Source organism: Cryptomeria japonica, chromosome 4 (genome assembly GCF_030272615.1).
Source record: "Cryptomeria japonica chromosome 4, Sugi_1.0, whole genome shotgun sequence".
In the NCBI taxonomy this organism is placed as follows: domain Eukaryota; kingdom Viridiplantae; phylum Streptophyta; class Pinopsida; order Cupressales; family Cupressaceae; genus Cryptomeria; species Cryptomeria japonica.
The window spans coordinates 82,183,594-82,255,682 of NC_081408.1; the positions used below are offsets into that span (position 1 = coordinate 82,183,594).

General features: G+C 37.5%; 2 protein-coding genes across 2 annotated transcripts; both read left to right on the forward strand.

Annotated features, from left to right (window-relative positions):
* The first annotated feature begins 32,748 nt into the window (after window positions 1-32,748).
* LOC131056748 (disease resistance RPP13-like protein 4) lies at window positions 32,749-34,092 on the forward strand. Its single transcript, XM_057991009.2, has one exon. The coding sequence runs from the start codon at window positions 32,749-32,751 to the stop codon at window positions 34,090-34,092; it is 1,344 nt and encodes a 447-aa protein (XP_057846992.2).
* A 14-nt stretch (window positions 34,093-34,106) lies between these two features.
* On the forward strand, window positions 34,107-35,135 carry LOC131056750 (disease resistance protein RPM1-like). The gene has a single exon (XM_059218844.1). It carries the CDS (start codon window positions 34,107-34,109, stop codon window positions 35,133-35,135), a length of 1,029 nt encoding a protein of 342 aa, XP_059074827.1.
* Window positions 35,136-72,089: the final 36,954 nt, after the last annotated feature.

Sequence of the window (72,089 nt, forward strand, 5' to 3'; positions counted from 1 at the left end):
ATCGTGGTTGCATTTTTGAAATAGGAGAACTTGGAAAGATAGGAAATGGTTATCAAATGGCTTAGTCTCATAGTTTGATGTGGCAATCAGAATAATAAATAAGTTGAAAGTGGTGGATGAGGTGAGGGGGAGAGTAGATAAATGGGTTATGGATTTAAAAAATGAACATGTTTGGGAAGCAGCAAATGATATGGTTGGGAAGCTAGTGAACTAGCAAAAAGTGGAGGGGATATTGAATGAGATATTTGAGAAGGTGATGTACAAAAATGAGAACATTTTTTCCTAGAACTAAAAGAGAACTAGGATCTTCTGATGGGAAAGATTGAGGAAAAGGACAAACAAAGTCAAGATATGGTGGTAAAAAAATTAGCTTCTCTCAGAGCTATACAGAATGAAATTGATCAAAGGAGATCCAAACACAAGTGGCATGTTCTATCTCCTTCTACATTAATGGAGCCCCCTACTTGCATGATTAAGGACAATCCAGATTCTGTAACCCCTAATTTTATTAAATATTCAAATAAAAGGATTTCCTAATCTGATAAAGTTCTTAATTTATGTAAGGATTGGAAAGAAGGCAATGCCTCCATGAAGTTGGTCATCTCTTTGTGGCTTTGGCGGATGGTTGGTTTTGTTGATTTAATGTGTTAGTGGTTTTTACTGTTGTCTTTACCTTTTGTTATAATGTGTTAGTATATTTTTGTTGGTTTCTATTTGTTGGTTTTGTTTTTTTGCTAGGTGTGCCCTCCTCATACACCCTAGGAGGCACTTTTATGTGATTATGTAATACTTTATAATGGTATAGGCCTATCCATATTTTTATGAATAAGAATAAAATTTAATAGCACTCATATGTAACAATGAATATATGTGCTATGTAAAGATCAACTAATCAAACTCAAGGAAAGTAATTCAGAAAAAAAAGATATATCAATGCACACTAACAAATTCATGTATGAAGAAGATTTACTACCAAAATCACAGAAAGGTTGAGAAGATTAAAGAAAAGGCTTAGCAATGATAATAATGTGATTTTCAGTAGACCAATAGTAGAAAATAGAAAAGTTATTTCAAATGTGTATTGAAAGATTTTAATGTAAATCTAAATCTATATGCAAATTTATCCAAATTTCTATGTAGGGATTGTGAGAATTTATATTACAAATTTAAAGAGCTTATAATCAGATTTATGAACAGGAGATTATGTCAATTTGAGAAGGTGAAGAAATGAATATATAAGACATTTATTTATGAATACAATTCAAGAAGGTAATTATAGAGTGAATAAGTATAAGATTTTATGAAGACATAGAAGGAGTTTGTCATCAATTGAAGAGTACATATTTTGAGAATGAGTTTATAAGTTTCCATCATCTATTGAAGAAGAAAAATTCAACATGGAACCTAGTTCTTATTTAGAATTTGTTGCCTCTCAAAGTAGAGTTTAGTGTCTCTGACTAAGTTTTTGCTGAGTTGTGGGAGTTGGTAGCTATGAACTAAGGGAATTGGTGTCTCATGTAGATTGGTACCCACAAAATTGTAAGAAAATTTTACAAATAAGGAGTATTATATCATGGTTTTCTCTTGTAAGAGTTTTAAGCTAAATATCATGTATTATTGTGGTCTTTTTATGTGCATAATTCTTGATGTTGAGTAAATAATGCTATTATGATTGATAGAGTTTAAAATTAAAAAAAAAAAATTTACATCTTACTGATTCAACCTCCCTCTCCTCTAAGTGTATTTATGTTCTCTTCACAAAATTTACTATCATGGGCTATAGTAGATGCTCTTACACTTCTTCCAAATGACATCAAAATAATAATTACTAACAACACTTATAGCTATAAAAAAATCATCATAATTATCTAAAAATGGTAGATCCTCTTACATCATATCATTATCCAACTTGTGCACCTACCTTCTCCATGAAAAAGGTATCACATGACACTTATTTGTTCTATCATAGACTATTTCATAAAGATTTTATAAAGTATCATAGGTAGGCATGTCATAATTTTGTCATTACATGACACTTGTCTCCCACCTTCACAAATTTCTAAAGTCCTATAAGTGGGATGTCTTCCTCCATCTGAGGAATCTATAATCCATGTCACCTTCTTAGTATGATGACATGTCAACATGCCAACTCCTATTAGACAATGAGATAGAATGTACAAACAAAATAGTCTATGTAGCCTCATATATTAAATAAGTAAAATCGAATACCAATATGAGAACTTGTAAACAATGCCTTAATACCAACATTTTCCATCCCTACTATCATTCACTCATTATTATAGACCAAGTGTAATAAAAGATGCTAACAAATTGAACCATCTTTCAAACAATACCTACCTTCCCTCTAATGTTAAATATTTGAATAAGGTGAATCGATTTGGTAAATGGTCTCTTCCTCCTTTGGAATTTTATAAAATTAATATTGATGATTATTTATGAGGTAATCCAAGAGCTATAGGAATAGTATTGTGTTAGTTAGCTTCTTTTTTTTATTATCTAGGGGATTGATGCCAATAATTTTTATAGAGGCTCAATCTATCTTAGTAGCTAAGGAGAAAGGTTGTGAGATGGATTGGAAACATGTTTTTGATAAAGATAAATGGGTTTTACAAAGACCTGAAACCTAAAGTTTTACAATAGTTGTCCAATAGCCAAACCGGCAAGAAACAACAACAAAAGAGGAGAGCAACCCTGAGCAGAAAAAAAAAAAAAAAAAGGAAACGTAGAAAAACAAGCCAAAGAAAAAGAAAAAACTCCCAGTTAAGAGAGAGCATCAAATCCTTGTTCTTTTGGATGGAAATCCTGTTGATTTCCTCTACCTCCTTGATGATGAATCTGGAGGTACCCTTGTTGCTGCTTCTGCTCCTGGTTCTAGAACTGGGTCCAGTGGTTTTGTTGTCTCTAACAGCCATATCATCTCCTCCAATATCTTTCATCGGTTCACTATGATAGGATCTATAATCAGCAACCATGGCATTAATCTTTTCAAGCCCCTGAATGTTGTTTCTCATGGCTTATTTACTAATGTCGACCAGGTTCTTGAGATTTTTCTTAATCTCAGCCATGGATTACTCCACCTTTTCAATCCTTTGTTTGTGATTACATTTCATCACCTCAACATTCTGGGAGAGTTTTTGTGTCATAGTCATGAGTTTCTCTGGTTTGCTGGGCTCAAGGGAAATAGTGAAAATAACAATTATTTCTTTAGCCCCCATTTTGAGGGTGTCAATTTCGTGCTCAACCCAGTTCGAGCATCTCTCCTGATTTCTGGTAGCTTCCATGACTAGATTCATCAGATTACCAGTCTTCTAATTCCCACAGCTCTCTTAATTTTCTATGGTCCCCTTTTTTTCTTTTTGGACATTGATAGGGATGTCCAGTTTAATCCCTTGGTCTGTAATCTTTGGGTTGTGGCCCTTAGCCGCTAGCTTTTTCTTCTTGGTGAGGGGCTCGGCCTTGGAGATCAGTTTTCTATTGGGTTTGTATTTGCTAGCTGCCCATCTCGGGGGATTCTTTTTTCCGAATGTTCTATTAGTGACCATCATCTCCCCTTCATTCGCGGGTTCATATTCAGGGTCATCAACAAGAACCCCACTTTCTTCCAAGTCCATTTTTGAGTCAGATAAATCTTGGACATTTGTCTACAGGCCAATCTAAGCAAGAGGGGGCCCAATTTCAAGGGATTTAGCGTGCTCCATGATAAGGACAATAAGTCCCTCATGGATAACAAGGTTGTTAGGGCTCTCCAGATGTTTTTCCAGGTTATTTTCAAGGGAGGAGGCTAGATAGAAGGGAATAGAGATGATTTTGCCATGCTTAAAATGATTTGAGATAGTGTAATGGTAGGAAAAGATGCTTGCATACCTTCCGTCGAGGGTAATATACCTCATTATAAATTCAGCCATGTTAGCCCAGGGGGCCATGAGGTCTTTTCTATTATAGCCGCCATCGGCCATCTTGGTGACTCTGGAGCACTCCTTGTCTTTGTCAAAGAAACTTGACAAGTCCTCCTCCCCAGTTTTTCTATCCCTATAAAATCTTCTTCCAGTCTTAGCCAGACCAGTGACCATCACCACCAAATTTTTGTCAATCTGATAATTGACACCATAAGCCTTGAGCCTCCCTTTTTTCCATCTATTAACAAAGGCCTCCATAAGCAGAGGAGAGGGTTCGTGAAGCTGGTCCAAGTAGGGGACAAGACCACCATCGACAACTTCATGCTAGACATCTTTATTCTTCTTCCACTTCTTGCAAGTAGAGGGCTCTTCTATATTCTTATCCCCTCCCATTATGCTCCTGGTCGCCAAATAGTAGAAGATGGGGCTCACTAACACCAACCAGTCATAGAAAATGGGCTACACCCATAGAATACCCAAACAATAGTAGAAAAACCATGCAATGAGATAGGAAATCTTGTCATCGAGGAGGTTTCTAGATCTTTTATTAGGGAAAACCAAAAAGAGTCATTTGCCCATCAACTCAGTCATGTCATGATGAGGGGTCGTTGATTAAAATAGTAATCATTATGTGCCAACTTGCACAAATTTTTGGGGAAACCATCCTTGCTACTCCACCAGTTGCTTGCCACGTATCCCATCACCAAATTTGCCAGTAGATCCGTCATCATTTCCTTCTCGATATATGTGCGAGATTTTGAATTCTGTCAGCGCATTAATTATATTGCAGCAATCCTTGATCAGGATAGCAATCATCTAGCTAGGATCTATGCATCCACTTCAACAGTTGACAATGTTTAGTGAGTCGAACTCCAGCCATACTATAGTAAATCCTTCTCTTTTATCCATGTGTAACCGAATGTGGGCAAAGCTGGCTTCCACGTAGTGGTTAAACTAGGTGCCTAGGGGGAGTGTCACCTCGGAAAATAGAAAACCAGAGTGATTCCTAGCCACTCCCCTACACCTGTCTGGCCCAGGATTTCCTTTAGCCGCCCCATCCACATTGATTTTGATCCAGCCCATAGGGGGAGGATGCCATATAACATTTTGTCTGCACTGGTTGGTTTTGTAGATAGGGTTGGCAATATTCCAATCAATTTGCCACCGATTGATAGTATCCCAATCCTCCTGGAGAGTAGGGATGGGCGATTCATTCTTTCTACTAGGGTAGGAGTGGAGAAAGTTCTCTTTGATAGCATTGTGGATTCAAGCAGCCACAACAAAAGCAGGAGTTTCCAAATCCTAGAAGACTCTATTATTTCTTTCTTTCTAGACGCCCGAGGCAATATGTAGAAGAGACAAATTCCTGACATTAAGGAAGTTATTCCAGATATCTTTGGCAAAGGCGCAATGCAATAGAAAATGGCTAGCATTCTCCTCTACTTATTTATAGAGAAAACATCTATTAAAGAGAGGAATACTTCTTCTACAAAGATTATCAATGGTAGAGATCTTTCCTTGCATAAGCAATAAAAAAAATATGTTAAATTTAGGAATTAGGTGTTTGTTCCAGATACCCGCCAAATAGGGGGGGGGGGGAGAAGGATCTAGAGATCAACTTATAAGCATCAACAACTTTGAACTTCCCAGAAGAGGAGAAGTTCCAGAACACTTCATCCTCCCCTTGAGAGTGGGGGATGTGGATACAATTCACCCAAGGTTGCATAAGATTCAGATCTTTATCAACAGAAGAGAGGTCCAGCCAGTCTCCATTTCTAATGTAATAGCGAATTTTTCTGAGGCATAATTCTTTGAAGGGGGGAGCCCAAATATAGTTCCATAGAGGACCATCACCAGTCCACCAGTTGTCCCAAAACCTGATTATGGTACCATTACCTAGCATCCATCTACAACCATGCAAGATAACTTTGGATGAGCCAAAGAAATTGTTCCAGAAATTAGAAACCGTGTTGGGGAGATCATAAGTTTCTAGAGTGTTTTGGATATCAGGAATATGGTACCTAAGTTTGAATATATTAGTCCATTCATTATTCTCCTTAAGACATCTCCATAGCTTCTTGGTCATTAGGGCTTTATTGAAATCTCTCTAATTATAGATATCCAGACCTCCCATGGATTTGGGAAAGCAAACTTGATTTCAAGCCACAAGGTGTAATCTATTCTTGGATTCAATTCTAGTCCATAAGAAATTATTTTGAATTCTTTCCAAATTGTCCGCAATTTTGGCTAGGATTTTGAAAAGTCTCTGAAGCGAGGCTTTGAGTAATTGGAGCTTACCAGTTTGGCTTAGCAAGGCACCTTTCCACTCATCCAATTTGTTCTGGAATTTGTCTATAAGATTCACCCAAAAAGAGTCATGAGCCTAGCCCTAGCAGAAAGGAAAGCCCAAATAAGAATCAAGCAAAGTTCCAATTTTGCAGCCAATAATTGTGGCAATCTTAACTTTCTTGTGCTTAGGGGTGTTAAAGAAGAATATGGAGCTTTTATCCAGACTAATTTTTTGTCCTGAGCCATGTTCATATATATTTAGAGTCTTTTTTAAATTCTTAGCTTCTTTGACCGAACCTTCGCCCATCAAGAGAGTGTCGTCAATAAATTGTTGATGAGAGAAAGTGGGGGCCTAATAGGAGGACCGAAGGCCCATAATATTACCATTTATGACCTCCCTCTAAATAATTCAACTGAGAGCTTCACTCATCAAAATGAAAGGGAAAGGAGATAGAGGATCCCCTTGTCTTCTGCCCCTAGACCCAAAGAAAATACCGAAGGCAGATCCATTAATCAACACAAAATTTTTGGGTGGAAATAGATTGCTCAATGATCTGGATGAAGTTATCTTTCAATACAAAGGCCCTGAGGATTCAGAGGAGAAAGCACCAATTAACTCTATCAAAATATTTCAAAAGGTCAAGTTTCATGAGAAAACCCAGTTTTTTGTTGATTGAAATAGAGTGGATGCCCTCATGAACCACAATAGAAGAATCTAGGATCTTCCTCCTAGGCACAAACCCATTTTGATGTTTAGAGATTAAAGAGGGGATGAAAATATTAAGCCTGAGCACAAGAATCTTGGTGAAGATTTAATAAATAGAGTTGAAAAGGCTAATAGGTCTAAAATCCTGAAAAGAGCAGGCGCTAGATTTCTTAGGGATGAGGTTCAGTAAGGTGGTGTTTAGTTCCTTTAGGAGAGAGCGGGATCCAAAACATTCTTGAGCAGCAATGACCACATAAGAGAAGATAATCTACCAAAAAATTTGAAAGAAAAAAAGAGGGAAACCATCAGGTTTGGGGACCTTGTTACCTTCAAAAGAGAAAACAGCATTGCGAAATTCCTCGGGAGATGGGATTCTAGTAAGCTCCAAGTTCATGTCCCTAGAGATGATGGAGGGAATTTCCTGCGAGATTTCAATCTGAGTTGCAGAATCAAGAGGGTCATCCACAAAAAGGAGTTTGGAGAAAAAAATGATGGCTTCCTGACAAATCTCATCATGCTTATTAACCCATCTCTGCCCAATCTGAATTATCTTTATTCTGTTTGTAACCCCGTGCTTAAGGGTCATCATATGGAAGAACTGAGTGCTTTTGTCACCTCTTTTGAGCGATAAGGCTCTAGATCTCTACTTCCAAAATTCTTCTTCTTTGGAGATAATATCATGTAATTTGGTCAAAATATCAATTTCTTTATTCGAGACATCTATAGCAAACCCATAAGCTTGGATATGATTTTGAACCTCTGCAAGATCTAGTTTGAGCTTCTCTTTAGCTTTGAAGATGTTTCCAAAAGTGGATTTATTCTAGCGTTGAATATTAGACTTCACATTGGAGAGCTTCTTGGCTATACAAAACATAGTCGTTCCTTAGATATTAATATTCCACCACTCTAAAATTTTATCTTGGATTTTTGATGCCGTTAGCCACATTTTCTCAAATCTAAAGGAGTATGCCTTTCTGCTAGACAATAGAGAGATCAAGAGGCAGATGGGGAAATGATTGGATCCAACATGGGCTAAGGCATTGAGTCTGCAAGAGGCCATCCAGAGCCAATCCAAAGTGATAAGACCCCCATACAGCTTGACCTAAATAAGATCCTCCCCACTGCGTTTGTTGAACTAGGTGAATTTGGCCTCAATAAGATCAAGATCTAAAAGGCTCAAAGAGTTGATCATGTAAGCCAAGTCTTGTCTACTATCAATAGAAATACGTATACCACCAGATTTATCCAGATTAGAAAGAGATGTATTGAAATCACCCAAAAGGATCCAATTCTCATTAGGGAAGAGAGATCTGGCAAGGGAAATGGAAGACCATAGAGATTTCCTTGTTGATCTCTCATTAGGAGCATAGATGTTGGAAATGATCCAAGAGCTAGTAATAGGGAAGACCCACACAATGTTCCAGATGTTAAGGAAGTGATTCCAGATATCCTTGGCATAGACGCAATGCAGCAGTATATGGCCAGCATTTTCCTCTGCCTCTTTACAGAGAAAACATCTATTAGTGAGAGCAATACCTCTTCTACAAAGATTATCAACGGTAGAGATCTTTCCCTGCATAAGCACCTAGAAAAAGATGTTAATTTTAGGAATTAGGTGTTTGTTCCAGATACCCGCCCAATAGGGGGGAGAAGGATCTAGAGATGAACTTATAGGCATCAACAACTTTGAACTTCCCAGAAGAGGAGAAGTTTGAGAACACTTCATCCTCCCCTTGAGAGCGAGGGATGTGGATACAATTCAACTAAGGTTGCATAGGACTCATATCTTTATCAACAAAAGAGAGGTCCGACTAGTCTCCATTACTAATGTAATCAGCCATCGAGGCGCCAATTTTTCTGAAGCATAATTATTTGAACGAGGGAGCCCAAACAGAATCCATTAGGGGGCCATCGCCAGTCTACCAATTGTCCCAAAACTTGATTTTGGTACCATTACCTAGCATCAATCTTCAATGATGCAAGATAACTTTGGAGGAGCCAAAGAAATTCCTCCACAAATTAGAATACATGTTGGGGAGATCATAAGTTTCTAGAGTGTTTTGCATATTAGGAATATGGCACTTAAGTTTGAATATATCAGTCCATTCATTATTCTCCTCAAGACATCTCCATAGTTGCTTGGTCATTGGGGATTTATTGAAGTCTCTCAAATTCTGGATATCCAGACCTCCCATAGATTTGGGCAAGAAAACTTAATTTCAAGCTACAAGGTGTAATATATTCTTGGGTTCAGTTCCAATCCATAAGAAATTATTTTGAATTCTTTCTAAATTGGCCATGATTTTGGCTAGGATTTTTAAATGACTCATAGCATAAATAGGGAAGCTCTAAAGAGAGGCTTTGAGTAACTAGAGCTTACCAGTTTGTCTTAGCAAGGCGCCCTTCCACCTAGCCAATTTGTTCTGGAATTCATCTACAAGATTCACCCAAAAGGAGTCAAGAGTTGGTCCTTGGCAGAGAGGAAGGCCTAGATAGGAATCAGGCAAAGCTTCAATTTTGCAGCCAATAATCGAGGCAATCTTAACTTTCCTATGCTTAGGGATGTTAAAAAAGAAAATGGAGCTTTTATCCAACCTATTTTTTTTGTCCCGAGACATATTCATATATATTCAGAGTCTTTTTTAAATTCTTAGCTTCTTTGACCAAACCTTCCCCAATCAACACAGTGTTGTTAACAAATTATTGGTAAGAGAAAGTGGGGGCCTGAGAGGAGGGCCAAGGTCCCATAATATTTCCAGTTCTGACCTCCCTCTGAATAATTCTGCTAAGAGCTTCACTCATGAGAATGAAAAGGAAAGGAGATAGAGGATCCCCTTGTCTTATGCCCCAAGACCTAGAGAAAAAACTAGAGGCAGATCCATTAATCAACACAGAGAATTTTTGAGTGGAAATTCATTTCTCAATGATCTAGATGAAGTTATCTCTGAATCCAAAGGCCCTGAGGATTTTGAGGAGAAAGCAACAATTAAGTCTATCAAAAGATTTCAGTAGGTCAAGTTTCAGGAGAAAAACCAGTTTTTTGTTGATTGAAAGGGAGTGGATGTTCTCATGAACCACAATAGCAGAATCCAAGATCTGCCTCCTAGCCACAAACCAAATTTTATGTTTAGAGATTAAAGAGAGGATGAAAATATTAAGCCTGGGCACAATAATCTTGGTGAAGTTTTTCTAAATAGAGTTGCAAAGGGTAATAGGTCTAAAATCCTGAAAAGAGCAGGCGTTAGATTTATTAGGGATGAGGAGCAGAAAGGTGGCGTTCAGTTCCTTCATGAGAGAGTGGGATCCAAAAAATTCTTGAGTAGCAGCGACCACATCAGAGCACATAATTTGCCAAAAATTTTGAAAGAAAAAAAGAGGGAAACCATCTCGTCCGGGGAACTTGTTACCTTCAAAAGAGAAAACAACATTGTGAACTTCCTCAAGAGAGAGGATTCTTGTAAGCTCCAAGTTCATGTTGCTAGAGATGATGGAGGGAATTTCCTACAAGATCTCAATTTGAGGTGAAGAATCAAGAGGGTCGTCCACAGAAAGGAGTTTGGAGAAAAAATTGATGGCTTCCTGACAAATCTCATCATGCTTATTAACCCATCTCTTCCCAATCTGAATTTTTTTTATTCTGTTGGTAGCCCTGTGCTTAAGGGTCGTCATATATTAGAAATGAGTGTTTTTGTCACCACTTTTGAGCGATAAGGCTCTAGATCTCTACTTCCAAAATTCTTCTTTGGAGATGATATCATGTAATTTGGTCAAAATATCAATTTCTTTATTCGAGACATCTATATCAAACCCATAAGCTTGGATATGATTTTTAACTTCTGCAAGATCTAGTTTGAATTTCTCTTTAGCTTTGAATATGTTGCCAAAAGTGGATTTATTCCAGCATTGAATATTAGACTTGATATTGGAGAGCTTCTTGGCTATACGAAACATTGTCATTCCCTGGATATCAATATTCCACCACTCTAAAATTTTATCTTGGTTTTTCAGGGCCATCAGCCACATTTTCTCAAATCTGAAGGTGTACGCCTTTCTACTAGACAACGAAGAGACCAAGAGGCAAATGGGGAAGTGATCAGATCCAAAATGGGCTAAGGCGTTGAGTCTACAAGAGGCCATCTAGAGCCAATCCAAAGAGATAAGCCCCCTATCCAGCTTGACCTGAATAAGATCCTCCCCACTGCGTCTATTGGACCATGTGAATTTGGCCCCAATAAGATCAAGATCTAAAAGGCTCAAAGTGTTGATCACGTTAGCCAAGTCTTGTCTACTATCAATAGAAATAGGTATACCACCAGTTTTATCCAAATTAGAAAGAGGGTTATTTAAAGCACCTAGAAGGATCCATTTCTCATTAGGTAAGAGAGATCTTGCAAGGCAAATGGAAGACCATAGAGATTTCCTAGTTGATCTCCCATTAGGAGCATAGATGTTGGAAATGATCCAGGAGCTAGTAACAGGGAAGACCCAGACAATGTTCTAGATGTTAAGGAAGTGATTCTAGATATCCTTGGCATAGGCGCAATCCAGCAGTAGATGGATATCATTTTCCTCTGCCTCTTTAAAAAGAAAACATCTATTAGAGAGAGAAATACCTCCTTTGCAAATATTATCAATGGTAGAGATCTTCCCTTGTATAAGCATCCAGAAAAAGATGTTAATTTTAGGAATTAGGTGTTTGTTCCAGATACCCGCCCAATAGTGGGGGGAGAGAAGGATCTAGAGATGAACTTATAGGCATCAAAAAATTTGAACTTACCATGAGGAGAAGTTCCAGAACACTTCATCCTCCCCTTGAGAGTAGGGGATGTACATACAATTCAACCAAGGTTGCATAGGACTCAGATCTTTATCACCAAAAGAGAGGTCCAACCAAACTCCATTTCTAATGTAATCAGCCACCCAAGCGCCAATTTTTTTTAGGCATAATTATTTGAATGGGGAAGCCCAAACAAAGTCCAATAGGGGCCATCACCAGTCCACAAGTCATCCCAAAATCTAATTTTGATACCATTACCTAGCATCTATCTGCAGCCATGCAAGATAACTTTGGAGGAGCCAAAGACATTTCTCCAGGAATCAGAGACCACGTTGAGGAGATCATAAGTTTCCAGAGTGTTTTGGATATTAGGAATATGGTACTTAAGTTTGAATATATCAGTCCATTCATTATTCTCCTTAAGATATCTCCGTAGCTGCTTGGTCATCAGGACTTTATTGAAGTCTCTCAAATTCTGGATATCCAGACCTCCCATTGATTTGGGCAAGCAAACTTGATTTCAAGCCACAAGGTGTAATCTACTTTAGAATTCTTTCCAAATTGTTTGCGATTTTGGTTGGGATTTTGAAAAGACTCATAGCATAAACAGGGAGGCTCTGAAGTGAGGCTCTGAGTAACTAAAGCTTACCAGCTTGGCTTAGCAAGGTCCCTTTCCACCCAACAAATTTGTACTAGAATTTATCTATAAGATTTACCCAAAAAGAGTCAAGAGTCGGGCCCTGGCAGAGATGAAGGCCCAGATAGGAATCAAGCAAAGTTCCAATTTTGCAGCCCATAATCGAGGCAATCTTAACTTTCCTGTGCTCATGGGTGTTAAAGAAGAAGATGGAGCTCTTAGCCGGGCTAATTTTTTTTATCCCAAGCCATGTTCATATATATTCAGAGCCTTTTTTAAATTCTTAGCTTCTTTGACCGAACCTGCCCCCATCAAGAGAGTGTTGTCAACAAATTGTTGGTGAGAGAAAGTGGGGGCCTGAGAGGAGGGTCGAAGGCTCGTAATCTTACCATTTCTGACCTCCCTCTGAATATTTTTTTCCAAAATCTTCACTCATTAGAATGAAAAGGAAAAGAGATAGAGGATCCCCTTGTCTTATGCCCCTAAACCCAGAGAATAAACTGGAGGATGATCCATTAATCAACATAGAGAATTTTGGGGCAGAAACACATTGCTCAATGACTTGGATGAAGTTATCTCCAAATCCAAAGGCCCTAAGGATTCAGAGGAGAAAGCACCAATTGACTCTATCAAAAGCCTTAAGTAGGTCAAGTTTTAGGAGAAAACCTAGTTTTTTGTTGATTAAAAGGGAGTGGATGTTCTCGTGAACCACAATAGAAAAATCCAAGATCTGCCTCCCAGGCACAAACCCATTTTGATGTTTAGAGATTAAAGAGGGGATGAAAATCTTAAGCCTGAGCACAAGAATCTTGGTGAATATTTTATAAATAGAGTTGCAAAGGCTAGTAGGTCTAAAATCTTGAAAAGAGAAGGCATCATATCTTAGAGATGAGGACCAGGAAGGTGGCATTCAGTTCCTTTAGGAGAGAGCGAGATCCAAAAAATCTTGAGCAGCAACGACCACATCAAAGCAGATAATCTACCGAAATATTCGAAAGAAAAAAAGAGGGAAACCATCAGGTTCGAGGACCTTGTTACCTTCAAAAGAGAAAACAACATTGCGAACTTTCTTTGGAGAGGGGATTTTGGTAAGCTCTAAGTTTATGTCCCTAGAGATGATGGAGGGAATTTTCTACAAGATTTCAATCTGAGCTGAAGAATCAAGAGGGTCGTCCACAGAAAGGAGTTTGGAGAAAAAATTGATGGCTTCCTAGTAAATCTCATCACGCTTATCAACCCATCTCTGCCTAATCTAAATTTTGTTTATTCTGTTGATAGCCCTGTGCTTAAGGGTTGTCATATGAAAGAACTTAGTGTTTTTGTCACCGCTTTTGAGCCATAAGGTTCTAGATCTCAGCTTCCCAAATTCTTCTTCTTTGGAGATAATATTATGTAAGTTGGTCAAAATATCAATTTATTTATTCAAGACATCTATATCAAACCCATAATCTTGGATATGATTTTTAACATCCGCAAGATCTAGTTTGAGCTTCTCTTTAGCTTTGAAGATGTTGCCAAAAGTGGATTTATTCCAGCATTGAATATTAGACTTGATATTGGAAAGATTTTTGCCTCTACGAAACATAGTCATTCCCTAGATGTCAATATTCCACCACTCCAAAATTTTATCTTGGATTTCTGGGGCCATCAACCACATTTTCTGAAATCTGAAGGGGTATGCCTTTCTGCTAGACAACATAGAGACAGAGAGTCAGATGGGGAAGTGATCGGATCCAACATGGGCTAAGGCATTAAGTCTGTAGGAGACCATATGGAGTCAATCCAGAGAGATAAGACACCTATCCATCTTGACCTAAATAAGATCCTCCCCACTGCGTCTGTTGGACCAGGTGAATTTGGCCCCAATAAGATCAAGATCTAAAAGGCTCAAAGAGTTGATCATGTCAGCCAAGTCTTGTCTACTATCAATAGAAATAGGTATACCACTAGATTTCTCCAGATTAGATAAAGGGGTATTTAAATCACCCAGAAGGATCTATTTCTCATTAGGTAAGAGAGATCTTGCAAGGCAAATGGAAGACCATAGACATTTCCTAGTTGATCTCCCATTAGGAGCATAGATGCTGGAAATGATCTAAGAGGATCCATCTTTAAGATTAAAGAATCTAGTAGCAATGTGATTGGGAGAAGAAAGAACCACCTTACCACATAGCAGTCTCGGATTCCAAAGGGTGGTGGTACCTTCTGAAGTGCCATCAGCATCCATATAGTGAACACCACAATCTCCAAAAATCACTAGATTGAGCTTTTCCACTTTACTACCAGGCATTTTTGTTTCTTGGACAAGACAAATATTAGGCTTGTGATCTCTGACCAAATTATATAGTAGATCATTCTTATGGGGGTGGTTTAATCCCCTTATATTCCATGAGATGACCTTCATTTTCAATGAGGGGGGATCCCATCCCCATTTCGGGTAATGTACTTTGAGCTCCGTCTGCAATGGCAACTTAACTTTGTGTATCTCTACTAACTACATTAGAAGGTCTCTGCACTCCCCTTGAATCCAACCCATAGTCCACTCTTTGTCTATTTTTGGTTAAGACCCCCCCAAGAAGCGGGGTGATTTGGCTAATAGGGGAGTTCCTTCTTTTGTTTTTGGGCTTGACCTCAATAAAAGGAGTGGGGTCTTCAGGAGGAGGATCTTGTAAGTGGAAGGTTTGGGGATTCGACTCAAAAGAGTTATTCATATCAAAAATCAACTGAATGGGAATATCCTGGGTAGATCCAGTAGAGGTTGGGGAAACCCCATCAATGTGAAGGGCATTCACAACAGAGGGTTCCCCAACAATTTCCACAAGGTCTGAGCTACTCGGGTCAAGGTCAGCAGGAATGATTGGCTCAAGTCTAGAACCAACCAGATCAAAGCCTAAAATAGTCGAGGAAGGCTCTACGGCCAGGGCATCCTTATTTTCTAAGAGTGGTTCATTCCTTTTTCTCCATTCCTTCTTTGGCTTAGATAGGAACTGCCTGGCCGAGTGACCAACTTTTCTGTAGTGGAAACATGCAAAGGGGATGGATTCATACTCTACTTTCTGCACCCATCTGTCAATCTTGGAGAAAAGATCTACCTCAGATGGTAGGTTTGAGGACTGTTTGACATTAACACATAGTCTGGCATACACTAGTCATCTTTTTTCCGTAACCATTGGGTCAACTGAGATTAGCTCCTCAAAGCACGCAACAATACCTGGAAAATTTCTTCTCCCCAGAATTCTATGGGTAAACCTGGCAGTCTGACCCAGATAGGGGCTTCATTACATTCCCAGTCTTTGGGAATAAAACCTGGTTTCTTTTTTTTAAGAGTCAGTGAAGATTTCCCTAGCATCCAAGGACCTCTCGCCAGAGCAGACCAAAAATCTTCTTCACAAGAGAATGAAAAGGAGAAGAAGCCACCAACCATAGCCACAACATCAGTTTGACCTTTACCTTTCCATTTCCTTGCCACCCAGGATCGAACAGCCTCAATATTTGGGCATGGGCCGATAAATTTTCCAACCAAGACCAAATACATATCAGCCATATTTTGGTCTACAATACTGTCTGGGATGGAGATGGAGCAAGCGCTAGAGTCCCAGTCCACCTTATGCGGTACCAGCAAAATGGCCTTTCCTTTAAGCTTTGTTGAAAAAAGAGAGGCCCATTTCTTGTTGCATTTCATAGAGGGAATCTTATTATTGGGGCCCTCAACCTCACCAGTTTTGTCAGAGCTGATAGAAAAACCATTGGCAGTATTACTACCACCATCCCAAGTATCATTTGAGGCCCCATCCAAAAGATCGGGAGGGGTTCCCCTGGGCTCCAAGATCCAGCAGAAATAAAATTCAAACTTGAACTAGTTCCTGCACCTACTCTAGCTCCGACTCCCGCTCCTACTCCTGCTCCTGACATACTAACTTTTACAACTTCAATTGGATTGGAAACATGTTATTTGTGAGATGGATTCTATATTTTTTGTTTCCCTTTTGATTAAGGGAAATTTTCTTAGTCTTCTTGGATTTTGACTCTATATATGGAATAAATTCTTTGTCTATTACTAAGTTTTGAATTCATCTTATTTGTTTGCATTCCTCGTGAATGGAATGTTGTTGCTAATTGTTTGGATAAATGAGCTTATGATGTTGGCCATAGTTGAAACGTTATGGATTGGACTTCTCTTTCTTCACGCCATTCTTTAGAACTTCTTTCACTTTTTCATCATGATTTGGAGAGATAGTGTCTTTTGTGTTCTACTTTTCTTTATTTGATTTTTCCTTCCTCATGAGACTTGGTGGGGTTGATTGGAGCAAATCTCCTTGAATTTTTATTGTCTATACTTTAATGACAACTATTCGCATATAATAATATTTATGTAATTCTTTCAGCTTTCAAGATTAATATAATTTTTTTCTTCTTTGCTAAAACAAATCCCTACTTTCCTTCAACCTTACTTTATTAGTGAATGATATGTTTCACTAATGGACAAAATGGTAATAAATTTTGAATTGTATTTCCACATTATTAGTGGTAAATAGATAGACTTGTCTATACACAATTATCGCATATCTATGCAAATTCTTTATAAAGAAAATAATCATTTAGCAATATTTTTTATTAATTACAGCCACAAATTGTTAAATATCTTAGAATTTATAAATAATGGAGAAAAAACAACGAATCACAAATATGTCACAATCCTACTCATCTTTTTAATTATTGGTACTGAAAGTGATGATAATATACACCCCGCTATTCTCCACAAATGTTGCTTTCATTGATCTTTTCTTCCTTTGCAAAATTTGTTTGGCCTCTTTCTATTAGGTTTCCTTTCTTCTTACAGTTGTTTGATATAAATTTTGAGAATGGCTCCCTACCTATTGAACATTTATGTCTTCCTAAATTTGTTTAATAGAATTTTTGAGAATGGTTGCCTACCCATTGAACATTTATTTCTTCCTACAGTTGTTTGATAGAGATTTTGAGAATAACTCCCTACCCTGAACACTTATTTCTTCCTATAGCTATTTGATAGAAATTTAGAGAATGACTACCTATTTGCTAAACATTTATTTATGTAGAAGTGAAAAACTACAAATGGCTATCTATTTTAAATATGATAATCTTTTAATTTTAATTAAATAAAAAACCATATTTATAATTATTGAAAAATATTATAATCCTTCACTAAACATTATTTCTATATTATTGAAAAATTAACATGCATAGTTATTTGTGAGAGTTATGATTGAAGGAAACTATGTAAAAATTATACTCCACTGTTACACATTAATAGATATAACAAACATTAATTAGCTTACATATATTTGATTTTAATCAAATATATATATAATACGTCGAGAGATATCTTTCTCGAGGTGCCTATTAGAGTTTGGAGTATTATATATATATTTGATTAAAATCAAATATATGTAAGCTACTAGTAATCGCGGTGCAACATGGGAAACAATAAAAAAATTAAAATAGAACTATATAATATGTATTATTAATGTTTGTGCAATAATATGTAATATTATTATTGCAATTATTATTATTATTTTCTATTTGTTTGTGTAACAATATTATAATGTACTATTATTATCAATTTATATTGTTTTGATTATTATGATATTATTTTATAATTTATTGAAAATAATATTCATTATATAAATTTGAAATATTTTAAATGTATTATATTATTATTTTAAATTATTTTTCAGTTATAATATTATTAAATGTATTATTAAATAACTAATTAGATATAATTAATAATTAGATATAAAGTTAAGTTTTGGGTCATTATCAGGTTAGGGTCTAGATTAGAGGGAGTTATAGTATTATAGATAAAATAATAGTTATATTTGGTTTTAGTTAACGATTAGAGTTATTATTGTAGGATAATACTTGGGGTAAGGGTTGAGGTTCAATTAGAATCAGTATTAGGGTTAGGGATAGGGTTTAATTAGGATTAGGGTTAGCATTACAACTAAATTGAGGTTAGAGTTAGTGTTATGACTCAGAAAGGGTTAGGAGTTAAGGATAACACATGTTGTTAGGTTTTCGGCTATATAATAGAGCTTTGTTTGAAGGTTAGTGTTAGAATATAATTAGGGTTATGGGTTATGTTAGAATAAAGATTGGGGATTACATCAAGCATAGGTTGGATTTACAACCAATCTTACTTTAGGGTTATGGTTGAGGTAAAAAAAATAGGGTTTAAATAGTAATTGTAGTTAAGGTTAATTTTAAGATTACCTTATTATAAGGGTTTAGTTACAGTTAGTCCTGGAGTTTAATTATGGTTTGAATTAGGGTTGTTATTCAACTACATTATGGTTAGAGTCAAATTAGTATTACACTTCAATTAGGATTAGGGTTTGGGTTGGATTAGGGTTAAGATTAGAGTTCAATTAGGGTTGGGTTTAAATTTAGGGGTAGGATTCAATTATGATTACAATTGAGGAAAATGGTTAAGTTTAAGAATAGGGTTCAATTAAATGCTTAGATTAGGAATCAAGTTATATTTAGGGTTTAAATATATTGTTAGAGTTGAGTGTAGGGTTATCATTTAATTAGAGAGATTAGGGTTAAGGGTTAAGGGTTAGGTTTTGGGTTATATATATAGTTAGCTTTAGGGTTAGAATCTGTGAAAAATAGGTCGTGTTAGTTATAATTGTCATTTCATGGGTTAACAGATTCAGCTTAATCTGCAAAGTAGTGAAATGATGAAAGTCGCAATCGGCTGTGTATGTTCATGTGAAACTGTGGAAGTGCTTAAAACTGTGTGTTAGCCACAATCGTCATCCAGTGAGTGAACAAATGGTTTGACCTGTGAAGTAGCGAAATTGCGAAAGTGCATAACAACCCATGTTAGTCGCAATCGTTGTTTTGTGATGGTAGAGAATGCATTTAATAGGCCAGGTGCAAAACTCTGAAAGCACCTAATATGGCGTGTTAGTCGAGATCGCCGTCTCGCAGGTCAACAGATGGTATAGACCCACGAAGTCATGAAATTGCAAAAGCACCTAACACATTGTGTTAGTCTCAATCGTCGTTTGCGTGGTGGTAGAGAATGCGTTTAAAAGGTTAGGGTTAAGGTTTCGTGTTATGGTTATGGTTAGGTATAGGATTATCATTAGGGTTAGGTTTAGGATAGGTTTGGATTATGGTTTACATCATGATTGAGGTTAGGGTTAGTGTTATGGTTAGACTTCGGGTTTAGGTTTATTGTTATGGTTAGGATAATGGCTAGGGTTAGGGTTTACATCATGGTTAGGGTTAGGGTTGACATCATCATTAGGGTTCGGGTTCTAGTTAGTGTTAGCTTTAGGGTTAGGATTATGATTAGGGTTTACATCATGGTAAGGGTGATAGCTAGGGTTACGGTTGGGATTATGATTTGGATTAAGGCTTAGGATTATGGTTATGGTTAGGCTTAGGCTTAGGATTATAGTTAGGATTTGGGTTTAGGGTTAGGGTTATGGCTAGGGTTCAAATTTACATCATGGTTAGGGTTAGTGTTAGGATTATTATTAGGATTTACATAATGGGTAGGGTTAGGTTTAGGGTTAGGGTTAGGGTTAAGATTAGGATTATGGTCAAGGTTAGGGATTATGATTATGGTTAGGAAATTAGGGTAAGGGTTTGTCTTATGGTTTGAGTTATGGTTTAGGGTTAGGATTATGATTATGGTTAGGTTTTATATCATGGTTAGGGTTAGGCTTAGGCTTAGGGTTTATGTTAAAGTTAAGTTTAGGATTAGAATTATGGCTAAGGTTCAAGATTAGGGTAAAGTGTAGGATTAAGGTTAGGGTTAAGTTTTAGTGTTATGGTTATGGTTAGTGATATGATTATCATTAGGTTTAGGTTTAAGTTACGGTTTGGATTATGGTTTGGTTTATGGTTTACATCATAGTTGGGGTTAGGGTTAGTTTTAGGGTTATGGTTAGACTTAAGGTTTACGTTTAGGGTTATGGTTAGAATCATGGCTAAGGTTAGGGTTTACATCATGGTTAGGATTATGGTTAGGGTTAGGGTTAGGATTATGATTATGATTGAGGCTTAGGATTAGGTTTAGGGTTAGGATTATGATTAGGGTTTACATCATGGTTAGGGTGATATCTAGGGTTATGGTTGGGATTATGATTAGGATTAAGGCTTAGGATTAGGGTTAGGGTTAGGGTTAGGGTTAGGGTTAGGGTTAGGGTTAGGGTTAGGGTTAGGATTATGGTTGGGCTTAGGATTATGGTTAGGCTTAGGGTTTAGGGTTAGGGTTATGGATAGGGTTCAGATTTACATCATGGTAAGGGTTAGTGTTAGGACTATTATTAGGATTTAAATAATAGGCAGGGTTAGGTTTATGGTTAGGGTTAGGGTTAGGATTAGGATTATGGTCAAGGTTAGGGATTACGATTATGGTTAGGGTTAGGGTAAGGGTTTGGCTTATGGTTTGGGTTATGGTTTCAGGTTACGATTATGATTATGGTTAGGTTTTATATCATATTTAGGGTTAGGGTTAGTTTTAGGGTTAGGGTTAGGGTTTATGTTAAAGTTAAGTTTAGGATTATAATTATGGTTGAGGTTTGAGTTTAGGGTAAAGTTTAGGATTAAGGTTAGGGTTAAGTTTTAGTGTTATGGTTATGGTTAGTGATATGATTATCATTAGGTTTACGTTTAGGTTATGGTTTGGATTATGGTTTGGTTTATGGTTTACATCATGGTTGGGGTTAGGGTTAGGTTTAAGGTTATGGTTAGACTTAAGGTTTAGGTTTAAGGTTATGGTTGGGATTATGGCTAAGGTTAGGGTTTACGTCATGGCTAGGATTAGGATTATGGTTATGGTTATGGTTAGGATTAGGATTATGGTTATGGTTAGGATTATGGTTAGGGTTATGGTTATCATTAAGGCTTAGGATTATGGTTAGGATTAGGGTTGAGTTAGGGTTTAGTTTTATGGTGAGGATTATGACTAGGGTTAGGATTTGCGTCATGGTTAGTGTTAGTGCTAGGATTATCATTAAGATTTACATAATGGGTAGGGTTAGGGTTAGGATTATGATTAGAGTTAGGAATTAGGATTATAGTTAGGGTTAGGGTAAGGATTTAGATTATGGTCTGGGTTAAGGTTTAAGGTTAGCATTATGATTATGGTTAGGGTTTACGTCATGGTTAGGGTTAGGATTTATGTTAAAGTTTGGTTTAGGGTTATAATTATAGTTGACGTTTGAGTTTAGGGTAAAGTTAACAATTAAGGTTAGGGTTAAGGTTTATTGCAATGGTTATGGTTAGGACTATCACTAGTGTTAGGTTTACTTTATGGTTTGGATTATGGTTAGGGTGATGGTTTACATCATGGTTGGGGTTAAGGTTAGGGTTAGGGTTAAAATTATGGTTAGACTTAGGGTTTAGGTTTATGGTTATGGTTTGGATTATGGCTAGGGTTAGGGTTAGGGTTACAATTATAATTAGGGTTTACATCATGGTTAGGGTTATGGTTTGGATTTCAATCATGATTAGGGTTAGGGTTAGTGTTGTTTCTCAAGATTATGGTTAGAGATATGATTTATATCATGGTCACTTTTCGGGTTGGGGTTGGGGTTGGGAATAGGGTTGGGGTTCAAATTAAGATTATGTCTAGGCTTATACTTTAGGGTTAGGATTAAGATTACAGATAGGATTATGATTTGCATCATGGTTAGGGTTATGATTATGGTTAAGGTTTACATAATGGTAAGAGTTAGGTTTAGGGTTAGGGTGAGGATTGAGACCATGGTTAGGGTTAGGATTAGGATTTTAATTAGGATTAACACTTAGGATTTTGATTTGATTTATGATTATTTAATGCCACACACCTTAGAGAATTGCATATAAGAAATAGTAGCACAAAATCTATTATATACATTAAAAATATTAATAGTAGTCCAAGTATTATACATTGCCACACATCCACTTCAAATTTGTTTTATAAAGTATTATTTCTTTTATATTATAATATAAATCAAACAAAATTGGTAAAATATTCTAATATATATGTCAAATATATGTATAAAATTGTTAAAAATTATTTTGTGTCTTCCTAACAATGCTTGAAGCCCACTATGACTGGCCATATAAATTCTTCTTCTTGAAAACATCCTAGAGAATAATGTGAAATGCAGCCAGATTGTATTGAATTTGTAGACACATAAAATTTATGATCTTAATCTCAGGTGATTCCAGTTCATTGTTCATGCACTGTTTCATCTATTTTGATTTATGCATGTTGGATTGTAACCACCTCATCGATGATTATTAATTTCCTCACACGTTGGATTGGTAAAAAAATCTACTTTTGTATATAAGTATAGTAAAGATTATCTTCCCCCTGATATTTATTAGATATTAATAAACTTAAGAGATTGTTTCTATTAGATATATTGATAAATTATTTCATGTCCACGTATTTTCTTATTTCATACCTATAAATTATTTCTCAAAGATTTGTTCTCCCTCATTCCATGTGGTTAGTTTATCACATGTTTCTTCTTCATGTAGCTTTGGATTACATCTTTGAGAACTTCCATTAATTCAATGCAACAAGGTCATCAAGTTTGTCATTGTTAGAACCAATTCCCACCAACATATTTTTGAGACTATGATGAGTCAACATTCATAAATGATCTTATAGTGAGCAAAATTACACATATTAATTATTTTTACCATACTTATTGGGTACAATTCATCATTCAAAATATGAGAAATTTTCTAATTTTAAGATAACAAAGAAAATAAGATTTATAAATTTACGATACCATATATGTGTGTTTTCCAATGTTATTTCATTAAGTGAAGTACCATATAGATAGATCATGATTATTTATTTTGTAAGTCCTACCTTGTAAAAATGTAAGAACAGATTGAGGACTTCAAGTTCCTCTTCAATCATAATCCCATTGCAAATATTGATGCATGTTATTGAGCTTTTGAGCTACTTAAGTTTGAATTATTCTTTGAATTTTATCTAGTCCGAAGACACTTGATTCAATATTTTGACATATCATGATCAATTCAAAATTGTGACATTAATATCTTTTAAGATGAATAGAGTATAATGTCTTCTATTATACATTCATATAACTATAATTTATTTAAGTTAAGAATGTAACAAAATACTTAACTAACATTTTAAAAATAACATAACAATAAAAAACATTTCAAAAATAATAATACTATAAAATTCTATTAAATGACTTAGATTCTATATCAACCATATTACGTAATATGTTGATGTTCACTCCAAGCTCTATAGAGTGCACCAAAATTCTTTGGGATGAATCTAAATCTCTAGTGTTTGGACACATTAATTGGAAGAAGCACATTAATGCAAAATTAAAAAATGTTTATGTGAACGATTTACACACAACATCTAAGTTTTGGTTGTCAAAAGTTATCTAGTTACCTTGATCCAAACGTTTGTCAACAGTCAAGTAGATACAGTCTTTAATCTGAAATCATCTGAGAAATGTTACCTCAAGCGCTCAAGAGATATCATCTCATGGAATGCAGTGGTTGCTATATTTACAAAAAGTGGAGCTAATGAAAATCCTTTCACAACTTTCAAACAAATGTGATAGGTGGGTATAAACCCAAATTATTTTCCAGTGTTCTTGTTGTATGTGCAAAAATGAGAGCTTTTGAATAGGGCATGGAGCGATACGAGGATTTTTGTTAGATATTATAGTTATAAATAGTCTGGTAGACATGCATGCAAGTTCTGGAATCATATTTCATAGAAGAGGCTAGATATCATCTCAAAGAATGCAATGATTGCAAGATGACATAGCACAAGGATATAATGTCATCTTCCTCTCTTAAGAAATACACAATTAAAATGGTAAAAATGTAAGGATTCTATAAAATAAATGAATGTCACAGGATTGATATCTAATATTGCATTGTCAAAGGAATGAGATTCACTCTTTTATCACTCATACTCTTATATTTACACTTTTTCCCCATATTTCAAACCTACATAAATCATCGAGAAAGATGGTTATCTTAAAGAAAAGATGCATAAAATAGTTATCATAATTTCAGGAAACTATGCATAACACTATAAAAATAATTCTAGTCATACCTAAACTACATGCAAACTATCTTTTTGAGTCGCACAATGGATCCATCGGGAAACACACTTATCCCTTCTCTATCATGAAATCATTCTCTCAATGCAAAATCCCTCATCATATGGCCATTTCTGGTTTGATTGCAGAATAGTTTGCATACCTGATGCAATAGTCGATCAATCTATTGTTGTTCAAATACGAATTGTTTTCTCCTCTTGCTTTGGTTTTGTTGCATACCTAATGCTATAGTTGATTGGAAATACCTCTTCCTAGCAAAATGCCCATGCTTAAATGAAAATGTATGCATAAAAGTGGAATCGATTGGTGTGGCTTCATTGATGTCAGTTACTATGCCCACTACCATCAGTTTTTGGTGCTTCAAATTAATTTCCTCGTGGCACGTTGGATTGTAGCCACCCCCTTGATCATTAAGGTTTACACAAACTATTCTACTTTTATTCCATCCTTCACTTCCCCTACTGCGACTGTATAGGAATGCCTCTCGATGTAATTAATTGACTTGTAGTTCATTGATACTTTAAAGAAATAAAATTACACTCTACACATGCTCCCATAAACATAATATTCCACTCACATTTCATTTCCTTTAAGAAAAGTCACAATTCTCATATTTTATATTAATCTAAACTTCTATTTACTATAGTATAAATGAAGTCCTTTATTATTTCACTTATCTTCAAATTTGCACTTCTAGTGTTTGAAGTGCATGTTAGAAAATAAAATTTAAGTCATGAGACAACTCTTTTAAATATTCTTTTACTCTTTTAATTACATTGAAGTCAACCTTTTTTATATAATTTGTGAACTAGTAAATTTTGTGTGAAACAAGAATTACATAAAATAAATTTTTAAAAACTATTATTATTCCATAACAAAATTTTGATCTATTTAAAATAAAAATAACTCTATTAATTTAAAATATCATAATTATTAGTTTTCCTGTCTTTATTTTAAAATAGTTTTTAATCCCACGCCATCATTCTCTTCCACTCATTGTTGTAGATTGAGAATGAGTGCACAACAAAATGCCAGCGAATCGGATTGCCTTTCAAACTATACCTACTTTCCCTTGATTTCTTTAATTCAATTGTTGATGATATGTTTCGATTAAATGTCTAATGCTTTCCAGCTCATTGCCTTATCCGTATCTGGTAGTCTGATTGACATGCTTTTAACATTTTCTACCTTAGCCGTATATTTCTAAGTAATGTGATACAACTATCTTTTAACGTTTTCTACTTTTAACTTGTCTGTACACGATCACAATATACCTCTAGTCAAAAGTCTTTCATATTGTTGTCAATAGACTTTTGGACTATAGGTATTTCCTTGAATATTTTTATGGTCAAAAATATGATTAGGAAATTTCTTTGTATAGTGAATATCTGTCTTACTTAAACCTTGTTTTTTTATGGAATATAAGCTTACTCATAATCACTATTTTATATTACATATGCTTGAATCCAAAATTCTAAATACTTTAATAATTATAATGAAATAGTGTATGCTATGATAATCAATTTAATTTTAGATAATTAGTTTTTGTTTTAATTAATTATTAATAGTTATTGGTGAATACATAAAGATGATGTACAATTAGATTATTGTACTATCACAAATTGAAGATAATTCATAAAATTATAACTATTTCATAGTAAATATAATCTTATGTATGATATTTTTTTTGTCTTAACTAAACTACCATTCTATGATTTAAGCTATTAAACTAGCTTTAAGAATTTATTAATTGCAAAAATAAATCACAATTAGTTGTATATTGTAGTTTGAGTATGAGTGCACAACAAAATGTGAACAATTGAGATGTCTTTTAAATGACATCATCTAATTATCTTTCACATATATTCAATTTTTTAAAATATATTATCACTTTCATCTAAACAAAAATCAAATCAGAATAATTTTTTTCCCTTATAGACCATTCATGACCTATTTTAATAATAATAACCTTGACTTTAAACATATCACTTATATTATAAAAAACAACTTTAAATGTAATTTATTAATAATATTTTTTGTTTTCACTTTATCTTCCATTATTTGATCATTTAAAAACACGTTTTTTTTTTTTATTAATGTCAACATCTTCAACTGCCCCTTCCATGTGAAGAGGAGAAAGTATTGGTAAAAACAACTTTAAATATAATTTATTAATAATACTTAACTTTTTTTCAGTTTCTCTGCCATTACTTGATCATTTAAAAAAACGTTTTCGTCTGCAAAAGCTCTACAACAAGAGTCTTTTCTTTCTGGGAAGTTTCAGGGCTATTCTCCCATACAACACAGAGTTCTAAAATTTGAAGTTCTTTTAACGTATCCTTGAACAACTTCGATCTGTTGCAGTTGGGCGTGTATTCGTATTTGAGAGATCTCAGTATCACTAATAACAGATTAAAGATGGAAGGGGCAATCGCACAAGCTGTTATTGGCAAAGTTATTGAGATGATTGTCCAACAAGCAGCTCAAGAGGTAGCGCTCGTTTGCAACTTCACTGGGGACTTTAACTGGTTGCAAAAGAGACTCACAACTCTAAGCGGTGGCCTCAAATATGCCGATTCTCTGTCTACACAAGATGCGGACGTCAAAGAATGGCTGCGCAATGTTCGGGACGTTGCGTGGGATGCAGAGGACATTGTGGAAGAGTGTGCTGTTCGTCCTCTTTATATCAGCAGTGTGACCCATGTAGAAATTCTATTGCAGTCACTGATTATTAATCTCTTATCTCATAAAAATTATTCAACTGCTGAAAATAAATTTACAGTTGAATATCGAAAAATAACACAACTGCAACTTTACTAAAAATACGGAAAGAAATAAGCAACACAAAGACACAATATTTTTGGACAATCGTCCCTAAAAAAACCCCAAAGGGAAAACCAGTTCTACAGATGGAAAATATATTAATCTTCAGCAATATAAGAATTACAAAAGAATTCCATGCCTCTTACTGGCAGAACTCCGATAAACTCCTAATATCTCCTGCTGATATCCTCCACTGCTATATCAACGCTATCACTGCGCCTCTTGCTAACACTGCAAGACTATTTGCTATCACTGCAAATTCTTCTCAAAACTTCTTATTTTCCAAATGACCCATGACCCCTTTTTATACTACTCTATTGGAAAACCAACGACCGAGATTAATTCAAACCAACGGCTGAGATTAAGACAACTCAATTAACCAATAACTAATTTTGGCTATGAGGTGTTACCTAAAAAGAGCCACTATTAAATAACAATTGTTATTATCCTAACAACACTTGTTTGACAAAAACAACCATTTTCTAATTCTAGGTCAGGACGAACAGCTGTCCAAAACTACCCATAACTAATGCTGTTATTTCTGGGTAAGGACGAACAGTTGTCCAAGCTACCCATAATTAACACTCCCTCTTAGCGAGGAAGCTGTTCTGCATGACACCCATCTTATCTCTAAAGAAGATGAATTTTACCTTCCCCAATGCCTTTGTTAGAATGTCTGCTACCTGCTCCTCTATAGGTATGTACTGTAGATGAACAATCCCCCTCTGTACACAATCCCTGATGAAGTGATACCTGATGTCTATATGTTTCGATCTATCGTGAAACACTGGATTCTCAGTCAACTTGATGCAACTCTGATTGTCGCAGTGTATCACCGTAGTCTCAACCTTCTGACCAAACAAGGCTACTAGCAACTTCCGAAGCCATATAGCTTCACACGTCGCCATGCTGGCTACTATGTATTCTACTTCTGATGAACTCAAGGCCATAGATTTTTGCTTCCTACTGAACCAAGAAACAACTCCTGATCCCAGGCTGAAACAACATACTGAAGTACTCCTTTTGTCCGTTGTACTGCCTGCCCAATCTGCATCAGTATAGCCTATCAACTTGATACCTTCACCTCGTACATATCTGATCCCGTACTCAACTGTACCATGAAGATAATGCAACACATGCTTAGCCGCCGTCCAATGCACTCTCTTTGGCTCTACCATGAACTGACTAAGAGAGTTTACTGCAAAGGCTATATCTGGCCTGGTGTTGACCAAATACATGAGCGAACCAATCAGTTGCCTGTATAGGGTGGGATCAACATCCTTTTCCTTGGATGCATCTACCTTCCTCCAATTAGTGATCATGGGTGTAGACATGGCTTTGCAATCTTCCATCTCAAATCTCTTCAAGATTTCAATGCAATATTTCTCTTGACCAAGGAAAATCTCTCCATCAGTCTGCCACACCTCCATGCCTAGAAAGTAGTGCATAAGTCCCAAATTCTTCATCTCAAACTCTTCTGCAAGGTCCCTCTTGCAATCCTCTATGAGCCCTAGCGCACCAGTAAGAAACAAGTCATCCACATATAGAACAAGAATGAGAACCTCACCCCCAACCACCAAGTAGTAGAGGTTCCCATCAGCCTCACTCTTCACAAAGCCCATTTCCTGCAAGTATGTATCAATGCGCTCATACCACGCTCAGGGAGCCTGCTTGAGTCCGTATAAGGCTTTCTTTAATTTGCACACATGGGTCTCTTTGTTGTGTGCTACAAAGCCTTCTAGTTGTTCTATGTATACCTCCTCCTTCAATTCCCCATTAAGGAATGTTGTCTTGACATCCATTTGATGGATCTGCCATCCCATCTGTGCTGCAAATGAGATTACAGCTCGTATAGAAGTATACCTAGCCACAGGAGCAAATGTCTCCTCATAGTCTATTCCCTCCTTCTGAGAGAACCCCTTGGCCACAAACCTCGCCTTATATTTCTCGATGCTACCATCTGCACCATGCTTTATCTTGAAGATCCAACGCGATCCAACTACTGCTCTATCAGTTGGTCTAGGCACTACCTCCCATACATCATTCTGCATTATTGAGTTATATTCCTCAACCATAGCATCTCGCCATACCTGATGCTTTGCAGCTTCCTAATAGCTGGAAGGTTCACTATCTACCAACTGGCTGACTAATGCCACATAGTCATTGAACTTGCCTGGTTGTCTCCTCTGTCTTGTACTCTTCCTAGGAGCTCCCACAGACTCCTGAGTATCCCTTTGTATGTCTTGAACCTCATGGTTCCTACTGCCAAATGTAGAGGATGAAATATCAACCTCTATATCATCTAGATGCATATCCTGCTGCACCAGTTGCTCCATACTCTGTGAATCTTCACTACCTGAGTCTATGCTTGTACTAGTAACTGTACTTGAGCTTTGCTGTCCTTGACTTGGACTTGGAGCTTTCATTGGCTGCTCACTTCGATCATCCGCTGGCAAATCTCTGGATCCTCTAAACGCCTTGTCCTCCATGAACTTGACATCGCGTCTGACAATAATTCTTCTGGTCCCTGGAATGAACATCCTATATGCCTTTGAAGTTTCACTATACCCAACAAAGTACCCCTTCTCTGCAGTCTGATCTAACTTGGTACGTGTGTCTCCAGAAATAAGGCAATATGCCAAACTCCCAAATATCCTGAAGTGACCAACATCTGGCTTCTTCCCCGTGAAAGCCTCCTCTGGTGTCATTTTCCCTAGTACCTTGTGTGGAACCCTATTCTGAATGTAGACTGCTGTACTACACGCTTTTGCCCATAAGTAGCGGGGCATGTCCGGGTCATGTAGCATAGCCCTTGCTGCCTCAGAAATAGAACGGTTCTTCCTCTCAGCAACTCCATTCTGTTGTGGATTGTAAGGAACTGTCCACTCTCTCTTGATTCCTTCTCTGGTACAGAAATCCTGGAAGTCATTTCCTTTGTACTCGCCTCCATTGTCTGACCGAAGAACCTTTATCTTCCTTCCTGTTGAGTTCTCCACAAGAGCCTTGAACTCTTGGAAGCGACTGAAAACCTCATCCTTGGTCTTCAAGAAGTATATCCAGGTCTTCCTGGAGAAATCATCAATAAAGGTAACATAATACTCATATCCTCTGAGAGACTTTGTCGACACTGGTCCACATACATCTGAATGTACTAGATCAAGAACACCCGTAGATCTGGTGTCACTCCTTGGAAAAGATGCTTTCGCAAACTTTCCCAACACACATCCCTTACATACATCATCATGCTCTGTGCTCACCTCTGGAACACTTGTCACCGTCTCACGAAGCAATCTAAGTGCTCCATAATGAATATGGCCCATCCTCCTATGCCATAGCTCTCCAAGATCTCTAGCGTTACTGCTGCTCATGAGTGCCTTAGGAGTATCAAACTGCAACCTATAAAGGCGACCACTCCTAACTCCAATAGATACGGGTGATTTCCAATCTTTATGCTTAATCAAAACATGCATCCCTCTAAAGAGAACATTATACCCTTTATCCTGAAGGACAGATACAGAAACCAAATTCATACCTAAGCCTGGCACATGCAACACATCATGAAGAGGAATTACCTTTCCATTCTCCCTCTGAAGCTGAACAGTCCCTTTCTCAACTGAGTTGAGCTTGGACAAGTTCCCCATAGAGATCTGGATTCTGGTGTTCTCCTCCTTGTAGCTGGAGAAGTACTCTCGAACTCCTGTCATATGAAATGACGCCCCACTATCTATATACCAGACACTCTGTGAAGTTGAGCTAATCATACAGGCTATGAGAGCAAACTCATCCTCCAATCTACCAGAGAGCTCCTCTGCACTTGCTGAAGCTGCCACTTGGTTCTTTCCCTTCTTATCTTTCTTCCTTTGTGGGCAATCGCTGACATAGTGGCCAAACTCGTGACAACCAAAGCACTTGACCTTAGATAGGTCCTTCTTCTTCTTTTCAATTTGTGAATTTGCTCCTTTGCTAGATCCCTTCGTTGTTTTCCCCTTTCCCGCTAGCGCAACATTTTCTTGTTCTACCTCACTTTTCTGACTCTTATTGTTGGCTCCATTGACAAGGCTTAGTCTAAGCTCCTCTTGAGTGAAATCACTCCAAAGTCGATCCCAACTTGGTAAGGTGTCTCGTCCATTAATAACTTGAACAAAGACATCCCACTGCTTAGAAAACCCATTTAGGGCTATTCTTACTAGCTCGTCTTCATTTGGCTTATCTCCAACAGCTGCTAACTCGTCCTTGACAAGTCTAAGCCTGATGAGGTAACTTGTAACATCTTTTCCCTTGTTCATCCAGGTATTCCTCAATTTTTCTCTGAGAATCAACTTCCGGTTAGTGGTAGCATTCTGGTACAGATTTAGAATGGCATCCCACATCTTCTTCGCTGTATCTAACTCTGCGATATGTGGAACAACATGGTCCTTGACACCATCAAGGATTATCCTCCTAGCCTTGGCATCATCCTTCTTGTATGCTGCAAGTTGTACTGGATCTGTAGGTACAGCTACAGTACTGGTAACATAATCCTTGATACCATTCTCTTCCAGCAATAAAGAAATTCTGGCTTTCCAGACACCAAAATTTGAGGCACCATCCAATATGTCCTGATCTCTCAAACCTGCTGAGGCCATCTCAAAGAAATAAAGGAAAACAATAACTCGAAAGAGGTCAAACTCAAATTTCTTTCCTTTGCTTAGGGTAAACCTTTTCTACCCTCAACAAAGCTTTGATACCATGTAGAAATTCTATTGCAGTCACTGATTATTAATCTCCTATCTCATAAAAATTATTTAACTGCTGAAAATAAATTTACAGCTGAATATCGAAAAATAACACAACTGCAACTTTACTAAAAATACGGAAAGAAATAAGCAACACAAGGACACAATATTTTTGGACAATCGTCCCTGGAAAAACCCTTAAGGGAAAACCAGTTCTACAGATGGAAAATATATTAATCTTCAGCAATATAAGAATTACAAAAGAATTCCTTGCCTCTTACTGGCAGAACTCTGACAAACTCCTAATATCTCCTGCTGATATCCTCCACTGCTATATCAACGCTATCACTGCGCCTCTTGCTAACACTGCAAGACTATTTGCTATCACTGCAAATTCTTCTCAAAACTTCTTATTTTCCAAATGACCCATGACCCCTTTTTATACTACTCTATTGGAAAACCAACGACCGAGATTAATTCAAACCAACGGCTGAGATTAAGACAACTCAATTAACCAATAACTAATTTTGGCTATGAGGTGTCACCTAAAAAGCCACTATTAAATAACAATTGTTATTATCCTAACAACACTTGTTTGACAAAAACAACCATTTTCTAATTCTAGGTCAGGACGAACAGCTGTCCAAAACTACCCATAACTAATGCTGTTATTTCTGGGTAAGGACGAACAGCTGTCCAAGCTACCCATAATTAACAACCCAGTCCTGTGTTTGCAATCCTCCTGAATTAATTTTCCGCTATAGAATGGGAAAAAGGATTCAGGAAGTGAAGGAACGAGTCAGGTACATTACAACAGATGGAGAGCGACTGAAGCTTTTCCGTGATTTAGTTCACTCGGACCAGCCATCAAGCAGTGCAGCGGGGAGATCAGCGTGGAAGGGAAATAGTGTCCTGCCAAGCGATTCACACCTTGTGGCGATTGAGCCCAAGCTTCAACATCTCATCCCCTTAATAGATGATTCAACTGTTCCAGTCATTGCCCTGGTGGCGATGGGCGCAGCGGGAAAAACATTTCTGCTCCAAAATGCTTTTGAGAGACTCAAACAAAGGTATGAGCACTCAATCTGGCTTTCCGTATCACAGTCATATTCTGTTCATAAATTACAGTGTGATCTAGCGTCGCACTTGGGAGATTTAGAGGCTCGGGTGAAGGATGTAAGTGACGAGCGAGCGGCGGAGCTCATTCATGCCGGTTTACAAGGAACAAAGTCTCTCATCGTGCTGGATGACGTCTGGAGGGCAGCCCGAGTAGATAACATCATTACCAGCCTTGGTCTTCCAATTGGCCAGGGCAGCCAATGTAAAGTTGTGGTTACAAACCGAAACAGGGGAGTTGCCCAAAATCTTAGTGCTCTTATATATGAAATGAAGCTTTTGTCCAAGGAAGACAGTCGGCAGTTGTTCTGTGCGTATGCCTTCCCTAGTGATGACTGCAATCTCCCACCACAAGACCTTCAAGTAGTAGCAGCTGAAGTTCAAAAGCAATGCGGGAGATTACCATTGGCATTCAAGACAATAGGAGCGTCACTCTCCGGCTGCACAGATACAAGCGAGTGGAACTCCAGATTGTCTTGGCTCAAACAGTCGGAACTGCATCCTCAGAAAGAGGTAACTAATCCCGACTACCGCATCATAGAGATTCTTAGATTGAGTTATGACTCCTTGCCCGCAGCTCTTAAGCCCTGTTTTTCTTATATGTCTTACTTTCCTGAGGATGGGAGAGTAGATTGCAACTACCTCATAAATCTCTGGATAGCGGAGGGGTTCATTCCACAGGTAGAAGACCAGTGGGAAGTTGCTTGGGATTATTTACATCAGTTGGCCAATCTATGCTTGTTTGAAGTATTGGAGGGGGAGTTTACAAACGAAATATGCAAGATCCATGACTTGCTCCGTGATTTGGCAATTGATATATCTAAAGAAAACAGATGTGCGTTTGATATTGAAGATGACTTCACATCTGTGAAAAGAATTTTACTAGCCAAACAAGAGATAGATGATATGGTCATCGCCCAGAGCAGGGCTTCATGTCCCAGATCTCTTCGCACTCTGTCACTTCTTGTAAATCCCATTAATAAAATTGAGTAAACTTCTTGAGCCCTATGAGATTATTAAGGGTTCTCGACTTAACCTATACCCAGATCTCAACATTGCCCCACTGTATTGGAAAGCTGAAACTTCTCAAGCTTTTAAATTTGTCAAGCACAAGAATTGAGGAGGTACCAATCTGTGTGAGAAGTCTTAAGAGTCTTCTCATGCTCTATCTAAGTAGATGCAAACAGCTTCAAAGGCTTCCTGAGTGGATAAATGAACTCAAATGTCTGCAGTATCTCAATATACTGCATTGCCACGATGATCTGCAGAGTCATATGCCGAAGGGAATATCAGAGCTGGTGTCTTTGCGGGTACTGAGATCAGGTTATTTACGACTCTCTGTTGAAGATGATGGATTGTTAAAGTTGCAGGATGTCGCCAAATTAACCCACCTCCAAGTACCATGCTTATGGGTTCAGCACGAAAAGGAGTTGAAGAGTATCGAAGATGGAATCCTTGCTCAGCTTCTCAAGATGCGCGATCTGTCAATAGCATCTGGTTTGTCTACAGAAACGCATCTACCGCAGAATATCACTGCCCTGCAGGATCTCCAAATACTTGCGTTGAAAAGATTTGCATTCCCGAATTGGGTGTGTACGGTAATAAATTTGAGGCAACTCACATTAAAAAATTGTCATTCTAGCGATTATCCGGGATTAGAAGCAATGCCTAACTTGATAAGGTTGAAATTAGATGTTAACGAGAGATGCAGAGAAATACCAAAGGCGTTTGGAAAGTCAGCCGGGTTTCCCAAGCTACGCTTTCTGATTATCAAGGACTTCCCTGTTTTGAAGGAATTGCCTGATTTGGAGGATGGAGCGATGGGCATGGTGGAGATATTGCATATAGTAAAGTGTGGGAGAGTGAAGAAAGTTCCAGAGGGAGTGGAAGGGTTGAGAAAACTAAGGGTGTTCAGGTACGGAGAAACAGGAACGGATCAATTTAGAGAGAGTTTGAGGGAAGACGGGGAAGTCTGGAATAAAATCAAAGCAAAGAATCCACATGTGGACATAAAGGCTAAAGTAGAATGGGACTAAGTTTTTATTTAGTTATTTTGTAATGTATGAATTTATATGTACAGGGTTAGAGGTTACATAATTTTATATTAGTTCTTCACGATTTTTATAGTCCGTAGGTTAGTTGAAATATTATCTATATTCTTTAAAGGTCGAAAAATTAATATGTATATATTTTTATAAAAAATAATATTTATTAAAATATAAAAGATATATATTTTTATGTTTTTTTATTTCATTAATTTTTAATATTAATTTATTTTAGATGTTTTAGAAAAATGGTCTTTAAATTTTTATTTAGTGATTTTCAGTTATTTTAGTTAGTGAGTTTGCACTTTTCTAACCAAATTTTCTTGTAGACATTATGGTGTAATCTTTTATTTAGTTATTTCATAAATAATAATTTTTTATGTGTATAAGGTTAGTAGTTCAATCAAAATATTAATTCTTAATATTTTTTATAATATTTCAGTGATAATAAAAGAAGTAAAAAAATTTCTTGCTTGTAATTATAAATATCATGTTTCTTTCCTTTAATTGTAAATATTAATTTAGTTAGAATGATGATCAATATTTTATTTAATTAATTTCTAATCTATTAATAAAATTAATGGTTAAATAATTCTTCTGTTTTTTATAACTCATAGATGGATTGAAATTTTATTTTTAATGTTTTAAGAAAATTTATATATATTTTTTATTTTTCTCATTCTTTTAATTATTTATATTAATTTAATTTATACTTTTAGAAGTATGATGTTTAATTTTTTTATTTAATGATTTTTTAATTTATAATAGCAATTTTTAAAGTAATTTTTTGGGACTTCACTAGAAAGAAAATTATTTACTTTCTTTAATGTTTAATTTTCTTTTAATTTAAAAAATTAAATATCATTTTTTATATTGAGAGACATGTACAATCACAACAATTCGTGTACAATGACAACAATTCCTATAAGAAAAGCAATTAATTTTATTTTTTTAATATTTTTTATTCTTCTACTTACTTTTGAAAATTATTCATCCATTCAAATTCTTGTAGAAACAAAACATAATGGATCGGTAAACTATCCATCTTCAAGATCCCAATGTTATATATCAAAATGGATTCCTGCTCCAAATATAATGGGTTCACATTCATTGTATTTATATAGATTTACACTAATTCACTCTCCTCTCTACTCTGCTTCTCCACACCATTCTATCTCTCATGTGTGCCTATTTTTTTTCCATGCTATGAATGCAATTTAACAATGTTTTCTTAAGGAGGAGCATTTGCTTACTCTATTTTAATATAAGCTGATTTAGGTATCAAAGTATACATGTTGGTGTCCAAGGGGTTGAGCTTAACTGGTTAAAACATTGGATTCTCACTATGGAGACCCAAGTTCAATTCCCAATAGGGACATCTAAAGTGGAATTCTAAGCTGTGACCCTTGGCCTTTCATAGGATGGGGAAGGTCTTCGGTCAATCTAATCAAACATAATAATAATAATAATAATAATAATAATTCAAAATATTGCGGCTACGTCCTATTACCTATCAAAAAAAAAAAAAGTATACATGTTGGTTGCAAATTTTGAGGTGCGCAAAAAGTAGTTTTTCTTTTAAGGACCACAATGGATCGATTAATTCTTAATTGGTTGGATGTTTTAATATTGCCATGCCTGTGCGCATTTCCTTGGATTTGAGGAGCTCTTTCCATAAACCAACAAGTTGGACCCCAAATAAAGACCTCCACGGTGATGTTCCCTCCATGCTATTGCCTACTAGTGTCCCTCATATTTTTTTATTTTTTTCAAAGTAGGTCATCTTTATGATCATGAGTGCTTGTCTCTTATCAATGCTTAATAGTTGAAAACCATTTTTTTATACCAAATTGTTAAATACTTAGATTAAGTACTTGTATAATTTAGGATCTTCAAAAGTTATAAAATAATAAAAGCAAATTAAATGATCAACATTTGAATTTTAGATTCTATGTAGATCCTCACATTGATTTAATTTTCACATTTCTTATGTGTTTCATAATTTTATTAGATGAATTGTATTGCATATTAATACTATTGTTATGATATTAATGCCAGTTTTAAGACACAATCTTCCATAAAGAATCTATAATTTTGTTGCACATATTCCACTAATGTGATTGACCATCTTGCCTTCTCTCCTACTAAACACTAAAAGTAATTAATTTTTTATTTATTTATTTATTCTTCTAATTACTTTTGACAATTATTCATCCATTCAAATTCTTGTAGAAACAAAACATAATGGATCGATAAACTATTCGTCTTCAAGATCCCAATGTAATATATCAAAATGGATTCCTGCTCCAAATATAATGGGTTCACATTCATTGTATTTATATAGATTTACACTAATTCACTCTCCTCTCTGCTCTGCTTCTCGACACCCTTCTATCTCTCATGTGTGCCTAATTTGTTTCCCATGCTATGAATGCAATTTAACAAAGTTTTCTTAAGGAGGAGTGTTTGCTTACTCTCTTTTAATATAAGTTGATTTAGGTATCAAAGTATACATGTTGGTTGCAAATTTTGAGGTGCGCAAAAAGTAGTTTTTCTTTTAAGGACCACATCGATAGATTAATGCTTAATTGGTCAGGTGTTTTAATATTACCATGCCTGTGTGCATTTCCTTGGATTTGAGGAGTGCTTTCCATAAACCAACAAGTTGGACCCCCAATAAAGCCCTCCACAGTGATGTTCCCTCCATGCTATTACCTACTAGTGTCCATCATAATTTTCCTTTTTTTTTTTTTCAAAGTAGGTCATCTTTATGATCATGAGTGCTTGTCTCTGATCAATTCTTAATTGTTGAAAATAAATTTTTTATACCAAATTGTTAAATACTTAGATTAACTACTTGTATTTAGGATCGTCAAAAGTTATAAAATAATAAAAGCTAATTAAATGGTCAACATTTGAATTTTAGATTCTATGTAGATCCTCACATTGGTTTAATTTTCATATTTCTTATTTGTTTCATAATTTTATTATATGAATTGTATTGCATATTAATACTATTGTTATAACATGAATGCTAGTTTTAAGATATAGCCTGCCATAAAGGATCTATAATTTTGTTGCACATGCCAAAGATACCTCTATTGCAATTATAAATTTACTCAAGAAAAGTATTTCATCTCTTTGAGAGGACAACCTTATAACAAATTGCATTGTTCAACAATACCCTGGAGCTTCTATGATACAATTTTTAATGTATTTAACATTAGGATCTATTTCTTAAGGACAGGCTTCACACAATGAAGAATTAAGTCTACCTTCAAATTGTTCTATATGTATTTTTTTTTAAACCATGGACTTAAGTCTACCCTCAAATCATTTTTGACAACCTTTGTGATGATTCAATGAATTGTCATAAGTGTTTTTAGCTCATTTGAAGCTACCATTGGATTAGGTAGTCGATCAAAAGATTTCACATCGAATGTTTTCTAATAATTTTGAAAGAAAAGTTGTATCATGAAATTCAATGAGTGCAAGGTATGAAATTTACAATTTAGTTTTCAATGCTCTTATGTTGTTTCCTTAGAAAAAATATAGATAAAATTTTGTGAAGTTGTGATACTTTGGTGTTCTTGGCTTTTGAGATTTTAGAAATGGATATTTTTACTAATCTTATTTTTTATTTATTTATATTCTTAAATGTTTTTTATAATAAATTTAATGAGTTTTTTTGTTATTTATGAATGTTAACTATTTTAAAATTTAACCTCTCAACATATATATTTTTTTCTAAAATATAAGTATGCTAGTGATTACACCTCTCTACTATAACATAATCCATGTTCAATTTAAACTGATAAGAATTATTTTTTTTGGATAAGAACAATCTTCCATAATTTTTTATAAAAAAAGCCTTATCTAATCACAAAAATGGCAACTTCCATTGCACAAAAAAGAAGTTGTAAAATATGAGGATAAATGTGTAGGTTTTTTCTTCAAAACAATATAAAAAATTCATCCCATCTCTCTTGCATTTTATGAGATAAAAATGGTAACAAAAAACTATTGAGTGTGGAGGAACTGAAAAGAAGATGAAGCATAAAGTTGCAATTAGGGATGGTGTGTAGTAGTGTTAGAGTTGTGTGGGCTACGGATTGTAATATCTAGCCATGCCTTTATTCTCGTTTGTTCAATGTGCATGCACGTGTGGATAATGTTGGTGGATTATCAAGGCTATTGGGGCCTTTTGGGTGTTTTTTGAGGTTTGTCTATTTGCAGGTTGCGCTATAGGAGGGAATTTGTCTCATGAGTATAAGATACACATATCTAAAATTTAGAGATTTTGGTTTAGAGTTATATTTATTTATATCTTATAGTGATCAATTGATTTTTATTTATAAATTTTTGGTTTATTGTTCCTTTTAATAGAAAAGTTGATATGGTAGAGGGGAAATTGTATGTATCATTATGTAAAGGAATATTATACTTTTACTGTTTGCATTTATGTCTGTTTTGGCTTTGAATGACACGAAATATTGAGAGTGAAAATCTTGACGATTTATTCAAATGGTTAAAAGGGTTTACTTCTCAAAACTCATAAAGTCCTTCATATAATAAATGTAGACACCCAAAATTGTCATGTCTAATTAAATAAATATTTTATTTATTTAATTATCTAAGCCTAATTCTTCTATTAATTAAATAAATTTTTATTTATTTAATTAATTCATTTATCCTCTTCTAGCCTTATTTCTCATTTAAATAAATACATTTATTTATTTAAATTATCCCTTTCCTATATTAAATAAATATTTTATTTATTTAATTGCCCTACTTCTTCTATTAATTAAATAAATCTTTATTTATTTAATTAATTCATTAACCTTTTCTACGCATGACACATGTCATTCATCTCTTATTTCCTACACTACCTACCTCTTTCATTATTTTGGTATTTCTTATACCTACCCTCTAATCCTAGCCGACCTCTCTTTTTACACCTCTCAATCTTAACCCTCCATTTTCTATTGTGTCTTCTATTTAAGGAGATGCTTTCTTCATTACCAAACCCTAATGACTAATTTTGGAGGACTTAGCTACATTACAATTCTACTTGCAACCACATTCCGTTCTTTATTGAGCTCTTGTGCACATAAAAATCTGAGAGCAAGCATATCAAACAAGATCAATGGAGATAGGAAGAATGGAGATCAAAACCCTAGTGGACATGTGATGGTATAATCTTTGTGATTTTTGAGTTATATTTGCATTGTCTTAGGTTATCTTCATATGTTATGGTGGATCTTTGTTCATTGTTAGGCTAGGGTTTGGTGGTTGAATCCATTTTAGTCTTTCAATATTGTTGTTTATTGCTATCCATTTTCACCATATACATTTTGGCACGCCCGGTGGGACACTTGTCCCTTTGCATTTAACATTTTTGTTGCAGATTTTGCATTTTTGAAGTTGCAGATCGGACGATTTCGACGACATTTTAGGTTTTTTCCGCGTCTGCGAGTGTTCGGATCGCGTTTTTGTATTTCAGAGGCGTCTGTGATATCTTTTATCGCGTCTGTGTTTCTGTCATTTTCTATTTTTGCAGGTTTCCGAAAGTCGCGTCTGTGATCCCGAATCGCGTCTGTGATCCCGAATCGCGTCTGTGAACCATCTGATCGTGTCTGCAGAATAAAAAGGCGTCTGTGTTCTGAAATCACGTCTGCGAATCACAGAACCGCGTCTGTGTCGGACAGACGCGTCTGTGTCTGGTATAACAGCGTCTGTGCATTCTGTTTTGCAAAATTTTTTTCAAGTTTTTCGATTCGGCTTTTCGGATTTTGTACTTAGGGTTTCAGATCTGGTTTATTTTTGGCTAACCTTTGCAGATCTAGATAACCTGGTTTGTGCAGCTTGCTTTGGAGGCAAATACGTTTTTGTTGAAGGCCCCTTTTCACAAAGTCTTTTTTGGGTTTTCTAAAATTTACCTAACTTGTGTGCTTGCAGGAAGGGGTTATCATTTGAAACAACCCAAACTACTAACAATTTTGTTGCAGGGCCTTAGCTAGGGTTTTGTAATTTTATTTGTGTGCCTTGTCTTCATAGCTTAGCAAACACTTCAATTGGTGCACTAAAATTGAACCATTGTCTTTTGTGTCTTGAGCAATAGGCTCTTTTTGTTTATTCTTTAGAGGGCCTGTCTTCCCGTGTGGTCATTAGGACTACTAGTGAGAAGAGAACGACCCAAGTGGTAGCAAAAGAAAAGCCATCTTCTTCCAAGCCACTATAATCAAATGTATTCATGGTGAAAACTATGAATAACGTGTGCTGATTAGTTCATACCGACACTATGTCTCCCCATAAACCCGTTTGATCAAATTTATTTGATCATTTGTAGGGCGTAACCCCTACCGGCTGGGAGCCTTCTGTATTTACAAAGCTGAAAGTGCCGCATGTATGGCCACACGAGCGGATGCCCTTACTAGTACCTCATTGTTTTAGATGCCCAAATCCTTCTAGTTGTTGAGGCAGGAGGTCGGACCTCTGGTAGCGGCCCACACACATACGGTTCTTAGTAGAGATACAAAGTTCGCCATGGGGAGTTTTCATGGGGACTGATGCTTGGCTGACCCGAGAAGTGAGTGCCGAGGGTGGAGCCAGTGAGGTCAAGCATCTAAGTATCCGCTCTGAATAGCGTAGCCTCGGGGGTAAAACCCCATGTGGGATCAACAATTATTGTCCTGGCCAGCCATAAGAATTGTGCTTGACTTATGATAAACATTCAAACAATCAAGACAAAACAGCAAAACATTGTGTCTTTTGTGTCTTCAAGTGTATGCAAAAACTTTTTACATCAAACAACACACTTTTTGGAGTCTAAACAGTCTGCAAACATTGGGTCATCAACACTGTGTCCTCTTGTCACGAAAAACAGTCGAAAAATCAGATTTGGTCACAGCAAAACAAATTCACAGATAGGAAAGATTGCACTAAGGTTACAGAAACGCGTCTGTGTCTGTTAAAACCGCGTCTGTGTCTGATAAACGCGTCTGTGAAGTACAGAATAGCGTCTGTGTTTTTACCAGCGTCTGTGTCGAACAGAGACACGTCTGTGTCTGGAAATCGCGTCTGTGAAGTATACAGGCGCGTCTGTGTCCACAATTGCAAAAACTGTTACAGTCTTAGCAAACATCAACAGGAAATCTCAGAATCACGTTTGTGTCAAACAGAATAGCGTCTGTGTCTTCAAACCGCGTCTGTGAAGTATACAGAGGCGTCTGTGTCAGGATTTGAAAAAAAGTTTAACAGTCAAGCAAACAAAGAAATCAGTTTCGGCACACTTGAGCTTCCTAGGTTATCTCTTCAGGTTTCATCTAGTATTCAGCCTGTTCTAAGGTCTTACACAGTCCATCATTGCTTCATACCTCATTTTACATTCATACTTGTCTAAACTTGAGTCAAAAGGTCACTTGCTTGTCCTCACTATACTTTGTCAACACACTACATACTACAACACTTTGCTAAGTGGTCCCTCATCAAGGTTTCTTACCTTTGGGTCTCATTTGGTCTTACTTAGAGTCAAGGTCAGCTTACCTCATCAAGAGAAACTATCCTCTCTTTGGAAGTCACACCTACTCTACAACATACATACTTGGTCTTACACTTTGGACATTGCAAGTAAACTTCAGATTCATTTACACTCCATACAACTCTTGGTCTTACATACTCTTGTCATTTTCGTCTAAGTCTCTCACATATTGGTCTAACACCTAGTTCATGGTTGAAACCCGTCTTCAAAAATCTAGGAGAAAAGCTAAAGAAGCTCAAGGGCCCGTAAACATGAGTTCTTATGAGTATGACAATGATGTCTTCTACAATCCTGAGCACACTACATTACCAGACATGAATGTTTATAGACACAATCCAAATATGGAAAGCGCAAACGCTATACACAACGCTACACACAATGATAATGTGGACAATTCTTCAATACTATCAGCAGACATACAAGAATCTATAATGGATCCTCAATTCAATAGATTGGTTGAAGAGATAATGAGGAGAGATCGTCAATACTTTCTAAACATGATGGCACAAAGTGGAGCTAAGATACCACATGATTTTGACTTATCTCAACTTATGGAAAGTAGACCTTCACAACAAACTCAACCAAATAGTGGAGGACCCAATAATATGATGCCGGAGTCACCATCAGTTTTGCTTCAGAAACCAGCAATCCCACATACACAAGCTCAAATGCACGATACTTACACTCAAAGACCATCATGGAGGCCTTATGTTCAAACACATACTCAAGATATGGGTCAACCAAGACAAATGGATACTCAAGGACTTCCTCAAAATTTTGACACAAGAAGACCTCATGCCAAAATTGGGGGCAACACAATGGAAAATGAAAGGCCCATTGAATATGGTTTATATACACAAAACAGATATGGGGTCCCTCAACAAGAAATTATGCCAAGTGCTCCATACATGTCGCAGCAATATCGACCTCCATATGGACATGTCTACGATCAGTATCATCCATACATGCAACAAGCTCCTCCTCAAATGGGTGTTTCAAACATGGGATATGCTACAAGAAATCCATCTCCTCCCAAAAATAATTTGGAGCAACAAATTAGAGATCTACAAAAGAAAGTGGAAGACATGGGCACATCAAAACCCACATATACTATGAGAGATATATGCCCTTATCCCTTTGATAAGAGCATTCCAATGCCTCCGTTTCCTCCGCACTTTGCAACACCGAAATTTGACAAATATAGAGGGAGAGGAGACCCCAAGGCACACATAAGACAATTCTTCACAGCTTGCATTGAGGTAGCAGCAGAAGAAACATACTTAATGAGGTTGTTCCCACAGAGCTTAGGAGATCAAGCGATGGAATGGTTTTCTCAATTACCTCCTGGTATTAAGTCATGGGGTGACTTAGCAGAGGCATTCATTCAACATTTCTCTTACAACATTGAAACAGATGTCTCAGTTACTACCTTGTGCAATACGAAACAAAAAGAAGGAGAATCTTTTGCGTCATTTTTACAAAGATGGAGAAACTTAGCTAGCAGATGCTCTTGTGAAATCCCGCAAAAACAAATGGTGGAAATGTTCACACAAAATGTTAACAAGGCTATTGGTTATGATCTCAGAAAAGCTTGTTTGTCTACATTTAAGGATGTCATTGAAAAGGGCCTAGCAACAGAAAAGGTCTTGATTGAACAAGGAGTTATCAAACTATTCAAAGAAAACAAAGAGGACTTTAAGGGAAAGGACAAACCAAAGTTTTGGAACAAGAACAAGAACACCGTTAATGATGGTGTTGTTGATGCCAACACAGTGAGACCAAAGTTCATCTTTTCTGGATCAAATTCTACCAACAATCAAGTGAACAATCAAACGGCTGCTAAACCACGAAGGAAGTACACTCCATTGGGAGAACCACTTGAATCAGTATTCAAAAAGCTTGTAGCAAACAAAGTGATCACGGTCCCAGATTTTCCTCCATATGAACCAAAGATAAAACCGAATTGGTGGAATGATGATGAATATTGTGAATTTCATAAAAGCAAGGGTCACAAGACAAGTAATTGCCATCGATTGAAAAACATTGTACAAGATCTCATTGACAGAGGAGATATTGAGATTGAGGGACATTCATCTAACCAAGAGCATGAGGTGTTTAAGGAACCATTCCCAAAACATGACAAGGGAAAAGGCAAAGTCACAGATGATCAAGCCAATTACACCAGAACATCTTACAATTATGATTCCACTATTAATCACATCTCAATGGACAATCATATTTCTACCATTACTATCAAAAATAAAAATCCTGAGAATCCTCCTCAGCGACCTAAAATTGTCCTAAAAGGTGTGGGATCTTCATCCGAAGCTACCTCTGAATGTCATGTTACAACCCGTCGAGGTAAGATCACATTGCCAGGAACCTCTTCTAAGAATACCAATCTTCCGTCAACTAAGCCTGAGTACGATCTTGTAGAGCAATTAGGGAAAACACCCGCACTCATCTCTATTCTTGAGCTCTTACGTATATCTCCTACACATAAAGCTGTCCTTGACAAAACCTTGAGAGATACTGCTGTCCCTACGGATCTAAACGTGGATCAGTTTCAAGCCATGGTGGGATACCTATCCGTTCCACACTCCCTCACATTCACAGAAGCCGATGACGCCTCCATAAGTCAGCCTCACAATGCACCTCTACATATTGAAGCCTTCATACATAAACACCGAATAAAACGAGTCCTGATAGATGGAGGAGCAGGTCTTAATATTTGTACATTGAGCACCATCAGACAATTGGGATATTCTGACAAAGCTGTGAATGCTACAAACCAAATCACTATTAAGGCTTATGATGATGAAGAGCGTTCGTCCAAGGGCACAGTCATCTTACCACTAAGAATAGGGCCAGTCACAAAGGACGTGATTTGTCAAGTCCTGGATCTAGACCTCACGTATAACATATTGCTAGGACGTCCATGGATTCATGAAATGAGAGCGGTCCCATCAACATACCACCAGTGCATAAAATTTCCTCATAATGGAGTCGAGGTAACGGTCAATGGTGATCCAAATCCATTCATATATTGCAATAACTTGAGATCACATACTGAGATTATCATTCCCAGCAATCGTGAGGCTACTCCTTCTTCAGCATATATTGATCCTGGGTCATTAAAGCCCTCGACATCCAAACAAGGTGAACTTAGAGCCAAGTTTCAAGACAAAGGCATGGGAGAATACACTCTGAATCAAACCATGTTCTTACGACAAGTCATGAACTCCCCCAAGGAATATGGGAGACCACATCCTAATAAGCAAATCTCCATCATGCTCCTCAAATGGGATCCTACCGTCTTTCAAAAATGGGGCGAACTAGAGGAAGAAAGTTTATATAAAATGCTATATAAGGACGCTGAAGATGATACACATGATCAAATTATAATACCCTGTGAAAACTATGGTAAAGGTTTCAAAATTCTGCAGAGATTCGGGTATGATGGAAAAAGTCCTCTCGGACTACGCAAAGAAGGTGTCATGGAGCCTCTACAACCTGAGCTAACTACAAGAAGGGAACGCTCTAAGGGGCTTGGTTTTCTAAATCCCAAGATTCAACACAAGAGAACAAAACAGATATGGCGAGTCAAAGTGGCTGAAGTTCAACAAGAGGATAATTATTCCACAGACTCCAATGAGTGGGAATGGGGTTCAGACAAATCCTCCAGCGATTATGAACTTAATGAGACATTTAGAGAGCCAGATGAACCTACAGAGGAGGAGGAGTTTTACAAGAAATTCAGAGTTGGTCAAGAACCGACCCATAAGGATCCCGCACAAGCTTCGTTTCAGGGCCCTAGGTCAGGATCACATAGGATGAGGACACCTGTCCCTGAGGGTGCTACTAGTGATGATAATTTGGACTCACTCACGATCGAAACTGATGAGGAGAGTGCCATTGACGACCTCGATGACTACCTTGACATACCTGAATATAACCACATCTTCACTATTAGCCTTGCGGACTCTAAAAACACTAAAGACCTTCCCCTCGTTCACCCCCAACTCATTGACTGGGATCAGGATGGACCACCACAGATTGATACATTTCAAAATGACGAAGCTATTGTTGATTATCTTGGCATTCGCGATGATCTTCCTCTTGGAGACCATAAAGCAGGATACGCCATAGAGATAAATAACATGGCATACTTTGGTGAGGGTGTCGGGCCTTCTAGTCGCAAAAATGTGAAAATAAAGACAAAACAAGGGTCTTATGGTGAAAACCACACTGTGGCGCTCTCTGACTCTAAAAAAAGTAAAAAGAAAGGACGTATCTGAGGGTGAAAACCTCTCTGAGGCGCCCGAAGATGGAAGGCTTGACATTCTCCCAGCATCATACGAGGAAAAATCATCCATGTTGGTAGAGGAGACTATAAAGACAAACATTGGTACAGCAGAGGTTCCACACAACATATTTTTAGCTCAATCATTGACAGAGGCCGAGAGAGCAAAATTCATAAGCTTCTTTAAGGAACGACAAGTCAACTTCGCATGGTCTTATGCTGATATGCCTGGACTAGACCCCGACTTAGTAATGCATCATTTAACAGTCAAACCGGGGGCAAAACCAGTAAAACAGAAATTGAGAAAAATGCATCCACAGGTGGCATTGCTAGTCAAGGCAGAGCTGGAGAAATTACTAGATGTCGGATTCATACGCCCAATTGATTATCCTGAATGGATTTCCAACTTAGTACCTGTTAGCAAACCAGATCGCAGCATCCGAATATATACAGACTTCAGGGATATCAACAAGGCTTGCCCGAAGGACGATTTCCCATTACCAAACATTGATTTAATTGTTGATCTCACAGCAGGCCATGAGATGTTATCTTTAATGGACGGATTCTCTGGATATAATCAGATCAGGATTGCACCTGAAGATCAACATAAAACATCATTCACTTGTCCATGGGGAACCTTCTGCTGGAATGTCATGCCCTTTGGGCTGAAAAATGCAGGTGCCACGTATCAACGAGCCATGACTACTATCTTCCATGATCTCATGCATGTAAAGGTGGAAGATTATGTCGACGACCTTTTGGTTAAATCAATAGACAGAAATACACACTTGGACATACTTTCAGTTGCTTTTGATAGGCTGGAAAAATACAAGGTAAGATTAAACCCAAAGAAATGTGTCTTTGGAGTAACCTCCGGGAAGCTCCTAGGATTCATTGTGTCTAAAAGAGGAATAGAAGCGGATCCAGCAAAAGTCAAGGCTATCTTGGACATGCCGCCACCCAAGAATATCAGTCAACTTCGGTCTTTACAAGGGAGACTCCAGTCCATACGAAGATTCATAGCACAACTTGCAGATAAGTGTAATCCTTTCCAGCACCTGCTACACAAAAACATTAAGTTCAAATGGGACGAGAACTGTCAACAGGCTTTTCAGGCACTTAAAGACTATCTTTTGAACCCGCCAGTTTTGATGCCACCAATTCCGAATCAACCATTGCTACTTTACATATCAGCTACTCCAACAGCACTGGGGGCACTACTAGCACAGCAAATACCTGACGGCAAGGAAAAAGCAGTCTACTATATCAGTCGCACATTGGTGGGATATGAGCTGAACTACACACCAATTGAGCATGCATGTCTCGCTGTGGTCTTCGCTTCACAAAAATTACGACATTATATGCTTACTCACAAAACCAAGTTGATTGCCAGAATTGATCCACTAAAATATCTACTCAACAAAGCTACACTTACTGGGCGACTGGCCAAGTGGGTAATGATTTTGAGTGAATTCGACATTGAATACGTGGACAGAAAAGCCATAAAAGGACAAGCCATTGCAGATCAACTGGCAGATGCTCCCATGATAGATGATGTTCCTCTACAGTCAGAATTTCCAGATGAGTCCATTCTAACAATATCACCTGCAAAGCCATGGCAACTATACTTTGATGGCTCATACACACAGCACGGGGCAGGAGCGGGTATACTCTTTATAACTCCCCAAGGCGATTCTATACCAAAGTCATACCGCTTATCATTTCCTTGCACCAACAATATAGCGGAATACGAGGCATTAACAACTGGGTTAAGAATTGCAGTTCAGTGGAAGATCCAGGAACTTCGTGTTTTTGGCGATTCTCAACTTGTCATCCGTCAAGCAACTGATGATTATCAAACAAAAGATGAAAAGCTAATGCCTTACAAACAACTGGTAGATGATCTGAAACAACACTTTGCAAAGATAGAGTTTGAGCAGATACCAAGAGAACAGAATCGCGCTGCTGATGCCATGGCTACAATTGCTTCACTCATTGACCTACCGCAAAATGAGACCTGTTATGAGTTCCTGGTTGACAACCTGCTGATTCCGTCATATGAGATCACTCTCACGGAAATGATATGTGTTGTTGGTCCTGAATCCCAGTTATATGGTTCCATATTCACATACCTTCGCGACAACATCTTACCTCCCGATTTATCGAACAACCAACGCCGCACTTTCATCCGCCAATCCTCCCGATACGTTATCCTAGCTGATATCCTATACCGGCGAGGTCTAGATGGCACCCTCCTTAGATGTTTAGAGAGTGACGAAGCTCAGATTGCGTTACGAGAAGTGCACGAAGGGATATGTGGTCCGCATACTAGTGGTCCTACCTTGGCCAAGAAACTCATCAGGACTGGATACTACTGGCCTACTATGGAAAAAGATGCATATCAGTTTGTCAAGAAGTGTAAGCAGTGTCAAATTCATGGAGACCTCATACACGCACCAGCACAAGAACTACAGCCACTTGCATCTCCTTGGCCCTTTTGTCAGTGGGGACTCGATCTCATAGGCAAGATTCACCCTCCTTCTTCCAACGGACATAAATTCATTATCACAGCCACAGAGTATTTCACAAAGTGGATTGAAGCCGTGCCTCTCACGCAAATTACTGGGAAACAAATCGCTACTTTCATCCTGAACTACATCATTTGCCGATACGGGATTCCTACTTCCATTATCACTGACAACGGGCGTCCTTTCAAGAACCAGGATGTTCGTGAACTCTGTGAGCGATTCCATATCTCTCATCGTTTCTCCACACCATATTACCCCCAAGGTAATGGCCAAGCTGAGGCGTCTAACAAAACAATTCTCAAAATACTTAAAAAGACAGTCGACGACGCTGGCCGTAACTGGCATGTCCAACTCAATCCCGCACTTTGGGCCTATCGTACCAGTGTCCGCACACCTACAGGAGCTACACCTTACTCACTTGTCTACGGTGCTGAAGCCATCTTGCCTATTGAGGTCGAGTTACCTTCTTTACGGGTCTCCTTGAGAAACATAATCAACGATGAAGACTACAGGGTCTCTCGCCTACAAGAACTAGAACTGCTGGAGGAACGACGACACACTGCTTTTAATCATCTCAAGGCTTACCAACAACGAATGAGTCGCAGTTACAATCACAAGGTCAAGCCTCGCACATTTGAGGTAGGTGACTTAGTCCTCAGAGAGAACCCCAAGAATTAGCAAGATAGAGAAAAGAAGGGCAAATTTGAACCCAACTGGCTTGGTCCTTACATCATCACAGCAGTATATGGATCTGGGGCATATCAGCTCTCTACTACAGAAGGTGAATCCTTGGAGGATCCTATCAACAGCATGCACCTTCGCAGGTTCTACACATAAGCTCTTTTTGAGTATCCTAATGCAAAAACACAAAAAAAATCAAAAAAATTCAAAAATACAAAAAAAAATTATAAAACAAAAAAATTGTTACTTGGTGAAAACCTGGCAAACAGGCGCCTTGTGACAACAAAAAAATTGCAAAATCCAAAAAAGTAAAGAGAAATAATTTCGTCCAACGGTGAAAACCACTTCGGTGGCGCCCTGGGCAAGTACCATGGTGAAAACTGGGTCACCAGCGCCATGCGTAGGGACTTTGCTCCTCCCTCCTTTAGGATTCCCTTTCATTCTTTCACTTCGCACACACTCACGACCAATTCACTCACAATAAACTTACCCATTCCCATCATGGCTTGTTATTGATCTACCCAAGATTGGTTAGCCATTCATAATAAACCCTCCCTTTTCACTCTCTTTCCATCCATAATAAATCAGATCCTATCTGTGACTACGGCCAATTCCTACGTCTAGTAATGGGTGTGGAACTGAGAACATCACATGTTTCGAGGAGTACAGTTTCTTTCAGCTCTCTTCAGTCTATCCGCGCACAATTCGCAATAAAGCAACATTTTGCATCGCAGATCCGCAATAAAGTTCCATCTTCTCCACAATAAGGTATCAGTTTCATGGATTCAGTCAGTTTCCAAGGAGACACAGCAGCAACAATGGGCTTCAACAAAATCAAATCTTTCAACAGACTCAGACAACATATGGTTCAGTGCTATCTATCCTTTTTGTGAAAGTGAACATTGTGACCACAATCAAAATTTGACTTAAACAAGTGACAAGAGACACAAACTTGAGGACTACAGTGGATGTTGGTGTCGAGTCTTGGTTTTCTTTTGGTTTTATCTTTTTGGTGACATGTCTTTTAGCTTTTCCGGGATGTCTTTGACTAGAGATTCTATCTCCAGGATGTCTTTGACTAGAAAGGCGAGGATGGGGTATCGTCACTTATTTGCATTTGCTGTCTGTGGATTGTCTTTTAGTAATGCTATGACTTGTCCAAGGATATGAGGACACTGTGAGTCTAGTGTGAACTGGGGCATTCCTTGTTTGTGACTGTCTTATCTCCATGCAAACAGGTACAATGACTTTCTGGGCCGAACATATGCCTCGATTGTCATAACCTATTCTGCCATAATAAAGCTCAATGATGATAACGCACAAGAAGCTCTTTCACGTTCATATCTTCTGTCTTCCATCCCCCTTTCTTGATTGACTTTCATTGTCCTTCTCGAGTCCGCGTAGCCCGCTATCACATGACTGAGTATAATGACACACCAAAAACATTTGCATTTCATATAGTTGCACCTGCATCACCACATATAAGCATTTCATACATATAGATATTATAATTGCATCACATCCTGCATACAACACATGTTAGCACATCTCACATTTTCATTATGTAAATAATCATTTGCATTATCATATTCATTTGCATCAGGCATCACATATACAACATAAAAGAACAAAAATATATGGCATTGCATCATATAAGCATCCATATCATAAAACATGCATCACATAAGAACATCTCATCACATAAGGTACACATGCATATAGCTGCCGCAAAAGATGAATCATCTCATATATATAATCAATCAAATGTGTCATAATACAATGATGTCAAAAGAATCATATGGCTACAAAAGAATCACCCGCAGGTGTCTACAATACAACAATGATACATCTACTGATACAATGGGAGCCCACTATAGCTATGAGGAACTCCCTCCCTCGGAGCCGCCGTGCCTCGACGGAGTCTGAGCTATAGATGGACCCGCCCCAGGATCCCCCTGTCCCTCTGGTGGTGGTGGAGGCCCCATAACCCCACCGCTGGATGCCTGTCTCCTGCGGCTCCCTCCCGTAGCCGTCGCTGTGCGCGACGACCTCTGGAAGCTCCTAGCCCGCTGCTCTGCTGGCACGGCTGCATAATATAGATCCCTCCAGTAGGCGATCTCCTCTCCCGCTCGCAAAACATATGCGTAGCCTGCCCCTGCATCCTCTGCTGCCCGCCTACCTGCATCCCCTCCTCCATCATCATCATCTCCTCCACCCTCTCCATCCACTGGCTCTGCCAGATCTGTCAACCTCGGAAATGGATGCTCTGCCCAGTACGCAGAGTACTCTGCGTCCATCCCTGCATCATCTACCTCTGGCCACATGTCCCATGCCATCGGCATCATCTCCGCTAGCTGCATCACTGCCTGATCATATGATAGCAGTGGGCCAAACTGCACCTGATCTCTGACTGTACGGGCATACATGCCCGAGCCTCGCGGCATCCTCTGAATCCTGCCATACTGCCTGCATACCCTGTCCACCAGCTATCTCTCTAATATATAGGGCGTCCGCCCAATCAGGTACCTGCTCTGGAAGGTGTAGGGCAGCTCCAGTGCATCGTCCCCCCACTCCTCGCACCCCAGGTACGGCCTCCAGATCACCATGTCAATATCGTCAATGACTCTCCTCCAGTGCTCCAATCTCCCAATCCGAGGCTGGGATGTAATCATCGCATATAGGTGCACAAAACTCTGTCCCTGTCCTCTGCCTCTGAAATGAATAGGCCGTGTGATGGGAAGGTGCTCATAGGCCCACACCTGCAAGAGAGTCACACCGCGGCCCAAACCCACTGATCCATGGTATACAAACTGATGCAGCTCATAGTACAAATGTGCTAGGACACATGGCCCCCATGCATACCTAGTATGCTCTGCCATCAGCGTCTCCAAGGCCCCTCCCCAGCCCACTGCCAATCCTCGTGTGGCCCTGTCTGGACACAAGTATCCACTGATAACTCCCCCAACAACTGCCGGCAATGCCAATCCTGTGGCAGTCATGGTGTCCCAGGCTACATGGCCTGCTCGCATCTCCAACTCAGGATCCTGAAAGACCTGTCTCAAGGCCTCCCTGTCACCGTCACGGTCGTAGGGGATCAACTCTCCATCAATGGGAACATGTAATATCCTGTATACATCCTCCAGTGTCACTGTCATCTCACCCATCGGCAGGTGAAACGTGCATGTCTCTGAGTGCCATCTCTCGGCCAACGCAGTCAGCAACCCCATGTTTGCCCGAAACTCGGGCACATAGAGCATATATGTGAGACCCATCTCCTCAATGGAAATCATGTCCTGGATCGACAACTCTGGTCGCAGTCTCTGTGTCGACGGGAATCTCTCCCGTGACTCCAACATCGGCAAATACTCCTGCAGTCAAGCAAATCAATCTTGTCAGTTATCGTGGCATTCACTGTTTATCACAAAATGCTACTTGCTACCTAAATGCATATGGCTATCTACCCTAGTGACACTCACTGTTCATCACAAAGTGTTGCTATTTATCCTAGTAGTGCTCACTGTTCATCACAAAGTACTACGTGTGTGACATTCCCTGTTCATCACAAAGTGTCACTCACATTCGCACTCCCTGTTCATCACAAAGTGCTGCATATCCTGGTGCTCCCTGTTCATCACAAAGTGCCTTGATTTATCCTAATCTTCCTAGAGGACCTGCTTGAGTGTATCCTCTCAGCAGCTTATCCAATCGACAGCGTATGTTCATCACAGAACTGCCGATTTGACCTAAAGGACTAAAACCATGCATTTAAACACACAAACGCACTTTTTCAACACACACGCGCTTTTAACTCATAAACGCGCTTATAGACTGCATAAACGCGCCTCTGCAACACAGACGCGCTTTCTAAACACAAACGTGCCTATGCCAGACACAAACGCGACCGGGGAACACAGACATCCCTGCATGACATAAACGCTATTCCAAAGCACAGACGCTACTACATTTCACAAACGCGTCCGCATTCAACACAAACGCGGTTCCAGGCACAGACGCGCCTGGACCCGACACAGACGCGCCTATTGGACACAGACGCGCCTGGCGCTGACACAGACGCGGTTGCGCGTTTTTGCACTTTTAAACTATCCTATTCCTAGCGCATTTATTGCTCCTAAAACATGCATTTATGACAAAACTCGAAATGCGTGAAAGTACGAGGAGGTTTTCGGGTACTTACCGGCTCTCCTGCATCGGCTGGTCGCTGGAATCGGCAGACACGGTCGAATCTATGAACGAATGCCATCGCTGCTGACTGCTGCTGCTCTTTTCTCGCTCTGCACTGTGATCTTCTAAGGGTGTGGATGACAATGAGGATGTCTTTTGCCCGTGGTCTATCTTATAGCCTACCCTAGCCCTCGCCCTCATTTCCCGAGTCAGTCTTCCTCATCCCGTGACTTTGTCACTTTATCCAATCAGTCCATTCTATCCCATCTTTCTTATCGAGAGATTGTCTGCAATCTTTCCAGACTTTTTCATCCAATCTCTCGAGGGGGCATATCATTCCCATCCTGGGGCAACTCTGTATCAGTTCATCTTATCTTCTTTGAAACAACGCGATAAGCCGCATTGTCTCAAAGAGGGGCAAAATGTAGACACCCAAAATTGTCATGTCTAATTAAATAAATATTTTATTTATTTAATTATCTAAGCCTAATTCTTCTATTAATTAAATAAATTTTTATTTATTTAATTAATTCATTTATCCTCTTCTAGCCTTATTTCTCATTTAAATAAATACATTTATTTATTTAAATTATCCCTTTCCTATATTAAATAAATATTTTATTTATTTAATTGCCCTACTTCTTCTATTAATTAAATAAATCTTTATTTATTTAATTAATTCATTAACCTTTTCTACGCATGACACATGTCATTCATCTCTTATTTCCTACACTACCTACCTCTTTCATTATTTTGGTATTTCTTATACCTACCCTCTAATCCTAGCCGACCTCTCTTTTTACACCTCTCAATCTTAACCCTCCATTTTCTATTGTGTCTTCTATTTAAGGAGATGCTTTCTTTATTACCAAACCCTAATGACTAATTTTGGAGGACTTAGCTACATTACAATTCTACTTGCAACCACATTCCGTTCTTTATTGAGCTCTTGTGCACATAAAAATCTGAGAGCAAGCATATCAAACAAGATCAATGGAGATAGGAAGAATGGAGATCAAAACCCTAGTGGACATGTGATGGTATAATCTTTGTGATTTTTGAGTTATATTTGCATTGTCTTAGGTTATCTTCATATGTTATGGTGGATCTTTGTTCATTGTTAGGCTAGGGTTTGGTGGTTGAATCCATTTTAGTCTTTCAATATTGTTGTTTATTGCTATCCATTTTCACCATATACAATAAATACACAGTTTAGAAAAATTTAAAATAATATTAATATATATTGTATGAAAAAAAAATCAATTATTTTAGATGCTTCATTACATCAGAAAATGGCATGATAATTTACCTATCATACTTGATCATAATGTTTGAAATACAAAACGTAAGTTATGAGGTGAGACTTTAAAGTTAAGACATAAGAACAAAGTTCAAAATATTTACTTACAAAAGACCTTGGTTGCACAAAAAAATAGAATTAAGAAAACTAAATATGTTGTCTTTCATATGATACAAGAAAAATTTCTCTACTCATACAATGCAAGACCATTACATCATAAGTTCTAAATATTGCAGAAAGGACTCATAAATGATGAAAAAGGTTGTGCTTGCTCATATTAATTTTTAATTCTTGCATCCAATAAAAAAATAGAAAAAACTAGCTTCCAAGGAATATTTCTACTCACCAAGACTCAAATTTTATAAACTCTTGAAAATAATTATGTAAAAATGCTATGCTATTAATTGGTACAATCTCAATAACAATTACAAATATCAGTGTCAAATAAATAAGCAAATAAATTTTGTTAAAAAAAGTTTAAGGAGACATCAAGAAATTTTAAATTACATTGTTGATGCAGTAACATATTCATAGATGATATGGTAATGTTTGGAAGAAAAAATTGTATAACATGATGTATTGAAACCCATTTGAATTTAAAAGATTGATTAAATATAATATAATATAATATAAATAATTTTTAATAAATAATTTTATTAAAATTCAATTATGGTTAGGGTTAATTTGGACTAAGTAAGATTAGAATTGAAATATAGTATATTAATACAATAAATATTAATATAATATGATAATACTAGAAAATAACAATTAAAGTTATAGGTCTAGTTTTCACTATATATTTTTTGGATGGATTTGGGTTTCGGGTCCTTATAAAACCCGTTTACCTTATTCAAAAATAATTGTAGTTATAGGTCAAATAGTTTTAGGTTTTCTAAATTAAATATAATATTATTAAAATAATTAAATAAATAGTTTTGGTAGAATATAATATTAATAATCATTTTTAATAATATAATATAATAATTATTCAATTACGGGACTATTTGGAGTTACACTTACAATAAAGTTCAAGTTAGGGTATAATATAATATAATATAACATAACATAATACCATAAAATTATATAAATTAATAATACAATATAATATAACAATAATATGGTATAATTAGACAAACCATTTTGTTGAGACTAATGTAGCCTACATTGGGCTTAGAATGGCAAGTCATAGGGTATTTAAGAAGGTGTGGTTGATTCGTTAAATATAATAAATTGTCTAAACAAAAAATCTCCACCTAGCTGGATGATTAACCATTTAATGCATGATGAACAAATTTGAGGATATTAAAATATCACATGTTTTGAGGGAGGGTAATAGGGCAGCTGATCATGTGGCTAATCTAGGCGTGGTTAGAGATGATGAAAATTGGTGGCAAGAAGGGGATTCCTTCCCATTTTAGTTGTGTGAGTTGGCGAGGAAGGACGCTGAAAATATTTCATTGCTTGAACATTAATGATGATAGATCACATGTCTAGGACTTTTCATAAAAAGGAGAGAAGGCGAGTTTCTAGATTGTTCCTATGGCTCTGTTTTTTTGTATTTGCCTGAAGTCTGGTTTTGGTGTTGTTTGAAAAAATCACAAAAGCAGTATCATAATGGGTGGAGACAAAAACAAAATGGAGCCGTCTTCATGTGAGCTTTGGGAGAAGAATGAGAAGGTATGGAGGAAAATTATGGATGGGGGAATGGAGCCCTTTGTTCGGAAACTTCATGGATAGAATCATCATCTCACAAACTTATTTGTGAGTAGTTGGGATAATGGGGTGTTGTGTGTGTATGGGGCAGAGTTTAGAATCGATGAACCATTCATTGCCAAGATTTCTGGGCTCAATATGGAGGGCAAAAATTTCTTTAGGGAAAGGAAGAACTTGGAAGAAGCCCTCTCTATTTTCTACGATAAACAAAGTGAAAGGAGGAGGGTTAAGAAGAACCCGGATGTCGACTACAATCGGTAGGACCTTCAAAGTCTCTGATCGAACATGGTAGAATTGATTATGATGTACACTACCCACGATGGTTGCTTTGCTAGTATTTTTTGTTACCATTTCACTATTCTAAACCATTTTAGACATGACAAAATAATTTCTATTCCATTTTACTTGTTATCTTCCCTAGAGTTATCTATTAGTAAGTCTAATGTGGTGAAATGTGTAAATAAGAGATCAACGGGAAACTACTCTTTCCCTCCAAGGAGAGATGAGAGTTTAACTACGGATTGCCTTTCAAACACTTTTTACCTAGTTACATTGGATGAGGAGAGGAGAATTCACTAGATTCAACCTCCCAACAAGAAGATAGAATTTTGACTGAAATGGAAATGATAAGCTAATCCCCTCTTATTAGTTGAAATGGGAAGGAATTGATTGAATTATGTAGTGCAAAAGTGACAAAGAACTGATTATAACTTAAGATCAGGATATGGGATGAAGTTGTGCACCTGGATCTGGTAGTAATATGTCGAGACAAAGTTGCCCTACGAATTTGAGGAAAAGTTGCCCGGACTGTGGCGAGAATGTACATGGTCCTCTGAAAAATCTGTGAAATGAAAAGGATTTTTCCGCCTCTGCAAATGGAGCCTGAACCCGGAAGTAAAGTTGGGCACCTGCAACCTACACACAGAAAAGAGAGGAAAATGAGTTGGGATTGGGGGTTTACCTTTTGGTCAAACCCCATTTTTTGAATTAACCAAGTAATGAATGAAAGTACTTGCACGGAGATGTAAATGAAAGACTGAATTGTAAATCACCTCAAGGGAGGTTGTGGTAGCAATATTGATAGAAATGCTTGTGTGGAATTGAATGTTGTAATCAATCTCTTCTTCAATGGATGAATCCTTGACCTAAATGCAACACCTAGCCTTGAAGGGAGACTTGAGAATGCTCAATGCTAGAAAAGAATGCTTGAATGCTCTTGAATGATTCATCACTTAAGCAACTTGACAAACTCCAATATTATCCAGCTTCAACTTATACAAGTGAGAGGATGAATGCCCCTTAAATACATGTTAGTCAATTTGATTTTTGTCATGGGTCAACATCGGGGGAGTTTCCCGCTCACTACACAACCCACAATGCATGCTCTAGGAAGGTCCTGCCCCAAAATAGGGCAAGGACAAGGGTGCCATGGCCCTATCCTAGGAGGACAGGGGCACCACGCCCCTATCCTAAGGGACACACCCCAGTCCTACCCCTTTCTCTAGGGTAGAATGTAGACAGGGTGATTCAGAGGCCAAGGAAGAAGTTGATTTTGAGGGTTGAGCAGTCTCTGGTCTCCAATCAGGCTAGAGAATTTGATCTCATGTGCATGAGGACCCTAATGCAATCAAAAATTTCTATGGTTGTAATTTTACGACACTACATTTATCCTCGACTTTAGTGGGAGTATGAGCCTATGCCAATACTATCGGTAAAGTACAAGGAAACAAGATTGAAAGACTTTTACCACGTCAAGGAGGCAAGATGCGGCAAGCCCCCAGTGGACTTAGGATCTTACGACTGCAAGTAGAAAAGTTTCCCTTACTATGAGTCATGAAAGCAAGGATACTAAAGATTACAAAGTGAAATAAACTTCACTAAGTAATTCTAAGTATCAAGAAGGAAAATATGAGAGAAGTGTATGCCCCCATGTTAAAGTGACCGTATCTGCTTTATCTGGAGAGATTTCTTTAAGGTAGGATACACCCAAGAGAGAGAGAAGAGAGGAAGCACAATATCACAAGGATTTAGCCCCCAATCAAGGAATAAACCCAAGGATAATGAACACAAAACACAAGGTAGTTTTTATTTCCTCGTGGTTAGTATGATGTATGATAACTCATGTATATCATATATGTATGTGCATATAATAGTTGTCATTCCCCAAAGAAGGACACTACCTTCGAAGAAAGGGAAGAGAGGATGTCTTTTGAGTCAACATGAAAGAGACCAAGAAAAGATCTCAATGCTTTGCATCATCACCAAGTAGACATTAAGGGGAACAATAGAAGAACAGGGAGACACGTAGAAGAAAGGTCAAAAAAGAGAAAGAAAGGAGAGAGAGAGAGAGAGAGAGAGAGAGAGAGAGAGAGAGAGAGAAGATCCACAGTGCTAATATTGCTAATCTAGCATGACATCCACCTCCCGATCTTGATGGTGCTAATATTGCTAATCTAGCATGACATCCACCTCCCGATCTTGATGATCACTGTTTCGGGAAGGTGAGCAACATGCCAAAGGAACAACATCAAGCATAGAAGATGAAGCTATCACAAGATCCAAACAAGGACTATGCTCATGTTGTAAGTCACTTTGTTCGATTCTAGGGGCTAGGATTAGAGTTTTTGAAAACTCAGTTGATAAATGCTTGTTCACATTAACATATTCATACTCACTATTAGAAGCATTAGGAGTTGGATTGCCATCATGAATAACATTTTCACCCAATTCTTCATCAAAGTTTAGAGAAAGAGGAGAAAGAACATGAATAGGAGTAAAACCATCTCATATTTTATGAAACTTATGATTTGGAGATGTAGGTTGACCATCTTTCTTAGGAGAAAAGGGAATCATGTCAACTATCAAAGTCAAAGGAGATTGAGTATTTTGAGGGATAGATTCACGAGCTCTAACATGGCATCTTCATCCGTGTGTTCTCTCGCACAATGATTCCTTCAAGTCTTAGTGGAAAGCTGAGAAGGAGGAGGAACATTTTAACAAGTAGGAATGTTTCTTTCCTTGATAGTGGAAGATTTAGGTTGAGTTCTTTTAGGTTGAGCAAGAGGAGAAGCAAGTCTCTTCTCTCGATAAGAGGAAGGAGGTGGAATTGCACCATAGAAAGGAGGAATATTAGGTGTAGGAAGGAGACCATGTCCATCATGAGGAAGAGGTATAGGTATAACCTTAGGAGGAATATTGTTGTTCTCCTTAAGAGAAGGTAAATTCATATCCATAGGAATAGGTTGATGATCTTCTTTAGGAGGGAGATTAGTTCTATCCACGAGGGGAAGAACATCATCCTCAAGTATGATAGGAATGTCAAGTGTTGGAGATCTAGGTTGACTTAAGGATAAAATCATCTTTCTTCCATTTTTGATAAGATTGAAAAATAGCATCTCTCCTTGATGGAAGAGATTGAAATTGTTTAGGCCAAAAGAAATCTATAGGAACACTGGGGTATCTTTCAGATGGATGAAATAAGCTATGGTTTACGGTTATTATTTCTCCATTGTGAGGAAATTTTAGACACTTGTGGATTGAAGAAGCAATAACCTTCATGGAAGATATCCAAGGATAGCCCAACATCACACGGAATTGTTCGAAAGAGGGTATGATAACAAAGTCAACATCCATGGATTTAGTATGAACTTCAACAAAAAGGGTGATAGAACCAATGGTAGGACAAGAAAACCCATCAAATAACTTCACAATCACATTAGAAGCATCATATATTGGTTTATGCAATCGTAAGGTGAAAAGATACTCTTCAGTTATGATATTAACCATGAAAGAAGGATCAATTAGGGCACCACGACAAGGGATGTCCTTAACTTTTGCAACTATGTATAAAGGGCCATTGCGTGCTCTAATGGTCTCACTAGGGTCAAATATAATACAAGGATCCTTAGGTGTATCTTGTGTTTCTACCATATTAACCAGGTTTAGAGCCATAGAGGTGAATTCTTCAGAAGAGAAAGAATTAGGCACAATCTCAATAATGTTAGAGGTATGAGAAGGCAAGGAATTAGTAAAAATATTAAGATTTTGATTAGGAGGAGCTATTTATTTATTCCCTTTATCATTCACACCTTCTAAAGATATAGTATTATTATCAATCAAGTCTTGAATCTTATTCTTCAATGTGCAACATTTCTCACTATCATGACCAGGCTGACGATGAAATTGACCAAATGAATTGTTATCAAAATAAGGGGATGCAAGTTTTGAAGGATCAATTTGTTTTATAGGAGGAAGTTTGAGAATATTTATGTGAAACAACTAAGAAATAATACTATATAAATATTCCTTCAAAGCAGTAAACTGTCTTTCTCTTTGGAAAAATTTAGAAATAGGAGGCACACCTGTTGTAGCATTCACATTGTGGTTATTGATTGTATCATTTAACTTCATGAAGCTTTTTGTTGGTTTAAAGTTCGGAAACGGTTGTTGAACACTCTCTCCCTTATCATCTGGAGCCATAGGAGTGGGTTGCTCCATTTGATTCACAGCCAGTTGATAATTGTAGAGTGTTGTGCACAGCTATGGAAAGGAAGTAAACTCAGACAAAAGAAGCTTTTCCCTACTATCTTTTTGTAAATTAGAAATGAAAATTATTTTAATATCATTATCAAGTACATGAAAACAAATTTGAGCACACAAATTCTTATATCTACCAATGAAATCAGTCACTTTTTCTTTAACACCTTGTTTACAATGCATTAAATCAGTCAAAGTGATTTTAGGACCAATATTATTTTAAAATTGTTGGATGAAAGCATTTGCCAATTGTTGAAAGGAAGTGATAGAATAAGAAGGCAAAGAGAAATACCATTGAAAAGCCTTATCTCTTACTGTTCTTGTAAACAATTTTGCAAAAAGAAAAATCAGTACAGAAGGTTAGAAATGTTTTGACATGCGTAAGAGGACCGCCTTTTCCATTATAGAGTTCTAGTTGAGGGATCTCAACATTTTTAGGTGGCACGGATCTAACAATATCAAGAGAAAGTGGGCTCGCAAGATCAAAGGTGGGCACACTAAACTATGCATAGGTGAAAGAATTGATGTTAGACATAGTTGATTGAGAAGGTGGTGTGATGTTATTGAAAGAAGGCATGGATTAATAATAAGGTGATGGGACATTATGATAAGTGGGCATAGGTGATGATTGGGTGGGAAAAGGGACACTTAAAGGAGGAACAATTTTGTTGAATGAATTGCCCCCTTGTGTCACATTGATTGGTTGAGGAACAATAGGAATACTTCTGGAAGACATAGGTAAAGATGGAGGATTAAATGAAGAAGAGGGATTTCCCCCATGACAAATGTTTGTAGGAATGACACTTTGACTTGAAGCAGCCGTGATGTTGGAAGTAAAAGTAGGAATACTAGTCATAAGAGTAGTCAAAGGAATAGAAGGATTGACTTGTGTTAAAGGTTGTGAATAACCTAGGGTTTCAGCACAACTCTTGATAGGCATAACATTAGAATCAACAATATGTGCAATGCCACACAATATATCAATTACATTCTTATCACTTTGAATCGTTTACTGAAGGCCTTCAATTAATAGAAGAGCTTCACTATTAGGGTATTCTTGGGACATCCATTATTGAAAGTTATCAAATTGATTATCCAATGTGGAAAGTTGATCTATAGAGACCCTAGTTAAAGCTTCTTTTTCAACATGGGATTCATCAATGGGGTGAATAGGCACATGATTAGGATGGGAAGAATTAGCATGATCCTCATTAAAGAAGTCACCCAAATTAGGCTCCATCTCCTTGGTAATTAAACCTTGGGAAGCCTTAATTATATTGCTTCATCTAATGGGGATACAATAGGTAGGAATAATAGTGGTAAAACTCATGCACTAGAGGGAAGATTTGAATTTTGAATTTTGGAACAAAGCTTACAAAATTGATTAATGAAAAATCTAAGAAAATAATGATTACACAATTTGAAATTTGTTGGGGGAAGAAGATCACACAATTTCAAAAAATGAAAGGAAATTGGAATTTTAAAATTTGTTGGATTTTGCCAAGATCAAGAGCTCAATGAAATGTACAAAATAGAGACACAATATAGGACAAGAATAAACTGTATTCTCATCAATAGAAATGATCAATAACAATAAAGATTCACTAGTTACATACAATGAATAGAGGCTTGCTTATATAGGCAAGGCCATATGGATGTATGAGCACACAAATATGACATGTGGCTCAATGAGAAACAAGGGTAGGTAGGAAATAGGTGTGGGTAGGTAGGAGAAATAATATAATATTCCACATGAGGTGGATCACCCACCGAAGGTGGAATTATCACTCCACAATAAGTGGATATGATAGTGTAATAACAAGATCAACACCATAAAAGGTGGAATTTCTCCTACACACACTATCCCAATGTGGCACAAACACTCAAGTGTCTCATATCCAAACTACTATGAAATGCATTATCCTAAGTAAACTTAAGTGTAATAATATCCATGATGAATAATTATTTACACCAACACCCCCCCTTAAGTGCAACTTAGGGGAATGCACTTAAGTCTACAATGCAACTAAGCAATGCAAGATGGGTCTCGGCTATGAGGCCATGTTAGGTACCCATGTACAAATGCAAATGCATGCAAACCAATGCAATGAAATCTCTCACAAAGTGGGGAAAGAGAGAAAAACCCAATGGGAAAAAACCCTCCCCCAAAAGAGAGATGAAAGCTATACAAGAGAACTCTCATAGAAGAATGTGAGGAACAAAACCCCATGTGAGGAAAAAGTCCCCCCCATATGAGAGAAGAAGAGAAGTCAAACTATGACCCCCCCTCAATGGAGAATCTACACCAATGATAGAAGCTCGATGTATGAAGAAACTGCTCCACGAACGTCGAACAACATTCCTCCCCTTAGGAAGAAACAAAACCAAAGGTGTATCCATGAAGTCTCCCCAATCATGAAGGGAAGATGTATGAAGAAATCTCATGATGAAAGGAATCTCTGAAAACTGCTCAAGTGTCCCCATGTCAATGCTGAAAGATACCCCCTCCAAAGGTGGTAAACTGTGCCACACTGCTGAAAAAGGCACTCCAAGATCTAGTGGAGATGGATGTAGAACATGTTCCAAAGACTCACATGTCTCCTCAAAACATAAAGAGATCTCCTCCAACTGCTGTACATATATATCCACAATCATGTCAACCTCGAAAGAATGATCATGTAGAGAATGAACAAGAGGGTCAGAGTGTGCCCTCGCAACAATCGAAGAAGGGTCATCTTCATCAAAGAGAAGATGAATGTCATCAATGATGTCTCCCAAATCTGCAATGTAGGATTCCACAAACAAACCTGCAATGTCTGTTAAGTAATCATCCCATGAATCTGAAGCTGGAAGACAATGAATATCCTGCTGCACTGAATCACATGAAGGCAAAACTGTCGCACTATCTGCATCATCAGGTGCAATAGGTGATGTGATATCAATATGAGGAGATGAAATACAAGACTCAAGAATGGGTTCACATGTGAGAATCCCCATGTTCAAGTGTCCAAAGTTCTCCTCAAAATCTGAACTATCACAATAAGTGTGATCATCGTGTGTAGAATCATCAAATGTGAAATCATCATCATCAACAAAATCTGAAAAGGAGTATAACCGAGATGAATGATCAACCACCCCAGTCGCAATAATAGCTCTAGTCTCCATGTCTCTAATGAAAACTGAGTCAGGTGTGAACTCCACAACTCTCTTAGTTGCGCCATGTGTGATTTGATAGATTGAAAGGAGATTGTTTGTCAAGTGGGGTACACACAACACATCATTGAAGGAGTTGTCCCCAATGTCAATAGATCCTTTCCCAATCACATCCATGTATCTATGATTGCCCATCAAAATCTGTGGCATGGTGCAAGGCTCAAATGTAGAGAACATAGACTGTGAAGATGCCATATGATGAGAAGCCTCTGAATCTAGAAGCCATCTCTCTGAATCATGACTGATAGTAGCACATAGAGCTTTTCCTTTTCTTGTTCCAAAAGAGTGAGTTTTTCCACTTGTAGAAGCCATGAATGCTTGCCCTTTTCCTTTTGAATGTGAGGAAGTTGAAGTTGATGAATCATCCTTCTTGTAGACTTTAGGCAAATCAATGTTATGCTTTTTGATGATATGTGTGAGCTCATCAATCTTCTTAGAATAGCAACGATGCTCCTCATGACCAATATTTTTACAATAAGCACAAGTAGTTCTCTCTCTCTTTGGTGAATTATCTCTCTTGGAAGAATCTCCTTGTTGTGGAGAAGATGGTGCTTTTTCCTTAGGCTTTGATTGCCATTTCTTCTTGTTTGAGTTGTCCTTTCCTTGATTTCCTTTGTTCCCTTGATTTGCCACTAATGCTTGAGACTTAGAAGCCTTAAGAATGCCCATGCCTATCAACTTAGTTTGTTCCATCATCAACATTTCATTGAAAGCATCAAATGTAGGCATTGTGTAGCTTGAACCCATTGTCATCCTATGGGTTTGGAAACTAGAAACAAATGCTGCATATTCTTGTGGAAGCTTGCCTATCAAGTTGAATATCAATTGAGTATCCTTTTTATCAATGCCACAATCTTTGAGTTGTGCCCTCAACTCATTTGCCTTAGTGACATAATCTTGTATAGTATCAAAGTTCTTGGGATCTAACATGGTGAGATCACTATCAATTTGATATCCCCTAATCTCATCAACTTGACCATACAAGTCTTGAAACTTTTGCCAAGCATCCTTGATTAGAGTACATTTCTCAATATGAAAAATGAGATCCTTTGATACATACTTTCTTAAGGTACCAATTGCCATGATATTTTTAGTGAGCCAATCTAAGTGACCAACTGGATCAGCCTTAGGATCAGCTGGAGCAACAATAGTTCCATCAATGTAATGAGTGAGTCCTTTTTCCATAAGTTTACTCCTTGCATCAATTTTCCAAGTAGCATAGTTATGTGGAGTTAAGAGAGGAAACTTAGAAGAACCCATAGCAGCAAAAAGGAAGGAACAAAAGAGCACAAAAGCACAAGAGACACCCCCCAATTTCACTCAATCAATGTACCCCCCCTAAAGTGATGATTTTGGCACTTTATACTTAGTGCGATTACAATGAGCCACTTGCAAAACAAGGCAAAGTGGACTTATGATGCAAATTTTACAACTTCTAAAATGAGATACAAGAGACTTCAATCAATAGTGCAATGAATCTAACTGAGATTCAAGCAAATATACAAGTACCAAGAGAGCCAAAAATGGCCAAGATCTGAAAGTATAATTTCTACTTATAATGGCATCAATCTGATAGCATAATGTGAAAGTAGACAAAAAAATACACACTTTCAAAAAAAACGGCACCTGAAAAGGAGGTCGTATGACCCCAAATGAAGCCTTTGAAGTTGCAAAAACTTTGATTACTCAAGGACAATCACCAAAAACTGAATTTTTTGAAAAATCCGTGCATCAAAATCAAAAAAATTCTTCAACACTGCGGAGAGCATTAAGTTATAGCCCATTTCAAAAAAAATTGCACCAAAAAAGGAGCAAAAATGAGCAAGTTATGGCCATTTGAAGTTGAACTGCAAAATCAAAAAGCTCAATGAGAGGGGGGTCCAAAATTTTCAAACCCTGCTGATGTGGCGCTGATGTCAGAAATTCATGGGGTTAAATTTGACGGCCGTATGACCGTCGCAAAAACTTCGCCCTCTGCTGACTAGGCGTCCGTACTGTACGGATGGATGACGTGGCCAGATGACTGTACAATCCGTACTGTACGGATTTTGCTGATTGGGCGGGTCTGCGTGGCAGATGTGGCAATGTACGGAATCTGACTGTGTATACGTGTGGCGGCCGTACGAATTACTGCGTGGCAAGTTTGTACCGCGGGCCAGTGGCCGCCTGCCACGTGGCGGGCGCAGTCCTCCGGTTTGGTTAACTGCCTGCGGGAGGATACCGGGATGGCACCGGAGAGCTCTGCTGGTGGCGGTCGGCGTTGCCAGAGGCGGAGGTAGAGGGCGCTCGGGCGGCGGTGTCGGCGGTGTCTTCCGGCAACATAGAGTGAGGCCGGAGCAGCGAGTGGCGGAGATAGAGTCTGAGGCGGCGGGCAGTGCCGGGAGGAGCCGACGCCGGTGGTGGCGCTGCTTGGAGGCGGCGGGAGAAGCGGTTGCATAGCTCTCAGCGCGGGCAAAGTGACAGGCGCGGTGGACGACAGACAGGGTACGGGTCGTGCTGTGTACAAACCTGCCTGGTACGGGTACAGGGGGTCTACAGACCCCCCAAAAACTTTTGATTTTTTCTTTTATTTTTTTTATTGATTTTTCAAAAAAAAAATTTTGCTTTCGGAATTTTTCAATTTTTTTTTCCGAATTTTGATTTTTCAAAAATTTTCAGAAAATGAAAATATTTTTTTTTTTTTTTTTTCGAAAATGATATTAAAAAATTTGAAAATTCGTACGATATAAGTAAAATTGGGGAAAAAAATTTTCTCACCAAAATAGGCTGACTTTATAACCAAAATTCATGGAAACGGCCTTTTGGACGCAATGGCAAGGTCAGATCTGGTCTAGGACGCCTCCAAAAGATGCTGCTCCTCAGATTTGCCTCTTGACATCGCAATAATGCCTCTTCAAGACGAATCAATGAAGCCCCAATGGCTCTGATACCATGTTGGATTTTGCCAAGATCAAGAGCTCAATGAAATCTACAAAATAGAGACACAATATAGGACAAGAATAAACTGTATTCTCATCAATAGAAATGATCAATAACAATAAAGATTCACTAGTTACATACAATGAATAGAGGCTTGCTTATATAGGCAAGGCCATATGGATGTATGAGCACACAAATATGACATGTGGCTCAATGAGAAACAAGGGTAGGTAGGAAATAGGTGTGGGTAGGTAGGAGAAATAATATAATATTCCACATGAGGTGGATCACCCACCGAAGGTGGAATTATCACTCCACAATAAGTGGATATGATAGTGTAATAACAAGATCAACACCATAAAAGGTAGAATTTCTCCTACACACACTATCCCAATGTGGCACAAACACCCAAGTGTCTCATATCCAAACTACTATGAAATGCATTATCCTAAGTAAACTTAAGTAAGTGTAATAATATCCATGATGAATAATTATTTACACCAACAAAATTAGGGCCAAGGGAATACCACTTAATTTTAAAATAAATTTTTTTTAAATTAGGGCAGACTATAATTAACCTCTTAATTTTAAAATTTTTCTTAAAATTTGAAATGTAAGGGGCCTGCACTTGCAGGAAGGCTTATATCCTAGAGCACAATGCTCAATCACAAAAGGAGCCTCACTGACTACATATAAATCTAGACTACAATTCGAAGAAGTGTGTGAACTGCTAAGATAGAATCTTCTATGCTAGAATACAATTTTGGTTAAGCTCTGTCTGTTCTGGTCTGAGATCCTAAACCCTTTACCAGAATAACCCTTACATAAATATCATCACATACATAATCTCTCTGATATATTTCGCATCATATCACATCCACATATTCCATTACATTTTCATTGCCATGATATATCAAAATGATCTAATCCAATTGACCTATATACCCATACAATTTATCATGCCTTATGTCGGTTTACAAAGGTATATACAATATCAAATTACATGTCGGTTAGATAACATAAATACATGAATCTCAAAATCAATTATCGATGCCGGATCCAAGAGATGTCGACCTCCAATACCGATAACCGTATTCTAAATCGTGTCAACCTGCATTGCTGGTAACCAATGAAATCCTTCTATCCTATCGATGCTAGTGTTGGTGCTGGTGTCGGTGAAGTGCTTGTCGGTACACTACTAAACCAAAACATGAAGCCGAAACAAGATACCATGTTGCCATGAATGACAACATAGTGAAACCAACCAATTGAGTGTCAATTGCCAACAACATTAAGTTTTGATTTCTAGATTTAAAAGTGTTAAATACCTAGAATTGATTGACATTCTCTAGACTTAATATGTTGCTTAGTGTGTGAGATTTAAGGTTGGCTATTTTTTTCATCCTGCAAGCATGGTGCTTGGCAAAATTTCTCGATGACAATGGAATGACTTCCCAAAAGAGAGCATATTTGGTAAGATTTTGGTAAATAAAGTTGTAACACATCTGAAATTATTACATATGAGAAAATGACTGATAACTTCTGCTAAAGAGATCAAAAGACTTAATGCACACCAACGTGATCACAAGAACTTTGGGGCATGAATTTACTTTAGAGAATAGAACATTGGGTAGACCATCAGAATCTCTCTGACTGCTACAGTCAATTTCAAGAGCATTTAATTGTTGTTTGGTCTCCTCACTTTAATCATACATGTCCTGGTAGCTATCAAACTACTCTAGGAGATCATAAGCACTAACATCACAAACAAAACCATGAGCTTAGACCTTGCTGAAATGTACCCATCTTGTTCTTTGACTTCATCTTTGAGGGATGAATTTGGTTCAAGTGATGTTACATCACTTAGAACATTAGGTTCTATTAAACTGTTATATTCGGATCTAAAAATATTTACCCGAATAAAACACCATGGTTTAGGATGCTCAATTGTCTCATAATCATCCTTTCAACCAACTGGTAGCTCTTGATAATATGATGAAACTATTTAGATCCGGTCAACTAATTAGAGCGGGGGGCGGGGGTGAATCAGTAGATAGAAAATAAGCTAAACTTTCACCAAAAAAACTTTCAACTCAGAAACAACTTGCTAAACTTAACCGATTTAGTTATTGTATCAAAAAATGCAATGCACTGTCAAACTTTTCCCGTTGACCAAAAGATCAATGATATAATGCAATAGATTTGAAACTCACATACCATTTAATCAAAAACTTAAACCACTTCACTAATATCAGTAATAGCTCATTTTAGATCACTTCCAGTCATATAAACATATCTAAGTGGATTTACCAGTCATTAATATCAACCATATCAAAAACGCATCCACAAAACCATTCACCACTTGACACAATGATTTTTCATGGGTATGTGCAGGATCATGGTGTGCCAAAACAGGCCCTTAAATGGCAATGAAATTTCAGAAAATCAGAGTTATGCAACTTGACATGAAAATTTGAATAAGTTGTGAACATTAATTTTAAAATATGTAAGAAGAGAATATATAGAAAATTGAATGTAGTTTCTAGGCTACTAGTTGTTTTTTGGAAAAAAAAAGTCCTATTTGATGAAAATTTCAAATTTCAATGCAGTGGTACTAAAATTTCAAGAAAAAAATAAGAAGTAGACGTATGTCTGACCACCCTAATCACAATCAAATCTTAATATTTTTTTATAATATTTATAATATAAGTATTAGACTCATGTCCGGATGTGACACATATTTTGTTTTAATTTTTTATAAATTAAATAATTATTTATGAATTTTTTACTACAGCTTTTCAGAAATTCAAAAACTCCTACGTCTGACACCTTAACTTGTTCAAATTCTTATGAAATTTTATTTTTTTTATTTTTCCCTATAGTAGACAAAGCATAGGATGTGACGCATGTTTCGGTTTCAAAAAATGTTATACCGTTTGAAAGTTATGAGTGTTTTTCAATTAGTATATCAACCAGGACTATTGTTAGAATTCAATTAGAAAATAAATAATAATAATTTATTAAAGTCAAAATAAGACAAGCCTTATATTGTTGGAAAGCTGGGAACGTCCTTAAAAAACCCTTTTCATTTTATCAATTTTGGTTACAAAAAAAGTCGTCAGCCACCAGTGTAAAGTTTGGAAAATCAAGGAATACTGAAAAACATGTTTTTTCAGTTGACTTTCCAGGCTTGTCACTTCCAAGCCAAATACCAAAGCATTCCCGAGCCAAAATTTGAAATTTGAAAATTTGACTACAAAAATCGGATATCGGATAAAATCGGATATCCGATTTTAGTACAAAAATTTGTGGTCCCCAAATAATTTCTCGTTGCTGCCATTTATTTGGTAAACTGCCACATGGCAGAAATCCGATATCCGATTAAATCGGATATCGGATTTTATTAGTCATATTTTAGAGAGAGGGAGAGAGAAGGAGAGGGGGAGAGAGAGAGAGAGAGAGAGAGAGAGAGAGAGAGAGAGAGAGAGAAGGGGAGAGAGAGAGAGAGGTGGAGAAGGAGAGAGAGAGAGAGAGAGGTGGAGAGAGAGAAAGAGAGAGAGGAGAGGGAGAGAGGGAGAAAGAGAGAGAGAGAGAGAGAGAGAGAGACAATATTACCCCTTAAGATAGCAAATCATGTTGTTAGGAGTCATATTGTGTCCTACGACCCCGTAAGACACAATATGACCCCTAACGACATGATTTGGTGTCTTAACGGGTCCTATGGTGTCGTTAGGGGTCATGCGATGTCCATAGGGGTCATATGGTGCCTTGGGACACCATAGGACCCCTTATGACACAATATGACCCCTTTTCCCTACAATATGACCCAAAGCGACCCAATATGGTGTCATTAGGGGTCATATGGTGTCCTAAGAGGTCATAAGGGTTCATGGGACACCATATGACCCCTTAAGACACCATATGACCCCTAACGACATGCTTTGGTGTCTTAAGGGGTCCTATGGTGTCCCAAGACACCATATGACCCCTAACAACACCATAGGACCCCTTAAGACACCAAATTGTGTCG

What these genes read in the sequence shown, in the direction of transcription:
- LOC131056748 (XM_057991009.2), top strand. Translation starts at nt 32,749, where the DNA reads ATGGGAAAAAGGATTCAGGAAGTGAAGGAACGAGTCAGGTACATTACA.
- LOC131056750 (XM_059218844.1), top strand. Translation starts at nt 34,107, where the DNA reads ATGAGATTATTAAGGGTTCTCGACTTAACCTATACCCAGATCTCAACA.